Genomic DNA, 55,757 nt, shown 5'->3' with positions numbered 1-55,757 from the left:
CAATATCAATCCTCAAGGAAATCATCAACACAATGATTATTTTCGAAACTCAATAATGGTTAACTCTATGACAGACTCAAAACTCACACTGTAGTTCCTGCATATAAGATAGTTCAGGAAATTACCCAACTTAAGTAAAATCAATATCCTTTTCTTTTAATGAAAGCATAAGTCACAACTGTGACATACATTTCAAATCATTTGTTAACTTAACAATTTAAATATGAAATCAACGTCTCTCTTGGATATAAAAGAATGAATACTCTTGAGACTTCTTTTAAAAAGAGTATTCATAAGTCTTAATAACCGCACTATTACCCCTATGGATACATTGCCAGGCAGACTTGAGCTCTAACTAGTTTTGCGCCTTTCACCCAAGGGCTTAGTTCTGAACTTGCCACCCATGTGCAGTCACTACTTTGACCCTCGGTCACGACTCTAACCAAAATATTTAAGGAGGCCTCATTGACCCAAAATGTCTCATCAAATCAATAAAATGATTTCACTATTGTACTATTTACAACTATTGTTTTGACAACTCAAAATAAATCTCAAAACAATATAAACATTCTCTTTTGCAATATATTGTATTCCACAAGAAATCAAGTCTCAAAACAATAATATGATCATTACAAAGCAATTCAATCATGAATCAAACATCATTATACAATAAATCAATTTTTTTTACCTGTAAATAAAGGAAAAATAATACATTTATTAAGTGGAATGACCTGTAATATTAGACAAAGAATATGATTTTCAGGTAATCACCTTCACCCAACTGAATCCAAATTGTAAAGTTTGTCCTCATACTTTGCAAAGTACCAAACTCAATGCTTGTTTGTTTATGACTCTTAATCCAAGTGTATCATCCTCAAATGTATCATCCTCAAATAAAAAAATAAAAAAAATGGAATCAGCGTTTTATCCACTTCAGCCATAAGCTTCCACACTACAGCTAATGATGTACACAAAATTTGGAGATGCTCTACATAATATTGAATGTAATGAGTTGCAATTTTCGTGTGGGGACAAAATTATGTTATACTAGGATAATATAGTAGAATAAATCATGTTTATAATCATAAGGCCATCATTATTAGGCTATTGTAAAGTTCTATAGTTGCTCAATGGATTCAAATACTTCAAATAATTTTAGTTAGAATCTTACCAGGAATAATGGATTAAAGGAACTCGAATGATCACTAAACTCTTTTTTTTTTTCCATGTCTCCATTGCAAATCAAATGTAATTTTTTTTCCAAAGATGGGTCTAAAGTTTCTTGTTCTACCATGATTAAACTTCAAAGCATCATATTAGAGAGATAGAATGACTATGCTAGAGAAGTTTTTGATGAAAAAGAAAAGAGGGAGTCGAAAAGAGTTTTGAAGTTCTCTATGTCTACGGGAAAATAAGGGTTTAAGATTTGGGGATGATTAAATTGCCAAATAGAAAAAAGAAAAAGAAACATAATTAAAAGGAAGGGTAGTTATGGTAATTTTTAAAAGAAAATTGCATTATAGTATTAATAGAAAAATAGAAGGGGTGTGTGAATAGAGAAAAATAGAAGGGGTGTGTGAATAGCACCACCCTTAACTCAGATTTCACTTACCCATGAACCGTGCTGATGAAGTTTATATATTTCAAAATAGTTATTTCTTTTCAATAAATAATTTTCATAATCAACAACTAATTCTATTAAGCAATATAGTGAACTCCGTTCAGAAAAAGAATATCATGAGATTTACTCATCTCTAAATTTTACTGCGTCTTCACACACATAATGAGATTAAACACAAAAACAAAAACAAGCAACAAGGCTCCTCAAGTATCTAAGGAAATTAAAGTCTCAACTTAGTACACAACAAAGTAACGAACACATTTGAAAATCAACACGTGCACTTAAACTAAAAACTGAAGATTATGTCAATTGAGACGAAACTTCACCCGAGACAACCTAAGGTCTCAGATACAATTCTAGCACTGAATTAGCAAAACAGAAGAACAATATAACAGTCAGATCCTCACGAATCAAAACCGACCAAATCGAAATTACATTTAATCTAACTAGTTCAAACGATTGAGTTATGGAAAACCAAATATATTTACATCCTTGTATCAATGATCACAAAATAAAGAGCAAACACTTACGAAAGTAGGCCGGACACGTTGTCACAAGTGGATAAGCTTAGGCCACACGCCGCAGGTGAAAGTGAAAACTAACAAGATCAAAATCGATCAACATGTAGAGGAAAACAAGGGGAGCAACTTTTATACATGAAACTATGGTCAATTTGACCAGATCGAGCTAGATCATGGTCAAAAGCTCACTTGGGTCAAAAAGTGATTTCAAGCCTCATAGTGGCCGGAGGATGGAGACCGGTCTAGTCGAATTCTGCCGTGTTTTTTGGCTTCGATCCGCCAAGTACAATGAAAGTTGGTAGAGGAGAATGACACAGGCATAGACAGGAACTCAGTGCGAAACCAAATGGTGGTGGCTGCGCTACCGTGTGACGCTAGACAAAAATTTTGGATCTAAATCGAGTTGGTGATAAAAAAAATCGAGTTAGGGCTTCAATGGAGAGAGGCTTTTGGAAAGGTTTGGATTTTCTTAAATTTTTTTATTTATAGAAAAATTCCAAAAACAAACAATCTTCCACTGACTATAATTGTTTTATACAATCTTGAAAAATAACATAACTCATGTTTACGAACTATCGACGTACTCTAAGACTTCCACGAGGAAAGTTTTCAAAAAAAACTTAACAAATAAAACCTCAACCTTTGAGCTCTTGAATTCGTATTCAAATGGTTGGAACCAAACTAGAGTTTATTTTCTCTATTTTAAATTGATAATTCAATACAATTTTGTTTCACTTAGGTAGTTATACTTGGAACCAAATCCAACATTCTTGGCATTCTTTTAGTTATAACATCATTTTAGTCAACTAGAATAATGTGTTCAATTTCACCTCATTTTAAACTTTACGCTTTAATTTTGCCAACTCTTACCATTTTAAATTTTTTGACTTTTAGATAAATTGACATGCTTCTCTTTAGCACATAAGCTTACATCTTCTTAGGTTTTTCTTCTAGAGGTTCGAGGCACTGTAACGTGACCAATTTAGAGAGGTGCAAATGGAGGCGTTACAAATAGAAATTCTACTCTCTAAGATATTAGTAACTTTGCACTCAATTCTTACTGGCCAAACCTTATTCACTAGCCAAAAGTTCCATGAACAAGGTTTCCTCCAAACTCCATAGAGTGTTTTAGATATAATTTGCTCTATTGTAGGTACGGCTACTTAAATTTTTTGAGATAGTTCTTCCAATAATGTATGCAAGGATCTGAGGTCTTCATAAAGTAGAATTTCTAAATCTCAAAACTAACTGAAAAAAAAAAAATTGTTATTTATTTTCATTTGAAAAACGTTACAGATTTGAATAGTGGGCGTTTGATATGTCCAACTAACACGCGACTTTTTTAGTCATTCTTATATTTTATTTGGTCGAACATTCAAACGGTTAACAACAACACCTCCATTAGTTTGGTGCTAGTTATAAATATAATCCATATCAACCAAATATGTGGATAGGAATGTACCAACACATCTATAACCATTATGTCACAAAGTGCTGGTGGATTCCAAAATTCACATTACTTGCATCATTTTAGGAATAAACATTTTGATTATGTAACTACTCTTGCATTGAAAATTGATATACGGTTATATTCACGAATTAAAAATTAATGCATGGTCAATTAATATATTTGCCATTTAGAGCCCGTTGGGATTAGAAATTTTGATTTTGATTTGAATTTCAAATTTGAAGATTTTTATATATTTGATTTTGATTTGAATTTCAAATTTGAATTAAAATCTAAGAATTTAAAATTTCCTTGTTTGGAAATTGTAATTGATGAAGAGATTTGCTTCATGTGCAATCTGGAAAATAAAATAAAAGAGAATATTTATCAATAAAGGTTTACTGATTACATATGAGTTGCATGAAGACAAACTTGAGGGAAGATACATTACTTAAATCAATCAAACTTTCATATGTTCTTAATGTGTTAATTTTATTCTTGTTAGTGATTAGCTACCACTAATAATTTCATGCTTAATAGGTTAACTATGGTGCATTCATCTAGTTAATTTAATTAAGTGAAGTAATAAGGACTTTGTATGTGTTCATCTATGTTCTTGATTGATTTCTTGCTATGACATGTTTGATTTGTGATTGATGATTTGATGCATCGTTAATGTGTTAGTGAGTAGTTAATTTCGTCTCTACACTGCCCATTCATCCATTTCTATTTGATTCGTGATTTGATTTGGTCACTTGTATCATATTTAGTAATTAGATTAGTGATAGGCTATTTCTATACACCTAAATAGATGCACAAAAATGCCTATAACTTAACCCTACAAGAATGTCGAAAATAGTATAGGTAAGTAGGGATCGTTCCCGCAAGAGATTGTGGTCCAATCACTAATCTAAAGACTCAAAACAAAATAAACCTAAACTGTCCAGTTATAAAGATCTGACTGGCAGACGACTCTAAACTATTCTAAATGTCACGAAAATTTACAGACAGACTCTAGACATGATAAACTAACTACTGACAAAGTTTGATAATGTTTGAAAATGTTTTGGTTGACGAACTAATTAAATAAAAACGAAACACTGAACGACTCCGAAAATAAAAAGACTTGATTTAGGGTTTTGAAAATCAAAGATAAAACAAGTTAGAGGAATTGCATCCACCACCAATCAATCAAGTAAACGAATCATGTTCAACTTAATTTCATTTATTTATGGATGAAGATGCTCAAGTTAACCCAACGCCTGAATTAACCTATTGTTCTTCCTTACTTGTATGCTAGGTGAGAGATGCTCTACACCTAACCTATTTTCTAAAATGCAACCTAGGTTGATGCAACTCTAGATTTAACACATAGAAATCATTACGCAATAGAAAAACGAGACATCACAAGGCATCTTGAGTACGACGCGTCTCAATTAACCTAGGAACCTAATCACTCGCCTTATAGACGATTTACTACTCTAGAACTCTCAACGGAACCCTCGAAACAAGGCACATGCAATGATCATCCTTAGCAATAGAATCCTAAACATGCAATCTAAGTTGCGCACCAAAGAAAACATGCAAAGGAATCATCAATGTGAAGATAGAAATTAGATTCTCATCCAATAGATAAACAAAACTAATTGAAAGTCATAACAAGTTTACAATCATGATTTGGGGCTTCAACAACCCCTAACAAAAGAGTTAGTTTCTCATAGAAAGAAAAACAAAAACAAGCTAAAGAGAAAAATAAGAAGTTGCAAGAGAGAGGGAGCGGAGAGCCGGCGAGAGAAGCCCAGAGCTGCTGCAGATTTATCTCCTTTTATATACTTAGAGGTTGCCTTCATCTTTCTATTGTGTAGGAAATCCAAAACCTAAAAGAATTAGGGCTCACGTGCTTAGGTGGAGTTTTCCTATTGGCTCTTGAACTTGATGACTTATTCCAACCATTCACATCGCCCATTAAGTCAGAATATGATGCAAAAACTCGTCCTCGGGCTTTTCGGTGTGATTTGGGCTTCAAAACATAAATTCCCGTTCAACCTCAGATTCACGCGCAGCCTGACATTCTTGTACTAAATCGGCCATAACTTCTTCTAGAAAAATGATATTGACGAGCCGTAAAAAGAAATGGAAACTAGACATCTGAAGCTTTCCATCAATATAAAGATCATCCTCTGGATCATTGTGAGCTGGTATCAGTGATCTGTCGAACTTGACTGATCTGCACAGGCAGATTTGCCGATTTTGCCTTTCAATCCCTCTTTTACTTCTTTTCTCCTTCTTTGCTCAAAATACCTATAAAACAAGTAAACAACGTAAATAACGAGAAAATACACTAACTAACAAAGAAAGTATAGAGGTTAACGTTATTAATATCGCATAATTATGCTCCTATCAAATACCCCCACACTTAAGCTTTGCTAGTCCCTAGCAAACAACTAGACACTGGAACAAAAGACACAGACCTAACGTCTTCCAAACATCTTAGAGAACTTATAATGCCCACAACTATAGTCAACAAGATTCAAGCAGTCATGAAATCAAACTCATAATCAGACTTAAGAGCTAATTTACTTTGATAACCATCATGCTTAAAATATAATGCAGAGATAATCCAAACCGATGCAACAAAAGAAAACTCAACATCTTCATGTTTCAAACAAGCTTCAACTTAATTTCTCACAAGGATGCTCTCAATTTCTTTTCTCTCATGATTTTCTGACTTGATGCCTAAGCATAAATATTCACTCAAGTTATATGTGAGAGGAATGATGTAATAAGGCAAACAAATAGCTCACATATGATAACAAGAAAGAAAAGCTTTTTCTGATATTTTTTTCATTATGATCCCATGATTGGAATGCCAAAACTCGGATGAAGGCCAGTGACACCATATGCTCACCCCTCTGCACAAGTCTCCACAAATCGAATGCACAACTTCAAAGATCAGAAGGTCTTTATTCAAGGTTGTAATGGGGCCAAGGGTTGAGGTTTAATGAAAGAAAGGATAGGAAATAACAAAGATTCTAAAAACCTAGTGGAGCGAGTAATGAAGTAAGAGATGAAAAATCTTTAAAGTTCTCAAGGTATAACGTCTACAACATTCGTGAAGTAGGACAAAGGCCAAATTCATCATGTTGGGCCTTCACTTCTAATCAATCTCCTTTTTCACATAGAGAATCAGATCCAAACTTTGTATTATTTTTTTCTTTCAATGCCGAATAATTTTTATTTTTTTTTTCTTTTTTTTTTTCACGGCAATAATTATTTTTTTCTTTGGATCATGAATCTGATTCCCCCACACTTGTTTTGTACAACAATCACCTTGAACGGAAATATCTCATGAATATAGCTCCACTAAATCTTAAGAATAAGGGTAAAGGAAAAATTACACTAGGCTTAAGGTTTAAGGATTATGTGGGTGATGAAAGAAAAGGCTAAATGTAGGCTCAAAGGGGTTAACTAGGGGGTTGCACAACTTGTGTGCATAAAGGGACACCGGTTAGTTTGGCTTTGGTGGTAATCCTAGTGCCTTCATTCCTTCCCATCATGCACTTCAACTATACGCTTCAAGAGGCTTTGGGGCAAGTTCTAGCATTTGTCCTTATATAAATATGCATGTCGAATCCGAGTCTCAACCAAGGTGAATAAAAGATGAGATCAAGCAAAATCCTCGTCAAGAAAATAAGATGATCTATACTAAGCACTCAGAAAAGAAATAGCACATATAAAGGCTCAATAACTCACAAGGGACTAAATCAAGTTTAACTTGTTCTAGCATGCTTCCATCAAATTTTCAGTCATCACATAAGCCCTAACCATCTATTGCACCATAAATCAAGCATAATAATCATAAAAGTCTATTAGCAATTACTTAAGATTATGAATTCAAAATCATGCTTGCAATCATCTTGTAACCATATAATTCAAATCAATAGTTCATGCTCATCATAGTGTTGGAAGACTCCTAAAGACTCAACAAAAACAAAAACAAAAACTATTTTTTTTTCAATTTTCAGTTTTTTTTTTTTTCTGACGACCGGTCGGCGGATTTCGCCGACTGGTCGGTGAGCTTCTGACCCTGAAATAGACAAACAACGACCGGTCGGCAGACTTCGCCGACTGGTCGGTGGATTTCGAAAAAAACATGAAATTAAAGCCAAAACTCCTAAAACAAAAACTCTAAGCAAAACAACAAAGTGTTTAACCTTCCCCCCACACTTGATCTAAACATTGCCCTCAATGTTTGACTATGAAGTACAACAATGAACAAACCAAGCATAAAGAAAAAGATTAAACACAACAAAAAGACACAATAGAGCAAATATAATCAAAGAACATAAATAAAAGGGAAGAGATAGAGAGATCAAATCTGTTTGGCCAGCAATCCGTGCTACTTCCAACTCCTCCATCATTGGATTGCCTCCTAAGTAGCGCTTGGTTTAATGTCCTCAACCTGACACACCTACTCTCCATCAAGAGTAATCAGGAGGTTTTGGTCTTGGATCCCTCAAATGTTTAACCCTTTTAAGTGAAGTTTCATGATCTCTTAATAACAACTTGGGTAGCTTGGGAGTAATGGAAACATGGGATTGGATGATCCTCTTTTTCTTTCTCTTCTTCCATTGTCTCCATCTCCTATGAGATCCACCAAGCATGGATAAAAGGATCTCCTTATCAGATGTCAAATTCTCGCAAATGACCATCTCCACATGATCGACAAAATCAATGATTTCTTGGATGGAAGAAACATGTGTAGAGCTCGAATATGGCAAGGGAGACTCAGGTGGTGTACCATGTGCTAGAGATAAAGGCTCGATGATATGTGATTTAATGGTCTCCTCTTCTAAGAAATCACCCATATCATCATTGAAACACTCTTGATCTTCATGAGGTATTGTGATTGCTTCCGGCACATTGAACTCATTGTCATAAAGCTCCTCCTTACTTTCTTCATTATAAAACCCCTCATCATCAAAGGGATCTTCCTCCTCCAACGCTTCAAGTTCGGTCAAGCAGTTGACGGTGTAGTCTTCATCCACATCTAAGAATGAGTCATGTGATGTATCATGAGATTGAAGCAACACAGTGGCTGTAGGGGGCTCCCATAGAGTTGTCATAGGTGTAAGAGAGTTCTCTTGAGGTAATGCGCTCTCCCAAATCTCATTAACTACCGGCCAATCATCCTCATCAATTGTTGAAAGCTCTTGAATGGGTTCTGGCTCTCTTGACTCTTGATTCAAGCAGGCCAAAATTATCTCCACATGTTGTCCAATCTTCTCAACAGATTCTTCAATATTTTGTGTATAAGATTTCATGCTCTGTATGCAAGAAGAAGCAGTATTAGTCATAGAAGCAACCAAATCTTCAAGAGAGTTACCTTCAGGTGTTGACAACTGATGATCATGGTATGAAGACGAAGAAGCATCAAACACATTGAAGGATCCTTGTTGGGAGTTTAGATAGCCATTCCACGCAAAGTAGGGATGATTATCCCATGCCGGATTGTACGCAGGCACATATTGATCATTCCAATGCCCATGGTTTGCTTGATATCCTCCAAACATGTTATTTTGATCGAAATAAGCTTGATATTGTATGTTTGGACATGTCTCCGTTGAATGACCAACCAAGGAGCATATGGAACACATCTCGTATGAAGGATGCCACATTGCAAAACAAAAATAAAAAGAAAAGAAAGTTAGAATAGATACAGATCAAGAACAAAAATAAACCAAAAAAAATAGACTAGCAATTAGAAACAACAATCCCCGGCGACCGGCGCCAAAAATTGATAGGCTATTTCTATACACCTAAATAGATGCACAAAAATGCCTATAACTTAACCCTACAAGAATGTCGAAAATAGTATAGGTAAGTAGGGATCGTTCCCGCAAGAGATTGTGGTCCAATCACTAATCTAAAGACTCAAAACAAAATAAACCTAAACTGTCCAGTTATAAAGATCTGACTGGCAGACGACTCTAAACTATTCTAAATGTCACGAAAATTTACAGACAGACTCTAGACATGATAAACTAACTACTGACAAAGTTTGATAATGTTTGAAAATGTTTTGGTTGACGAACTAATTAAATAAAAACGAAACACTGAACGACTCCGAAAATAAAAAGACTTGATTTAGGGTTTTGAAAATCAAAGATAAAACAAGTTAGAGGAATTGCATCCACCACCAATCAATCAAGTAAACGAATCATGTTCAACTTAATTTCATTTATTTATGGATGAAGATGCTCAAGTTAACCCAACGCCTGAATTAACCTATTGTTCTTCCTTACTTGTATGCTAGGTGAGAGACGCTCTACACCTAACCTATTTTCTAAAATGCAACCTAGGTTGACGCAACTCTAGATTTAACACATAGAAATCATTACGCAATAGAAAAACGAGACATCACAAGGCATCTTGAGTACGACGCGTCTCAATTAACCTAGGAACCTAATCACTCGCCTTATAGACGATTTACTACTCTAGAACTCTCAACGGAACCCTCGAAACAAGGCACAGGCAATGATCATCCTTAGCAATAGAATCCTAAACATGCAATCTAAGTTGCGCACCAAAGAAAACATGCAAAGGAATCATCAATGTGAAGATAGAAATTAGATTCTCATCCAATAGATAAACAAAACTAATTGAAAGTCATAACAAGTTTACAATCATGATTTGGGGCTTCAACAACCCCTAACAAAAGAGTTAGTTTCTCATAGAAAGAAAAACAAAAACAAGCTAAAGAGAAAAATAAGAAGTTGCAGGAGAGAGGGAGCGGAGAGCCGGCGAGAGAAGCCCAGAGCTGCTGCAGATTTATCTCCTTTTATATACTTAGAGGTTGCCTTCATCTTTCTATTGTGTAGGAAATCCAAAACCTAAAAGAATTAGGGCTCACGTGCTTAGGTGGAGTTTTCCTATTGGCTCTTGAACTTGATGACTTATTCCAACCATTCACATCGCCCATTAAGTCAGAATATGATGCAAAAACTCGTCCTCGGGCTTTTCGGTGTGATTTGGGCTTCAAAACATAAATTCCCGTTCAACCTCAGATTCACGCGCAGCCTGACCTTCTTGTACTAAATCGGCCATAACTTCTTCTAGAAAAATGATATTGACGAGCCGTAAAAAGAAATGGAAACTAGACATCTGAAGCTTTCCATCAATATAAAGATCATCCTCTGGATCATTGTGAGCTGGTATCAGTGATCTGTCGAACTTGACTGATCTGCACAGGCAGATTTGCCGATTTTGCCTTTCAATCCCTCTTTTACTTCTTTTCTCCTTCTTTGCTCAAAATACCTATAAAACAAGTAAACAACGTAAATAACGAGAAAATACACTAACTAACAAAGAAAGTATAGAGGTTAACGTTATTAATATCGCATAATTATGCTCCTATCAATTAGACATAAACTCATAAATCCCTCTTATTTTCGTAAATAGCTTGTGTATATACTTTGATTCATTTGTTTAATTAACGTCTTATGCAGGAGTTTACATCCCTAATCCCCGGCCAGAACGATACCCTACTTACTCTTACTACATTGATGGGGTTTTACATTGTGCACTCATTTGAACGTAGTCACATCTGGACTGCCCACCACCATGCGCTTATCTGCCTCATCCTCCTCATCCAAGGGCAACCCCGAGCATGGTAAACCAACGTGGGTGACAAGCCCACACACCCTACCACGTCCAAATAACTTGTCATAGTGAAACCTACATAAAAACTCCACTTCATCTTCAACCTAATCCAGCTCTTTCAAGACAAAAGTTTAGGTAGAGAAATCTCCACCGGGATGCGATATTTGCCTACTCTTCTTCCCAACTTATCAATCTCCTAAAAATCCTCGAGCTTGTACTCAATCATCATCATAATCATCTCGGATCAAAAACGCTAGTGGTATCTCATGCAGAGAGATGTAGTATGATTTATTCCCCAGCGGTACCTTCTCCACTAGACTCTCTCCATCACAAGCTGCGAGCGCCGCCGGGGCTTCATTAGAACCCCACAGGGCCCCCTTCAGACTGAACCTTATTATTTGGATCCGAAAAGGTAAACAAAACCCTTTGGATCTCTGCCTCTTCAACCTGCAGCTTGCCCTTCAGCCTCCAAGCGTTGCGAAACATACCTTAAACTCCATGTTGTCAGCAATTTTCCCACCATGAACATATCAGATTGTCTCAATCCCTTTCCATTTGACAGACGCAAGATCCACCTACTTCTTACCTTCAGCGGCCATGGCATCAACAGAAGTCATGATAACTAGTTGATAGTTGCACAAAACCCTAGCTCTATTTTGAGAGAGAGAGAGAGAGAGAGAGAGAGAGAGAGAGAGATAGCAACACTGTTCTTGATTTCCACTTACTACACATAATCATTGTTTAAGTGGTCAATTTTGTTTAAATTAAAAATTACGGTTGTTTAGGGTCATTAATGTTGTTAATGAGGCTCAATAATACATTTAGTTGTTTTACGGGTCAATAAAGTTTTTTATATTTTTTTTATTGAGGATCAATAAAATGTTTGGTTGTTTATTACCATAAATAGTTTATTAATGATATGATTGTTTACTAATGGTCAATAATAATGTTATTGACAGTCAATAATGCATTTGGTTATTTTACTAAGGGTCAGTAAACCTTTTGGTTGTCGATTGAGGGTAAGATGAATTTGATTGTGTTATTTAGGGCAAGTGTTTTTATTAAGGCTCAGTAATGCATTTAGTTGTTTTATTGAGAGTCAATACACTTCTTGGTTGTTTATATTTAAGGTCAACAAACGGTTTATTGAGGATACAGTAGTTTACTAAAAGTTACTAATAGTGCTATTGACAGTCAATATTTAGTTTTTTTTTATTGAGGATTAGTAATGGTGTTGCAGATTCCTCTAATTCAAAAACAAGTCTATTGAGTCTACCTCAACCTTGAACCTTATGTATCTTTTATTACAAAATATTCTCTTAAACGAAGGTATTGGTACTTGGATGGCCAAATTGGGAGTTAGCAGTATGAATATGAAAAATACAAGTTTACTTGATCACACGCATTTTTATGCATGTTATCGTATCTAAAACACTATAAATAAGTCAATCCTCATGTCAATTAATATGTAATTAATCTATTTTTGTTATTTTGTAGAAAACAAGCGGAATTGTGCGGAAACGAGAGAAAATGGTGTGAAATTGGAGCTAATTAGAGTTTCCGACAAAAGAACAAAATAGTCAATGCGGGTCAACGCCATCAAGGGAGCGGAATTCAATTGCCTCCGATAGTATTTGTAGAAGTGCATGGCGAAAAGAGAAGAAAGAAGACGGAAAAGAAGTAGAAAGGAAAAAAATGGAGAGAAGAAAAGAAAAAGGAAAAAAAATTATGACATCATCATGACGTCAGCCTGTAGCATTATTGTACATGCATGGCTGTTCTTCCTTTCTCTTCTCTCCTCCACTCTTGTGGTGGCACGTGGCACCTATCTCTTTTCTCTTCCTCTACAGCCACCACATACAATTATCGATTCCAATTAGCCCATTCTTCCTCTTCTACGCCCAGACCACACTACCGCACCCTTAATTCCTTTCTCTTCCTCAACACCGAACCACCACACCACAATTCCTTCTCCATTTTTTTTTCGCTCTTGCCAAGAACCACCTCACCTCACCAAAATCCCATTCTCTTCATTTTTTCTCTCCTCACCAAGAACCACACCACCTTACCAAAATTCCATCTTCTCATCTTTTCTTCTCCTCACCAAGAACCACACCACCTCACCAAAATTCCATCTTCTCATCAATTTCACAAGATTCAAAGGGGAAGTCCAAGCATTAAGAGCTTCATCACTATCAAATTTGGTTAATAGTGGGGAGCCGTAAATCAAGGCTAGCCATAATATCTCTATAGCAATTTGTGGCTTGTTCTTATTACTCCCTACTTCTCTTCAGTTTTTCCTCTTTCAATTATGTATTTTGATGCTAGTTTGGTGATGGGTAGTGAGTAGTTTTGTTGTTGGGGGCTAGGGTTGTGTACCTTAGTCCAAATCTTGTGTAAAGACGCTTTTTTTAATGTAATGATGAATTTTCATATGATGGATGCTTATATCTATTTTTGTTGGGTGAAAATGCATATCTAGGAGCCTAGTCAACTCTAGAGTGTGTATTTTGAGCATGTCTAGGATGGAGTTAGAGGCTTGACCCCCTCTAATTCCTAAGCTATAAACCTTCAATTTCGTATTCGAGGGGTTATAAGCATGGTGATTTACACCAGTTGTGTGAATGCGCGGGCGGGTCGCTTAGTGGTCTAATTCCTCGATCTCTAGGCCTCTTGATGTGAATTAAGGACCCTCGAACCGGTTTTAATTCATGTCAAGTGAGTTCTTACGACCCTTGAACATGAGTAGGAATACAATGAAAGGGAATTTCGATCATTGAGCCTTGAATTGCCTTGGATACGACTACCGCCAAAGTAGAAAATTTGCATCTACATTAGATTAGCTTCCGACACATATGATTTGGGTAAAGGAACCTCCTTAACACCCAACACACTCTTGTCTTGAATTTTTCACAAATTACTTTAGCATTGCATTTTTGTTTTTAGCAATTTTCTATTTTTGGTTCTCATATTTAGTTTAAGTCTTCACAATCAAAAATCACAATTTCGGATACTTGTTGCTAGGATAATTTGTATTTGTTCTTAGTTGTCCATAACCAAGTGGGGTTCCCTATTCCTTTTGGTACGATACTTGGAGCTTAATTTATTTGTCCTAAACTTGATGATCGTGTTGTATTACAAGTGAGGTGCTAGTATATGCACCGAATTATTACTCTATTCATAGGAATCAACACAAGAATGACAAATGACAAATCGCTAGGCTGAAGTCATCATAGATATCCCCAATTTAAGCTAGAATGTTCTTTTTTTTTTTTTTTTGAAAAGGCAGAGGCACTACCCTAGGTGGGTGCCTCATTATTATTAATAGGAAGAGAAACCATTTGGGGGGACAATAAGCTTGACCCCCTAGTAAGATTATAATTATCCTCATAGAGAACGTCCCGAATGATAACAGGCGTCTCCGCTAACCATAACTCATCCACAGAACTCCAACTAGCAAGATGCGCTAACCTGTTAGGCACACCATTTGCTTCACCGAAAATATGCCGTAATCTAAAAAAACTAAAAGAGCTAGCATACCTCTTGCAATCTTTAACAATTCGGCCTATCTAAGACAAGTCATCTTCATCCCTAGCTAGGGCATTGACAAGCACTGCACAATCTGACTCAACCTCAACTTCCTCCCACTCTTGGTGGATTACCACTAACAGACCTGCACGTAGGGATTCTACCTCAGCCTGGAGGGTAGACTAAATGAAAGGAAGAGGCAGAGCCAATGCAACCATGCATTCTCCATGTTCATCTCGGACAATAACACAAATACCACCACTACCACTCTCAGCTCAAAAGCTGCCATCTATATTCACTTTCAGTCGACCACTTGGTGGGGCTATCCATTTTGTAATAGGACGTTTATCCTTTCTGTAGCTACGTGCATGGTACTTCTTATACTTTTCCAAGAAAGCACCAACCCACTTCGTCATGTTCCCAGGTACAAAACAACCTCCCTTCCATATTATATTATTTCTTTCACACTACACAACCCATAAGGACATAACAAACATCTCAAGATGCTCCCCATGCAACTGATCGAACATGTCATTGATCCAATCACCAATCGTCCCTGCCGGATGCATACTAGGATTCACTTTCAAAGGACCCAATTGACAAAACATGTTAACAACTCCACAATTCTTAAAAATATGTAATGCATCTTCTCTGGTACTGGAGCAAGAAGGGCACGACACATTTGGGAGCAACACCTTCTTATATAAGGCAGCTTGAGTAGGTAATATACCTTTGACCAGACGCCATAGAAACATGCATATCTTAGGAGAAATGTTGATCTTCCATAACTTCTTCCAGTAGTGATTACCAGCATGATGCGAGCTAGATGAAGATGCTCTCTGATCCATCTGTATAGTCGTGCGGGCCATATGATAGCCATTTTTGACCGTATACACCCTCTTGTTGTCAAAGTGCCATATCAAAACATCATCCCCGTCATTCAGACTTAACAAGATTTTAGCAATATAACTTATCTCCATTCAGTAAATAACTCTTGTAAAAGCCACATGTCCCAATCCCCACTTTCATGATGAATTAGGTCATACACCATCATCTCCTCAAAGCCCTGCATAGGGAGTGAAAAGGGTCTGAAACGATATGGCAAAGGAAGCTATGGATCGTCCCAGATCGAAATCAACTCACCACTTCCAACTTGATACCTCAAACCTTTGAGTAAAAGTTCTCTTCCCTATAAAATACTGCGCCATGTAAAAGAAGAACCCTTCTTAAACTCCGCATGTAGTAGGTCCATGTGAGGGAAGTAGCCAGCCTTCAAAACCCGAGCAAGCAAAGACTCAGGCCTGCGCAACAACCTCCAACCTTGTTTTGCCAATAAAGCTTGGTTAAAAAAGATTATATCCCGGAACCCTAACCCTCCTTCAGTTTTTGGGTTACACAATGATAAGAGCACAAAGTGTGACGTTTTTAATATGTATTTTTCCTCATTTGGCTAAGTTATTCTCTTAAAATTAGTTATTATAACATAGTTTCCGTTTTTAGGTCGGAAATGGAGAAAAAAGGTGAAAAAGAACATAAATGAGCATAAATGAAGGACAAATCATTTTAGAAACTTTCCTCTTTCATTTTAGGAAATATTTCCTATTTTGTTTTAGGGAAACTTTCTTCCTTTTGACTTTCCTATTTCTGATTTTCTTGTTTTAAAGAGAGAATTTAGGAGTCCATCACATTAAGAACTCTTTACTGATGAAATCAAGGAAAACTTAAAAGAGAAGAAAACTTGCAAAAATCAGGAAGAATTCGAGGAGATAAAATAGAGTGTTTATGGTCAATATTTATTCCTAATTATCTTATTTTTTATTGATTATAACACTAATTAAATTCTGATTTTTCTTGATTGTAGGAATTTATTATGTGTACAATTCTTGGAAGAAATTAGTGCAATTCAAAGGAGAGGAATAAGGGATGTATCTGGTCACTATTCAAGGAAAAGAATGAGCATTGTATGATTAACTCTAGAGATATCTAGGGAATATATCAAGGGAAAAGAGATAAGAAAAAAATCAAGACTCTGTCATGAACAAATCAAGGAAATTTCAAGGAGAAATCACCTCTAGATGAATGACCATGATTACATCACAAGAGAGGAGAATTCCACTATAAATAGCAGTCATTCTCAACACCAAGAGGATCACTTCCTGACCTATCATTTATTGACCAAAAACTATTCCATAACTCTGCCCAAATCACTTCTCAAACCTCCATCACCTACAAGACTGTGACCACCATCCTTCCATCAATCTACGAAGTTCTTAGGCGCTGAGTCAAGGATGCTCCACTACCATAGCAGAGACGAGTTCATCACCTTATTGCTAAGCCGCTGAGGAAAACTTCAAAGTGTAACTATGACTCTACTTATAATTTTTGTTTCGGTTTTCTGTGTTTGGATTTACGAGTTGTGTAATTGGAGACATGAGATTTTTAGAATATTTTTATTAATATTTTTGAGATTTTCAGTTTATTATTGAGTTAATTTCAAGAATTCTTTGATGATGCATGTTACAATCTTGTGCCATTTTACGTGTTTAGGTAATTTTCAGAGTTAAGTTAATAAGTTTGCATACTAGAATCACGCTGAGTATTCTTGTGTGTTTGCTTAATTTGCTAAGAGTAATTATTATTGTTAAGATGCTGAGTTAAACAAGTAGTAATTAGTTTTAAAAAGTGGTAAACATCATGCTTTAATGATTAAACAATTCTGGAAATTACGCGTTAATTGCTATGTGTAATGGTTAATTTGCATGTGTGAGTTGATTCGAAGAACGGATCAGATAAATGGATTGGACCGTGACAGCTTTTCATTTGGGCTCTTATCTAGCATTTAAGATGGGCACGTTTTTGTAGCATCTTGAAATGAATTTTCTGTTTTTACACTTAGTAATTTTCGAGTGGTAGTGGTCTAGATTACGGAAGTCGATCATTGTAGATAATATTTTTATTTTATTTTTATTTTAAGTAGATTAGAAACCAAATTTCAAAACCATCATTTTTATTCTTTTATTTGTTAATTGACCTTTTTGTGTAGATGTACCCTACAATCCCCGGACTGAACGATCTCTGCTTATCTTATACTGACAACTACATTTTGCATGGTTAAATTATGAGGCTATTTCAGCCACACCACACAACTTCTCCCATGTAGACCAATGAATCTTCCTGTTCTCCCCTATATCCCCCCACCAGAAGTTAGCCATTAAATGATGCATCTCAGTACACAAGTGCTTTGGCAGCTCAAAACAGCTCATGACATACATGGGGATTGATTGAACAACCGCTTTGATGAGAACTTCCTTCCCAGAAGCACTAAGAGTCTTATCTGGCCAACCTTGAGTATGTTTTCTAACCTTTTCAATGAGATAGCCGAACGCTTCCTCCTTCGAATAGCTCAACTCCATTGGTAGTCCGAGATACTTGTCATGTTTATCAACTCTGTTAACGCCTAACACCATTGCAAAATCATCCTGTTTTGCCCTAGACACATTCTTGCTAAAAGAGATACAACTCTTGGCCAGATTTATCTGTTGACCCGATAATCTTTCATATAGCTGCAATATATCTCTTATCACCCCCACATTCCTTTTCATCACCTTTGAAGAAAATGAAAGAATCATCAGCAAAAAATAAGTGGCTGATAGATGGTGCAGTCTAACACACTTTCACCCCATGCAACTCTTCCCTAAACTCCGCCTATAGCAAAAGCCTGGACAAAAACTCTGCACATAGAAGGAATAGATAGGGAGATATTGCATCTCCCTATCTATGACTTCTGGTTGGAATTAAGGATCCCACGGGTTCCCCATTGATGATGAATGAATACTGAACCGTCGTAACACGCTGCATTATCCACACTATCCACTCACCACAGAACCCAAGCTTGGACATCATGGCCTCCAAAAAACTCCATTCTACTCTGTCATATGCTTTGCTCATATTAACTTTCAAAGCAACATAGCCTACATGCCCTCGTCTTCTCTTCTTTAAACAATGTGAAATCTCAAAAGCCAACAAAGAGTTGTCAGAGATTAACTTACCAAGGACAAATGGGCTTTGGTAAGGACAGATGAGGTCGTCAAGTAGTGGTTTCAATCTATTGGCAAGCACCTTTGAACCAATCTTGTAGATGACATTGCATAGGCTAATTGGCCTTAGCTGGTGGACATACTCAGGCTTTTTGACCTTAGGAATGAGAGTGACCTAAGTGTCATTTATCTCCTTCATTCTTTCTTCAGAGTTCAAAAAACATTTTACTGCCTCGACCACGTCCTTTCCAACAATGTCCCAGAACTATTGATAAAATATAGGTGAGAATCCATCTGGCCCCGGAGCCTTAGATGGATGCATCTTTTTCAGGGCACAAAACACTTCTGTCTCTAAGACTTCCTGCAACAAATGCCGATTCATTTCTGCTGTAATGACTGGTGGAAGCATATCCATCTCCTGGCCTGTTAAACAAGGTTGTGTTGTCATGAACAACTTATGATAATAATCCACTACAACTCGCTGCAAACCATTCTGTTCACTACACCAGACTCCTTGATTATCATACAAACCATGCAATGTATTTTTCTTCTTTCTATTGTTGGCCTTCTGATGAAAATACTTTGTATTCAAGTCCCCTTCTGCAAGCCACATCACCTGAGATCTCTGCTACCAAAAGATTTGTTCTTTGTGCAGCAGTTCGTACAATTGCTCCTCCAACGCCGTTCTCACATCATCAGGAGGTGTAGATAAAGTTTTATCATAAAAAACACTTAACCTATCACGTGTCTCCTTGATCTCTTCTTGCAGCTTTCTGAACCGAGTCCTACTCCAACTCAAAAGCAACTCCCTAGAATTATGGATTTTGTTACAGACTTTTGAGAAAGGACAAATACCTGTTGCACTGCCCCAACCCGACTCCACTACTTCCTTACAATCACTCTCCCTCAACCAAAGATCCTCAAAACGAATTTTTCTTCTTCTTTCTCCGTCTCCGTTTCCTTTTACTCTTTACTTCTTATAAAATTGGTAAGTGGTTTGAAGTACTAGGATTTAAATGAAACACCCTAGATGCCAAAAACCTTCTCGACCAGCTGGAGTTAGCCACAAAGCGGTCAAGTCGTTCCTTAATCTCCACCCCATTTCTGTTGCCCCTCCATGTGAATTCAGGTCCCACAAAGTGCAAATCCTTCAAACCATATTCCAACAAAGCCTCCTTGAACCCATCCATCTGCCTTTCACCCCTTCTAGGGCCCCTATGTTTCTCTAGAAATGACACGATTTCATTAAAGTCTCTCCCAACAACCCACAGACCAAAATCCTCTTTTCCCAGAGCCTTAAGCAACTCCCACGTCAAGTGCCGTTCTTCCATCTTTGGGTGACCATAGATCCCCGTAAATATCCATGAATATGCACCATCCCCTTCCCTGATCACGACATCAATGTGATTTCTACTAAAAGACTTCAGAGAAACGTTGACATCTTCCTTCCACATTAGGCTCAAACCCCCCGACCTCGTTTACCATGGTTTTTTACTACAAAATGACAACCTACAGAGAACATATTCCTCCATCCCAACTGTTTCTGAACAGAATCCATCTCCTTTACAATACACTTTGTTTCTGACAGAAAAATTAAACTGGAAATGTTTAGGGCAATAAGCCCTTTTAGCCCTCTAACTGTCCAAGGGTTCCCAATCCGTTGGCAGTTCTAGCATAATATGATCATTTCTTATGATGGGTCATGTCCGGACCCATCACGCAGAGTTGATTTGGAGCATCAACTGAGCTCTTCTTCTGTCCCTTGATGATCACGTTAATTGCATGCTTTCGCACTTTAAAACCCTTCTTCTCCTCCACGCGGGTTCCCAGCTTCAAATCTTTTTGTTTACTTCCACCCGCTACTTTAGTACCCGGCCCAACTGTTTGAGGACCACTTTCACCACCCGCCCGGCTTCTCGCCTTAATCCCTAGATTCAAATTTGAGGCTATCAAACCTTCACTCCGTGTTTTAAGCCTCGTCACCTCAATAAGAGCCGATGGACTACCACTCTTTATTGCTTTCCCAATCCCCTGCTGAAAAGACTCCCTTTCCATTTTTTGAAGCTCACTAGTCGGCATAACAGTTTGCACCATCTCCGTGATACCTTCCTGCATTCCCTCCTATAACATAGTCCTTCCCATGCCACTGTCATTACTGCTCATCAAAGTTGGAGGCTGAAAATCTGGGCATTCCCTAATTGGACATCACACAAAGTCAACTTCGCTTCCGGTGTCAGATCTGGCAGTGGCCGTCGCCGGTACACCTTCATGTCCCCAACACATCACCGTTTCGCATCCCCTTGTATCTGCTCTGACCCCACTACTCTATATCCTCCATTTGATGCGCCCCAGCTATCATGGGAACCCCTTCTTCCTCTATCTCGGCCCTAGTTCGGACCAAACCCGACACGGGAAACTCAGGCGCAGTTATACTCCACCCAGGTTTTTCCATTGTAAACAACCCCAACTGCTGACCGCCACCTTCTGCACTAGGTTCTGGCGAGTTCAGACCTTGCTCCTGCTTAACAAGCTAAGCCTCCTTCTTCTCGACATTCAATAGAGCATCATACGCCGACTCTAGTATCTCTCCTGACTCCTTTACTGGACAGTTTGCTTCTGTGTGGGAAAGGAGCCCACAATAGAAATAAAAATGTGGCAAGCGCTCATATTCTACATCATGAAGATTGGCCACACCCCCTTCCGGCTCGAAACCAATCCATTTCCTCAGAGGCACAGAGATGTCAATACTAACTCTGATCTTAAGGTAACTTCCCAAGCAATTGCCAAAGTGATCCTTACCTGTGCACACGTATTGACCCACCACGTTACTGATACTCTCACCGGTCTCTTCATCCATGTATGTCGGGGGAAGACCCCTAATGCGGATCCAGAAATATTGGGTTGACAAAGACACCTTCAACGGATCCTCAAGACCATCAGTGACTGCAATCGCAAATAGCACTTTCTCATATGACCAGAGGCTACCTCTGACAGCCTATTTGAAATCATCCATATTCTTGAAAGAGAACAGGATTCAATTACTTCCCTGTAACGGAACCGCCGTGATCCGAGACTTATCCAGCGGGCCATTCTTCTGTAGCCAAAGCCCTCTCATTGTGTTGATCAGCAGATCTTTCCTATAAGGCTTCGCTGACCACCATTCCCCCCACCAGGAACCACCATTTCGGTTTCTTCTGGACTGCTTCCTTTGATACCACCACCACAGCGGTAGGATCAGACAAGGCCATTTTTCTCGTGAAACCTTCAGTAACTTCTTCCATCGATCGGACGAGACCAGAGATCCACTCCCACCCTTTTGACACCATAACAGATGCACCACACATACGTTTGTATGCTACGATCCACTAGGGTTTCGCCGGTCTAAACACTCAAGACTAGGCTCAACTCACACTTTCTAGGCAGAGCGCTAGAATGTTCTATTTTACCACTGCCTAGATTAGTAGAATAAATCATTTTTCTTTTCTTTTCTTTTCTCATATATTTTAGTTAATGGTGGTTCTACTTGGACCTCCAAATTTGCTACTTGAACCTCCAAATTTGCTATTTGGACCTCCTATACTTGGTACACCTCTAATTTACTTTTTAGAATACTTGAAAAGCTAAGTAGATCGACCTCCTTATTTTTACCAAAACACCCTTGAACATGAGATATAACAATCTGTTACTCTACTTTTTATCTGTATCTTCAACCGCGAGTAGAAAAGTGAATCAAATCACATAATATTGCTCTCTTATAAGTAGGTCTCTCCACCAAAATTAATCAGAGGGTTGGTTCTCAATCTTGATGTGACTAGAATCCCTTTGATTTTGCTAAAAGAAAGATTTCAAGAGTTTTGGGTTGGAAGATCGAGTAATAACTATATCATTTTTTATTTTTTTGAATAGGGGTTTGGAACCCTGTCAAGCTGGGAGACTCATCCCCACGAACCAACCCGAATTTAACTATATCATAATATGCAACTGAACCAACCCTAATTAAATAGTTAGTCAAAAAGTTGAGTCTTGAACTTTGATAACTAAACTACAAAAGGGCAATGATATGGGGCCTCAATGAGGCCTAAGATTTGTGGCCTCAAATTCTAGGTGTCATGCCATGTAAGTAAATACAAATTTTATTTTCAATTCCACATAATATATCTTGCCACATCATACTATTGCAACACCAACTTTACCCTTTTACATTTCCTTTTAGATGTTAGGGGGTGAATCAATTATATTAATGAATTTAATTAGGGGACGAAAAAAATATCAGCTATTAATTATATATTAATTTAAGAGATATGTCCACATATTCTTTGACCAATATTTTTCTTCATTTAATTAAGTTCTTTCCTTTAATTTTTCTTTCCAAATAGCATTAACATATTGAATTATGTGTCAAGAAATAGACGTTAACTTTTCTTTCCAAATATTGATTAATTTCATCAAAAAAAAAATAGCATTAATAAATTGAATTTGGGAAATACTTATGTCTAAATTAAGAGGTAAGAAAAAATTTCACGTTAGCAGCCATTAATTAATATCTACAATCTAAATATAAGGGAAAAACATACAAAAAATAGTAAATTCAGATCTAACGTTTAAATCTTAGCTACATAAAGAGAAAACAATGAACAAAATAATATATACAATCATATGAATATGTATTTTTCACATTATATTTTCAAAATTTGCAGGAACCCAACAAAGGTTGACTTTATATACATGTGTTATGCAAATCTATTAATCGAATGTATGTGTAAATCTATTGACTGAATTATGAAATTTTTTCTACTCTTGATTGAAGAGAAAAAAAATTGTTGTTTAAATCTATGCATGAGTGTAATGAAAAGAAAAAAAAAATATTAAAGAAAGCCAAATATATATATATATATAATATATATATATATATATATATTTAGAAGTAAGTTAAAATAATTTAGAGTTATTAGATTTTGGAATGATAAGATTATATTTTTCTCAAGAATTACATGACATGATTTGACGAATAGCTGATGTGTGTAGATGACATGACATGACATGACACCTAAGATTATGGCCATAAATTTTTGGCCTCATTGAGGCCACAAATCATTTTCCACTACAAAAACTAAATCGTCAACACTTCTTCTTAATTACAATTGAATTAAATTTTAAAGAATGAAATTCCTACTTCTAAATTTGTAATCCACACTCATTATTTCTTCTTTTAGAATGAAATTCACACTCCCATATTTTTCTTTACAAAAAGATAAAATTTAAGATACTAAACAAAATGAAGTATGAATTGTAAATTAAGGAACATAAATTTCACTCTCTTAAATTTCTTTTTAGCGTGTTTGAACATGTTATACTTTAGTTCGATACAATAAAGATTTAAATTAGATTTAGAATTAGACTAGATCTAAAATTCAATCTCATTCTATATTATTTTTGTTATGTTTATTTTATTTTATTTTAATAGCAGTATGTATTAGGCAGGATGAGACTCATGAGAGGATACGGATCCGGCCATAAGGAGTACTCAAACTCATCTCATGTCCAAGTACAACATATACAACATACACTACTAGCTATTTGGCCTATGGCCACAGGACTATTGGGTACTACACATTTTCGGTGGCTTTTATACACTCAATAGGGACGGTCAGAATTTTTTTGTGGCAAATTAAGACATGGTCACGGTATCTATCCCCAGTTCTACCACAATCCCATTATCTGAAGCTTTTTACAACTTGGCCACAGATGATATTCAACTTCCGTCCCCAAATTTGACATATATTCTTAATATCAGGCACTGTTTGTAAGAGTCTAGCCATCAATGACATTTTAATAATAAAAGTATAGATAAACAACAATTTAAAAAGTTTGCATCCGTGGCCTTTTGATAAAATCTGACTTCTTTATTATGTCTAATAGTTTAGGTATTAGTTGTAAAAAAAAACAATAACATAAAAACAAAACTGGAAAGATATACTTTTCATTGGAACTCGGTGGCTAAAGGGCTAAACACCCCTGTTCCTCTTCATTGTAGAAAGATCAGAGCAAACACGGATCCATTAGAAAGGCTAAAATCTGACGATCTGCCACCAGATTAATTTGTTCTCCCATAAATCTTTCTCAATCTTCAGAGAATGAAACGTTGTATTATTCGTCCTTCTGTCCACGCAATTCTCTGTCTTCGTTCGTGATCAAGTTGGGCGGCTGTCAAACGGTGTTTACCCCCTTTCCATTGAAGTAGGAAGGGTCTTTCTGAAGCAAATTGAAAAGTAAGCTATCTGGTACTTGATTCTTCTATGTAATGGGCATTTAGAGATTGACATGGCTTCTCCATATCCTAATCAATTTTGTAGTCTATGCAATTTTAACTTCTTGTCAAGTTTGTTTGATGATATATCAGAACACCCTTTGGTTTCCTCGGCTCTATAGACATAAGGTGCTTTTATTTGATAAATTGAGCTTCACCGAAGTGTTTCGAATGTTAATGGTTAGTGCTGTGTCATTTGTACCTACAGGCTTCTTATGTTGGTATGGATAAAGAGTGGGTATTTCTTGATCGCAGAACAGATGAGTATATGGCTGCATTGCGTGCATTTATCAACCACTCCTTGTTAGTTGCTAGTTTTGAGGGTAAAATCAAGTGTCCTTGTATAGAATGTTACAATTGTGGCTGGAGATCACCAAAAGAGGTTGAAGATCATCTTAAAGTAGATGGCATGTGCCCAAACTATCTTCATTCACGCTGGAAGTGGCATGGCGAGCCATTGCAATTGAGTAACATGGGAGAACCTCCTTTAGGGGCTGCTGATATAACAGCTATGCTCCACGATGCGTTTGGTATGCACGGTCCTAGTAATGATGACAATGTTCAAGAAGAAGATGCGCCTCCGCAGAACCTCACTCCTGATGCTGAAAAATTCTATCGTTTGATTGAAGAGGGTAAAACCGAATTGTACCCAGGTTGTGGGAAGTCAAAACTTGATTTCATGTTGCAGTTGTATCAACTCAAAGCTATAAACTGTTGGACTGATGTGTCTTTCACAGGTTAGTGTCCTCAATTGTTGTGCGATCAAGTTATGAGTGCATTTTCAAACTTGGTAGCTAATATGTATCCACTTTAGTTGTTTTTGTCTCAATTTTTATTTTCCTCATTCGAACTATCTAATTAGATTGAAATATGACATTGGAACGCTGCATCTACAAGTACCGAACCTTGCTACTGACAACTACTATTACTAAATGTGCATTCAAATGCATTATCTTAGACTCATCATACATAAAAACGATATAAATCTATATATAACTGAAATGCAATTCCTTATCAGTTTATTAAAGTTATGATGAGATATAGGAGTAACAACTATAAAGATTAATAAATCAACTAAACTGGGCAACCAGGATTCCATTTGTTGAACGAAACTGGACAAGACAAATTTGCATGACTTGTGCCAAGAATTAATAATTTTAACAATGGTAACTGCTTAAACATAGTATCTGGTATACAATTAATCATTATTTTTTGGTCAAATGATATGTATGGCAGTTTGTTATTTGCTTAAATAACATGTCAGATACTCACATGTTTAGTAGGACCTAAAATTTATCTATTTTCTGTGCCATCCTTCTATCCTACAGTTCCCTTTACTACATGTTGTAGCCTATTGCAAACTGCCAACTAAATGTAATATTTACTATTTGCTCAGGCTTGTTGAACATGTTAAAAGTATGGTTTCCTGAAGCAAACCTTCCTACTAATTTCTACCAAACGAAGAAGCTCATAACTGATTTGGCATTGCCTTATGAAAAGATAGATGTATGCCCTAAGGACTGTATGTTGTTTTGGAAAGAACATGCTGACCTTGATAAGTGCAAAGTGTGTGGCGCCAGTCGATACAAGTCCAAGAGCAGGTCTGGACGTACTAGAGTTGCTCATAAGGTATTACGTTATTTTCCATTGGGACCTCGACTTCAACGTCTTTACATGTCACGCCACACAGCTCAGAGTATGGTGTGGCATTCTGAAGAGAGACCTGATGATGAAGTTCTTAGACATCCTGCTGACTCACCAGCCTGGAAACATCTTGACACAATGTATCCAAACTTTGCCTCAGAGCCACGAAATGTTCGTCTTGGGTTAGCAAGTGATGGATTTAATCCTTTCGGTATGATGAGTCTGTCCCATAGCACGTGGCCAGTTGTGATGTCAGTCTACAACCTTCCGCCATGGCTTTGTATGAAACAACCTTACTTGATGCTTTCATTGCTCATTCCTGGTCCAAAAGGTCCTGGAAAAGATATAGATATATTCCTGCAGCCTTTAGTTGAAGAGTTGAAAAATTTGTGGAACCAAGGGATACCTACTTATGATGCATTCAAGAAAGAGACTTTTGACATGCATGTTGCGGTTATGTGGACCATCAACGACTTCCCAGCATATTCTATGCTATCTGGTTGGAGCACTAAAGGCAAATTAGCATGTCCACAATGTGCATTTGGCACCAAGTCTACACGGCTAAGACATGGCCGAAAAGAATGCTACTTGGGACATCGTCGATGGCTTCCAATGGCTCATAAGTATCGCATGTTCAAGAAACCTTTTGACGGTAACATTGAGCTAGACCAACCACCAATTCCTATGACAGGTTTAGAGTGTTTGGCTTCATTACATGGATTGAAGTTTGAATATGGCAAGGGAGCTATCAACATGAAGGGACTAAAACGAAAAAGGGGAAAAAAGAAGAAAAAGTACTGTGGCCCGTGGAAGAAGAAAAGCATATTTTATGATCTTCCATATTGGAAGGACTTGCTTTTGCGACACAATCTCGATGTAATGCACATCGAGAAAAATGTCACTGAAAGTGTTATAGGAACCTTATTGGGTATGGATGGGAAAAACAAGGATTCTCTAAATGCACGCTTGGACTTGCAGGAACTTAATTGTAAGCCTAAGTACCACCCAAAATTAGTTGGAGGCCGTTGTACTTATGACCCTATGCCTTTTACTTTGAAGGTCACTGAAAAATCATTGTTTTGCGAGATATTATCTCTTGCTCTGCTTCCGGATGGGTTTTCTTCTAATCTAGCGAGATGTGTTCGAAAAGCAGAACGAAAACTCGTGGGGCTGAAAAGTCATGACTGCCACATCATTATGCAGTATTTACTTCCCCTGGCAATTCGCCATTCGCTGCCAAAAGAAGCCAAAGTTGTTTTGCTAGAGCTTAGCTCATTCTTCAGAAATCTCTGTACCAAAGTTGGAACCAAAGAACATTTCGAAGATTTGAGTAAACGAATTGCCATTACATTGTGTCATTTAGAGAGGTTAATGCCGCCATCATTTTTTGATGTGATGGTACACCTCACGATCCACCTTGCCGAAGAAGCAAAGATTGCTGGTCCTGTCCAATATAGGTGGATGTATCCTATTGAGAGGTTTGTTATTATATTCTGTTTCAGTTCATGTACTTGTAATCGAATACTTTTTGCATGTGTAAGTAATTATCATACACTTTGTTAAGCCACTTTAAAATTAAAGGTAATTGGTTTTTCAGGTATTTGCATACATTAAAAAAGTATGTGCGCAATCGAAATAGACCCGAGGGCAGCATCGCTATAGGGTATATTATTGAGGAAACACTAGGATTTTGTGCATTGTATTTGGGTGATGAAGTTGTTAGCAAAAGAAATAGACCCGGTCGTAACGCTGATTTCACTGGAGGTGGAACTCAAAATGGTCTCTCTGTATTTTCCGGACATGGACGATCACTTGGCAGTAAGCAACTCATTCATCTTGAGCACGTACAGTGGGAACGGGCACATCGAGCTGTTCTATTCGGTTGTCCAGAGGTTGCAGAATATATCAGGTATAAAACTGAGGTTGAGTAATGTGAGGAGGATGTTTTATACCATTTATGAATCAATTTGCAATGAGAAGGTGATGTTGTCTAAGTAGTAGTTTATATTTGCCTTTGTTGTGTTCTTGGTAATGATTAATTTGATGAAACTCTTTTGGAATGACATACCTTTTCATATTAAATTTAAGCATATCACATTATATATTTGATGGTTTTAGCTCCGGTATCATCTAACAGACTTTAGGAGAACTTATCTCACATTATACATTTGCTTTAAAGATGACATGTAGTTGCATTATAGGGGTACAATTCTTATAGACACAACTGATATATACTATTACTTTAAATGCAGCCAACATGAGAAACTAATTATAGATAATCGACTTCCACGTGAGACGAGAAAGGCCGCGCAAGCACGAGCACATATGGAGTTTCCTGGATGGTTTGGTACACATGTAAGCACGAAATGTAGATGTATTACATTGTGAATAAATTTTTTTTTTCTTACAAAGTTACTACTCTGAATTGTTGGTCTTTGCATGTACATACTTAAATGCTAAGCAAGAGGGCTCCACTGTAACTTCAGTTGGAGTCAATCTATAATGCATGTACATTTGTTGGCAATCTTCCTAGGGTTGATTGACTGACGTTGTGAATGTGGATTAGGGGTCTTCATATTTATCTTTCTAACAAACTCACAGTTAACTTAATCGCAAAAAAATAAAAATCGTATTAAATAAAAGAAAACATCATATCGTTATGTAGATGCTTTATCTAACAGACTTATATGTATATGCTACTTGTGTATATGTAGTAATTTATAACTAGAAGATTTAAGTGGGAAGCTTTTACTTTTGTAGATTCAATCACAGATTGATGATGGAGTTGAAATACATGAAGACTTGCAAGCATTGGCTAGGGGTCCAAACCATTGGACAGGTCGCTTGTTGTCATATATTATCAACGGTTTTCGATTTCATGTGAAATCAATTGATGTGGAAGGGAACACGCAGAATAGCGGTGTTTTTGTGAGGGCGGTGGAAGATAACTATGTCTCTGCTCGAGATCATAATCCAAGGGCTGCTCTTCTTGACTATTACGGTGTAGTGAAAGACATAATTGAGTTAGACTATCACCGTGGGCGCAGAGTGGTGTTGTTCGACTGTGACTGGATTGATGGAAGGGTTAGAGATCGATATATAAAAACTGATGAATATGGTTTTGTGTTGGTTAACTTCAAGCACTTGCTTCCAGGGCCAGATACATTTACCCTTGGGTCAAATGCCAATCAACTATTTTATGTTAAGGATCCCACGCAGCCCGATTGGCATGTTGCAGTAAGAACAAGACCACGAGATTTATTTGATATGGGTAACATTATGAAAGATGACATAGCAGCTCCTCAAAATTTAGAACCGTTACTTGTTGCTGACGAAGACGTTCAAGTAAGAACTGATATGCCTGGGATTGTGGTTGACTGATACCTTAGGTACCACATTAAATCAGGCTATATTTTGGTGTATAGATCTTGTGCATTTATATTAACAATTTGCTCTTTTAATAATTGTATCATAAAGCTGTGTTACTTAGTGCTGATGCTTTCTCTAAGATCAAGTTGATTAAAGGGTTGGGATGCCATATATGATACAGCAGGAAATTTTGGTTTTTCTATATGATTCCGATTATGGTCAGAAAATAAAAGAATTTGATCCGAGTATTTTATACTGTTTTGCTCTTCCTGATGCTCTTTTTTTTATGTCAGAAAACTATCTCACAAGATCTGGAGGTGGAATTGCTTTTTGCGGGCATGACTCTATCAACTGAACCTTTCAAGGGAATGCTTATGTGGAAGGTGAAAGTATTGAAAATGGTATTGGTGTTGTGAAGCTAATGGGACACTACAGTGGTAATAGTTCTCATTTCATGTCTACATTTTCGTATCCAACAGCTGTATGCAAATACTGAAACCGATGCTTAATCTTTGTAATAGTTATGTTCCGATTCCTTATACAGCTTTCATCTTGAACTGGAATTCCTGATACAGATTTCATAGCCATGTATGCTACACTTGCCATTCAAGATGTGGACTGTTGTTTGATTCCAAAATGAAATTGCTTCTCTGTGTACCAAAATGAAATTGCAAGCCCCATTCCAAAGCTTTTCAACCCATTTTCTTTTTATCCCAGTAACTCTGCAATACAAATCCTTTTTGGGGTTTTTCGTTTTTCTTTTATTTCAAGATATCCTGTTGAGAAATCAAACATCACAGCCACTGATCTTTTTTAATTTGAATTTCTGTACTGTCTTGGGAATAAATTTTTACGGTTTGTGTCATTACCTTGATAACGATTAATTCAACTCTTTTGGAATTTAGTTGGGTTTGATTAAGGCAGTGTTTTTGATTTTCAATGGTTGCTATTGTCAATTGTGTGCTTTGCAGCAAGTTCATAATAGGAAGTTGCGATACAAAGCTTCTAGAACTGCTGGATTGTAAAGATTGCTCAACTCTTGGGCATTGTATGCTTCTGTAAGGTAACTTTTTTTCCTTCTCCAACTATGTATGAACTATCAAAAGTGATACGATGTTTTGCTATTGCGTTCAAGTCATGAATGCGATCTGTACACAAATGGTAGAAAGCAATTAGAGGGTCAGAACAGTTAGTATGAAGCTTATGATTACATTGATGAGTGGATAAATTACTGTTTGGTTTGAGGAGAAGATTTATACTGCTGCGACTAGCAGTAGATTTATGTATATCTATGATTTCTTGAAACCTTCTATTGGTGGAGTCCCATATTCTGAGTAAATACCTGTTAGTTTTTATTTTTTAACTCTTTTTGGAACCATAAATGGAGTACATCCTCAATTTTAGAATAGCTTAATGACTAGAATGGGAAGCTGCACATAGACCTCATTGGGTTTTGCAAATGGAAAGAAACAGTTCTAACATATATACACATCCCTTGCTTACATAACTTGCACTCTAGAACAAACTAACATAGTATACGAAGAAAACTAGGACATAATCAGCATAGAACGACCTTAACAACTCAAATGTCGACCAACATTGAAAGTAAATTTAGGCTACCAAAGATAAACTCAAAATGATTCATTTTTTGGAAACTTTTCCTTCTTTGGCTCGAGAGTTTTAGCTATGCTCCTGTCCAACCATTCTTTTGTTAACTTGGGTTTATATTGTGGGGATGCAATAGATGTACCAACCTCTGTAACTGGAGATGAAACAACCCCCACAAATGAATCCGCACAGCTCTCAGGTGTTCGGTTTCCAGGAAAATGTGCAGTGCTTTCGTAATCGGCATTTGAATCCTCGGTTAACTCAAGGCTATCAGTTGGTAGATGGGCTGTAGGTGACAAATGAGGGCCTGAGTTTCGTCGACTCCTATTGACACGCGGTGGTGTTGTGAATTGGTAGCCGCCGTTGTTTGGGTTCGGTCGAGTGGAGAGATTTTCTGGTACATCCCTGCATTCGGCGTACTTGCCAAGATAGATGCCTAGTATCTCTTTGGATAATCGAGTATTTGGGTTAGGCGGTGTATTAGATGAGGATGCTGGTGAATGAGGAGGTTGATTTTCAGGAGATGGACCCTCCTTGAATAAAACCTTAGCACTCTTGGATGCAGAACCTCTCTTCATTCTGTGAACCTGAAAATAGTGAGTGAAATGGATGAAAATGTAATGCTAGTATCAGAGTTATATAGTACACAAAAAGTAACAACAACAATGTCAAACAAGACCATTGTCAAATTTAGAATAATGAAAACTTGGTAAATTATTGGTGTTGAATCATAACTAGAACGAAACTTTTGAACACAGCAGAATAGAAGCAGAAGGAATCTCACATGCTAGCAAGTTGGAATCATCATCACTGATCAGAAATGAACAAGAATCAATTGCATTTTTAGAGCTGCAACAGTGATTGATAGGAAATTGGAATATACCAAAATGAAATTTAAATAACATTATAACCAATATGGCCGTGGCCAATTGGTAACAACTTGAAAATTAAAAATTAAAAATTAAAATGGCCGTGGCCAATTCATACCACTTGAAAACTGAAAGTTGAAAACTAAAGCTATAAATCTAAAGCGGCAAAACTTAGGGGGAAATGGGGAATGGATCAAACTTAGCGGCAAAAGCAGAAAAAGATTATATTCTAATTAATTAATTGTAATATAATATTAGAGATAAGATTAGATCACTTCCCAATCATATAGAAATCCCTAATCCACCAAAATTCCCAAATCAATCGTGCTCTGTCTTGCCGAACAAAATCCACACTCCCCAGTTCTACGACTACGAGAACAAAATTCCCAAATCAATCGTGCTCTGTCTTGCCGAACAAAATCCACACTCCCCAGTTCTACGACTACTCCCCAGTTCTACGACTACGAGAACAAAATTCCCAAATCAATCGTGCTCTGTCTTGCCGAACAAAATCCACACTCCCCAGTTCTACGACTACGAGGTTCTGATCAGACCTCGGTAGTCATCAGATCATTTCACAAGTAAGATTAACATATTGTTAAACTCATATTTTTATACAATATCATACACTACATGCATGCTCCAGATTCATATTACTATTTGTCTCAAGTAAATCGGAGTCCAACTTATGTTATAGATTATGTGATTCGATGAGGTTAATCAGGTATATGATGAAATCGGAACAAGCTTATATGTTTCTCATAATAAAGTGCTATAATCAAATGTGCAGATGATTCCTCAAACTGAAGGCTTGTTTGTGAACTTGACTGAAGACTATGAGACACAAGTCCGAGAAGGTGGAGGTCTTTCAGATGATGATGAATTCATGAGGATGATGAATATTCCCACTGCAAATAATACCAACATTGGAAGGCTAGAATCATCCCCACCTATCAACATGAATGAGACGTTAAGCTCATCCGACAATCCAAATGTTGGCAATGAGGTGCCAACTGAACCTGGAGTAAATGACGATGAGAGCGGTGCACAAAGTAGACCGCTTAACATTCCAAGTGTTGGCAATGAGGTGCCAACTGAACTTGGAGTAAATATCGATGAGAGCGGTGCACAAAGTAGATTAAGTAAGAAGCGTAAGCGAAAGACGCGAAAGACTCGAGGAAAGAACAAGCCCAAGTTTGGATTGCAAGGTCGAGAAAAATTACAATTTAATGCCATTGGGCAGCCTGTTGCCCCAGATGATAAGGTAGCACAATTAGGTCGGTTCATTGGACAACTTGCAGCTGAATGCTCCAATTTTCCTCTCAATGCTAAAAATTGGGCTGAGCTTTGTAGGAATGGGAAAGTAGAGGAGGCATGGCTGACTATTCAAGTAAGCAATTACCTTAAATGCACTGTTGTTGTAGATACAATAAATATTGTGCTTGAGGTATTTACTTTAAATGCATTATATACTTAGGATGCATTAGATTGGTCGGATCCTGAAACTCTAGCTTTGGCATCTGATATCAAAGATGTGATTGTGGATAAATTACATGAGCGATGGAAGTCCTTCAAATACAAGATGAAAAAAAAATGGTATACACCATTCAAGGGAATGGAAAGGAGGTTTATATGTGGGAATAAGCACATTCACGCAGGGCAATGGCGTGCTTTGGTGAGTAGGTGGGACGAAACCAAAAATCAGGTACATTGTTTCTCTTGTTTTGAATGTTAATGTAATGGTGTTTGAGTACATAAGCTGTACTCTAAGGACTGCATGTAATAATAGTTCACTTCAATGTAGGAGGTTGCAGAGACAAATATAACAAATCGACAACAATTAAAGTTGCACCAGACAACGGGAACAAAAACCTATGCTCAAATGCGATATCAATGGGTAATGATTTCCTAAAGCATATACAACTACTCCACCAACATTCAACCACTAATGGTCAGTTTTATATTCAGCAGGTTGATGATATTAAATAGGTAATTGATATTCACCAAAGTTAAGTTGTTGTAATTGATGTATATCATATTTAGTATTAGCTTCATTATCTGCAAACGTGTGGTAGGGATGAGTAAAAAATTTTAATTATCTCTTAGATTTATTCACTTGACAGTAATTTGTTTTAATAAATACAGTCATGCCGCTGCAGCAAAGGAGCTTGATGAGTATACTAATATCTCTTCTTCTGTTTTTATTATGAGAATGCATTTATTAATGTTGATGGACATGTATGATTTCTTATATTTGCTAATTGTAGTTGCTTCAGTTTCTGCCCCATTATTTGTCTTCAACTTTGTCAATTGATTCCTTCATTGTTTCGTGTTATCGACACAACTCATGATAATAATTTTGTTTGTAGGAACGTAAACATCCTGAAGAAGTACTTGATAGGGTGACATTCTTTGGCCTTGTATACTCATCAAGCAAGAAAGATCCAACTAACCCTCAGCCTAGTAATGAGGAAGCTAAGAAAAAATTTGTGAGTGCTGTAAGGGCTATGGTGTTTCAAATTTCAGTTTTGCAATCAGTTTTCATTATTGTGCTATTACATGTCAATGCAAATAGCTAGCTTATTTACTATCAATTCATAAAGTATGCTGATGATAGGTGTATTGATCAAGTATATAAAGAAACATATTGTATTGATATTGAAGAATATTATCCAGAAGACGGTTATTAACTGTATATGTGGTTAAATTATTGTACTTTGTAAGTAATAAATTCTACAATATACCATGGTTTCATAAATGCTCTTGTTCAATTATAGAGCAGGTCACATAGAGCATCAGAAAAACTTTAATTCAATATAGGTTGTTATTAATTTTCTGGATATGATTGGTTGGCATTGTGATAGGGTTGTAAAAAAATAGAGTCAATAGCAGTAAACAAGTAAAATTTTGACGATTAAATTTGCAGGTTTTGAGTGATGTAGCTTTTGAGTTGTTGCAGGATGAATTACAAGAGCTTGAGAATGATGTTCGAAATGAAGGTCGCGAAGTAACTTCTGAGGTTCGGAATGAAATATTTAACAAGGTAATGGGCCCTGAGACGCGTAATCGGGTGCGTGGATACGGAATTGGTGCAAAATGGGCAGATGTTCCAGGGATTATTACCCAAAAGAATGGGATGAAACATAAACTAATAGCCTTGAGTGCGGCATATGAAGCACAACAGGTAGCAAATGAAAGAAGGGAAGCAGCTTTGGCCCAACAATTGAAAGAATCGGCTGAGAGGGAAGAGGCACTGCGAGCTTCTTATGCACAGCTGAACAAGAAGTTGGAATCATTGGAAACACAAGTGGGTGCTAATCCCTTGACTCAGATCTTTGCTGCAGCAGGGATAAATTCTATGGAATCATTGGATCTTGGCCGTCTCATACATTTTCTAAAGAAACCGGACAATCCTCAAGCAATATCTACTTCAAATGTGCAAATGGGTCACAATATCAATCAAAGTTGCACGACTTGTTAGGTAATGGTTAGAACTTTCTGCCCTTTTGAAAATATTAACTAGTGACTGTTTTTTGGAAATATGTAAAAGTAGACTTAGATCTACTTAGATTACCAGCTTCTAGATCCAATCTTAGTTAGGGTGGATATTTTGATAGAAACAAATTTCATTCTATCCAATTTCAATGTGGCTTAGAATGAGATTTGCTTTTGGTAAATGGAAGTTGTGATGGTAGCTTTTTAGATCTAGTGTTTGATATGTAGAACTTGTAAAGTCTGCTAGAATTCCTAGCATGGTATATTAAATGAAAATGTGTTAATAGTTAAGTTTATGCTGCTGCAGGTTGTGTTATTTTATTTGATTTTTTATCAGGTGTGTTGGAAAAATATACTACAATTTTTTTCATTCAAACTATAACTGTATCTTTGAGAAATTTATTTTTTATTTATTTATTTTTAGACTAGAGAATATAATTTGTCAATCTGCAAGTATAGCTGTAGTGATTCATTCAGTAAATTTTATCTTTCTAAAAATTACCAGGTCACACTTTTATTACCATAAAGCATCTACAATGGGGCCCAATAGTAAAACCGGAATAGTCTGCAAAACCAGATTGATATTTTATTAAAATTTCCAAATAATTTTTTTTTTGATAATTTTGTACCAATTGGCCACTGATGAGTTTGATAAATTAAACAATTGATGTCTCAATATGGGGACTGATTTCAGAGTAGCAGAGGGTGTGAGTGATGTTATAATAATATATAGAAAACATTGGTTACTATTGATTGTCAGAGAGGAAAAGTAAGGCGCGTGAAATTTGTTTTGGCTATGGTACCTAAGATGGGACGGACAGATTTATCCGTGGCTAAGGGACACAAACCCCAAATGGAGTTGGTACAATTAGAGTCGGACATGGTATTGGAGGCTAAAGGCCAATAGCCACAGACTTCTCTCCCCAATAGTGTCAATAGCCATGAAATAGTGGTGGTGGCTATAGGCCAAATAGCTAGTAGTGATACAGCCATACACTATGAGCAAGCAACAGTCCAAGACTTCTGACAGAGCTCCAATTAGCAAACACATAGCCAAAGGTGTTGCGTGCCATGAACTGTGAAGCCGCCACATAACCCCCTTTGCATGCTGATCCCAAATACTGTGCAGACACGCATCTCTGTGCCCATACCCTCTTCCGCATCCTTGTCACCATTCTAGCCATTTCTCTCACCTCTCTCACGCTAAACTTCTCTCCCTCAATCACCTATATAACCCACCCCTTTGTTCCCTCTTCATCAACATTTAATTTTCTCAGCGTCAATTTCCATCACTCTTTCATTGTTTCTCATCTCCAATTTGATATTCTCATCGACGTTACCATCAAAACATGAGCAGTGTGTGCGCCGAGCAGCACAAGTTTCACACCTCCCACCACCTCCTTTCATCCAAGAAAACCCACAACCTCCTCAGAGAAGTAGACATCCCACCGAGGAAACTCCTCACCCGCCGCACCGCCGCCCACCAAGACTTATCCTTCTCCCACGACATGTACGGCACCACCGACTCTCCCCGCTTCTCTGCTTCCGACGAGGCCCTCCTTCGCAAGTTCCTCCCCTACAACACCGGTGCCTCTGACGACGACGAAGACGACGCCTCCGACGACCCCTACTCCTCTGACCACTTCCGGATGTTCGAGTTCAAGGTCCGCCGCTGCACCCGCAGCCGCAGCCACGACTGGACCGACTGCCCTTTTGCCCATCCCGGGGAAAAGGCCAGGCGCCGTGATCCCCGCCGCTATCACTACTCCGGCACAGTCTGTGCCGACTATCGCCGCGGAGGGTGTAGCCGTGGCGACAGCTGTGAGTTCGCACACGGTGTTTTCGAGTGCTGGCTGCATCCGGCAAGGTACAGAACCGAGGCATGCAAAGACGGCAAGAACTGTAAGAGGAAGGTTTGTTTCTTTGCTCACACGCCACGTCAGCTCCGCATCTTGCCTGTGAATCACTCACGGAGCTCTTCACCTGATGAAGTGATCTCTCCTAGCTCGGGTTCTTGCAAGAAGAGTATCAAGTACCTGAACTCGGCCAACTCGCCGAGTTCGACTCACTGCTGTTTGTTCTGCCGTTCTGTGACTTCTTCCCCGACTTCTACTCTGCTCGGTATGTCGCATCTGTCGCCGCCGTTGTCGCCTATGTCTCCCTACGGCGAATCCAAGTGTCACTTCTCTAGCGGATTGGATCAGAGGCATGCTAGCGCAGCTGGGATGCTGAGCTACAAAGATGTGCTTTCAGAGCTCATGACCTCTTTGGAGGCCATGAAGTTCAATAACATGGAAGCAACTTCTTCACCTGTTTCATCACCAATCAGTTCTGCTGCGGCTAATTACCAGAATACCCCGTTGGTTGACGTTTCTTCATACAATGCTTTTGCTGCTGCTGCTGAAGATCAGCAGCAACAGTTCATTCTTTCACCATCTACTCCAAGCCCTTCATCAGCAGGAATTAATTTTTTCAGTCGCGGTAGTAGTACTGGAAATTGCTCGAGGAAAAGCTTGGTCTTCGATGAGCAGAACAATGCCACTGAAATTAATGGAGGATGTGGCCCCGACCCGGATCTTGGATGGGTTAACGATCTCTTGATGTAATTTGAGGATTCTGACCATTGCATAACTAATCCATGAAGATATATGACGAAATAAAGATGGTGGGTGATCCATCAGGAAGTGTACATATACTTACTGCACCAGTCGTATATATATGTTGCTATATATATGTGATTTGGTGTAAATTATTGTCAACTATTTTGGAATGTAATATTGTTGTCTGTTTTGATTCGATCATGATGATCATTTGTTTATGTAATTTGCTTTTAAATTCGAGAGAGTAATTAATTAGGAGTTCTCTATGCTTGTATAGAGAACCGGATCTGTTATTGTTAATTTCATGTATTCTTTTTTGTGATTGAACTGATTAATTTCGAGAGTGTGAACTTAATATTTCATGTATTTTGGTGCAGAAATTACATATGCAAACTTATTTTTTGCGTGTTGAACCTAATTATAATTAAATGACCAGGATGTTAGTTCCGGAATTTTCTTTCTTTGGTTTAGTTTAATAGTTTCATGGCGCTGACGATGAACTGTATGTGGGAGGGGGCAATGCATATCTTTAGAGGCTAGGTGGCGAGCATGCACTGTTGGTTTTTGGCCTGATTTGGATGGGATTTGTTGTTGAAATGAAGTTGCTGGCAGTATCATACTTGTGCAGATGGCAAGGCTAGGGATCACTGATTAGCACTTGCTGCTAGCTTTGCGTTGAGGGCAGTTGTAATAATGTTCCTTTCTTTATATATAATTAAAAAAAAAAAAAAAAAAAAACAAAATACAATCTTGGGGCCGTGCCAGGTCCAGTGATTGCCCAAGATGAGTGCTGATGCATTATAACATGGTGACTAGTCACCCAAGATGAGTCATTATCTTTCACAACCCGATCTAGCGTGAGGCGACCGTCGATCGGTCACACAAAATCGTGCAAGTTATAGAAACCACAGTTTCGTTGACTGTTTGGTTTGGTTTAATCAAAAGTCCTGATTGACCTAGACACCAGGAGAAACATGAAAGGGTAAGCGAACGGTGTGAGAGGGAGATGCGAGGAAACATCTTGTATCGTGTTTGCTACTTTGGTTTTCCAGTGTCTATTTGGCGAAATATTTCCAGGAGATCTCACCCTAGAAAACTCTTTGGCAGATCGATCATAGATAGAATATGAAGGTAAAATTCACAGTACCACTACTGCCTACAAGGACCACGTACCCTTGATCAATTATGCATACTATCTGTTTCCTAGGAGGGAAACTTATCTGAAAGACAGCTAGAATGGTATGGAAATAGCCCATGAGGGTTTGTTTGGAATATGACCTTTTTCTTTAACTGGTAGGGTTTGTTGGCTAGGTGCAATGCTGGGTTAGGTGATCATGATTGTTACATATTCACAAATCACCAATAAACGGTGTGGGGAAAGGGGAGCAGCAGCCCATGCTCAAATGACGCTATAGGCATGCCTTCACCTTAATTGGGGTCACATTTTCAATTTTCAATTAATTAAAGAAATGCAAAGCTGAACTTTGGGACAAAAAGACCCATCATCTTCTTGTAAATGCTCGTGACACAGTTTATTATCCCCTATAATGTAAGGTATGGTTGACATCTGTGAATGGCTACATATTAGGTGGGAGTAGGGACAATGCATATCGTTATTTTCTGTTTTGTTTTCTTAGAAAAATAAAAAAATTGCTCTTTGTTTCCAAACATGGTTTATGGTGAATCTTATGATTCGACAGAGAAAACTTGTGATCTGGATTTCAATCCATTTAGGGTGGCGTTGTTGAGTTAGGGGAATACAAAACATGTTTAAAAAGCATATGAAAGCTGTTTATGGAAAACGACGTCTAGAAGTGATTTAGATTATTATTTAATTAAGTATGGTATCTCAATTTCGATCCTTAATTCTTGTTTTGGTGTGCGGAATTAAGGTTGAATAAAAAAACTCAATTCGTTTTCGGTGCTTGTGATGCAAAAAGGAAATGAAACACTTTTATGATCGAATAAAGAGAAAATATGATAGGGTTAGGGAGGGGCAATGTTCTCAACCAGCCACAAAATCAAACTTTTGAAGTTGAAGACCGTGCCCTTAGGACAGCGGCACACTCCAACCACGACTCTTGAAACCATAAGCTCATCACTGAAAAACGGTGCTAGATCGTCAAAACCCGCCGCGTGACAATTAGCAACATTAACAGAGTTAGGGTTTGATCTCTCTTACCTTGTTTGTTTCGTGGATTTTAAGCTTGGGAAAAGGAAAGTGCTACCTTTCCTATGTTTATGTTTGGTAAGTACAAGGTTCGGAAAATAGTTCTCCTTGCAAGGAAAAATAGGGATGACGATGAATCCTTTCATTCTCCTAAAAACCCATTTTCCTTTCTCATTTTCAACATTAATTACAGTGTCCCAACATTTGTTACACTATTTGTATGACTAAAATAATTCTATAAAAGGAAACTAACACAATGGGATAGAAGGGCTGAGGCGTCTCCGAGCTTCTGGGAGTGACCTTAGATTTGAAACTTAGGTTTTGACTGGCGGCAACATTCTTTTCTTTGGCAAGGCGGCGATCGTGGAGTGGCGAGGTATGGCGGCGGTGCGAGGAGGGTCTCAGCATTAATCGTGGATTGCGGCAGGTCTGGAGGCCTCTCTAATCGTCTTTTTTTGGGTTCCACCCAACCTTTGAGCATCGTGCATTGACGACGACGGTGTTGTTCGGTGGTGGAGGTTTGGTTCCAAGTTTTGCTTCAATCTGGGCTCCATCTGGGTGGTTGCATATCAGATTGTGAGACGTCGATGGTGGTAGTGCGTCAACGGTTCTCTTAAGGTGCGATCGGATTTGTGGGCGGTGATTTTGAGGTGAGTGTTTTAACCGTTTGATTTCCAGGTCGGGGCTCAAGGTTTTCTTTCTTGTTTCGACGATGGTAGAGGATAGAGGCCTGCCACCAGAATGGTAGAGGGAAGCTGCTCCATGGTGGTTCATTGCAGGTTGTTATAGAGAGGCGAGGTGTAGGAGATGGGCTTGGCCGTTTGGGCCTCGCCTGCCTGGGTTGCTGTTTGTGGCCTGGCTGGGCCAGTCTTTTTCCTCTCTCTTTTCTCTTCTGGATAAGCCTGTTGTGGGTTTTTGAGGGAGTGCCAGAGCCCTATTTTGTTTCTTTTGAATAATTGAGCTTTGCTCGGCTCTTACCCTATTCTGCTATTGATTGTTGCTGTTTGCTGATTGATGAGTGGTGATGTACACCAATGAAGGTCTTAGGCATCAACACTTGTCAAGTTGGTTGCTTTGATTTAGGGTTGGATAGGTGTGGGTTTTTTTTACTTTTTGCATTTTTCTTTTATTTTGTTGTAGAGAATTGGATAATTGTATTGTATTCATCTCACCATGAGGTTTATATAGGGTTACATCATGTATACAAAATGCAATACATAATAGCTATACTAATCAATCGCACATTATGAGTATATCAATCGCATACATTACTAGTCTGTCAATCGAATACATTACGAGTCTGTCAATAACATTCATTAAGCAATACCAATTGCATGAATAGTCATTATCATTTACAACACTCCCCCTTGGATATTCCATGTCAATAATGTTGCCTCTGCTATGCAGTTCTAAGTTGTCTCATCAAAAACCTTGCCAAGTAATAAAAACCCTGTGGGAAAAAATAACCTTGGTCGAAGGAGAAAAAGAGCACAACGCGCGTGAATGTGGAGTAGTCGACATCCTTCCACACTCCCCCTTATGCCGCTCAAACTAAGTGATGACATTTTGATCGTTGCCTCACTAAAAATCTTGTCAGGTAACAAAAACCCTGTGGGACAAAAATAACTCTGGTCGAAGGGCAAAAAGAGCACAACACGTCCTTCACTCTTCGAGATCATATAGACATCATACCTCCCCCTAATGTCAAGGTCTCCCCCTAATTTCTACAATTATGGGAGTTCAGATAACTTTCTTAATCCAATGCTCTTCACATGTTTCTTGAAGGTGGATTTAGGTAACGACTTGGTAAACAAGTCCGCTACATTATCTTCTGAACGAATTTGATTCATTTCAATATTTAGAAGTGTTTGTTGTTGCTGATTGTAAAAGAACTTAGGCGATATATGCTTGGTGTTGTCGCCCTTGTTGAAAGCTAACTTCATTTGCTCAATAAAAGCTGCATTATCTTCATAAATGCATGTAGGTTCATCTGTGGTAGACTTCAAACCACAAGTTCCTCGAATGTGTCTAACTACAGACCTTAGCCATATGCATTCTCGCACGGCTTCATGTAGAGTGATAATCTCAACATGATTTGAGGAAGTAGCAACAAGGGTCTGCTTTGTAGTCCTCCAAGATATCGCAGTACTTCCCATGGTAAAGACATAACCCCTTTGGGAGCGACCTTTGTGAGGGTCAGAGAGATACCCTGCATCAGCAAAACCCATCAAGACATCGTTGTCATTTGATGGAAGGGAGGAGGAGCACGGAAGGTGGCGTTTTGCCTTGTGGAGTCCGATCTCACACTTTCGTTATTTCTTTCTCTCTGTAGGGATAGAAGAAGCCCATATCAATCGTACCTCTCAAGTATCGAAAGATTTTCTTTATGCCAATCCAATGGTGGCGTGTTAGCGTAGAATTGTATCGAGCTAATAAGTTCACTGCGAATGAGATTTTTGGTCTTGTGCGCATTGAGCTAAGTACAATAATGCGCCTATTGCACTTAGATAAGGCACTTTAGCCTCTAATAAGTCTTCGTCCTCATCCCTTCGACGAAACGGATCTTTTTCAGGCTCAAGACTATGACCGGATTTCAAGTACTTAGCAGTTTCCTTTAACTCATCTAGAGTTCCAATTAGGTTCATGTCATCGACATAAACTGCTACAATTGCAAATCCGAAACTTGTCCTCTTTATAAACAAGCGTGGGCATATTTCATTGTTGACATATCCCTTCCCAATCAAGTAGTCACTTAGCCGGTTATACCACATCCGTCCGGATTGTTTCAATCCATATAGTGAGCGTCTCAATCGTATTGAAAACGCGCTCCGTGGTTTAAAGCCACTTGACTTGGGTAATTGAAGTCCATCTGGAACCTTCATATATATCTCTGAATCTAGATCCCCATAGAGATATGCTGTAACAACATCCATAAGCTGCATGTCAAATTTTTCAGAAACTACCAAACTGACAACGTAGCGGAACGTTATAACGTCCATTACGGGAGAATATGTCTCCTTGTAGTCGATTCCAGGGAGTTGTGAGAAACCTTGCTCCACAAGGCGGGCTTTGTATCTGACAACCTCATTTTTCTCATTACACTTTTTAATAAAGACCCATTTATAGCCAACAAGCTTTATACTTGGGGTGTTAGCGTTATAGGCCCAAATACCTGTCTCTTTGTTAGTGAATCCAATTCAACTTGGATCACATCTTTCCATTTAGGCCAGTTTGCTCTTCGTTGACATTCCTCAACGGAGCCAGGTTCGATATCAGTGTGTTTTATAATTCCTTGAGCAATAGAATATGCAAACACATCATCAAGAAAAATAGAATCTCGTTAACGTCTCATGTACACTAGTGTAATTCATAGAGATTTCCATATTCCCTGGAATTGGTCCTAATATTGGAGCATCCCCCAATGATGTCTCTTGGACATAACCATAATCCGGAATATCTTCATGAGACGGGTTATTTATGTCGATGATTAATGGATCTTTCTATGCCAAACTCGCTTTCTTTCTCGGGCGAGAATCCATCAAACCTTTGGGCCTCCCACGTTTCCTTGCTAGGAGCCCGGCCTGGCACATTGCCATCACTATTAGTGGTGGAGGCGTCATGCCCAATACCCCTAGGGGTGGCGCCATGTCCTTGATGTTTAGGGACATCAATCCTTGCAGTCACGTTTGCAGCAAGTATATGTGATTTTGTCACTTTAGCAATATCAGAACACACATCAGTCATAGAGTCTGCTATGTTCTGAAAATCGAGAATTCTCCGCACTTTAATTTCGGATTGTGCGGTTCAGGGATCAAGATGAGACAAAGTGGAGACAGACCATGCCACGACAATTCTTGTCGTTCCTGTTGAACATTATTGTTCCTATATCCCCCTAATGAAGGGAAGATTGTCTCATCAAAGTGACAATCCGCAAATCTAGCGGTAAATAGATCGCCTGTCAAGGATTTTAAGTAGCGGATAATGGTTGAAGAGTCATATCCAACATAAATACATAATCGTCTTTGAGGACCCATTTTGGTGCGCTGTGGCGGCGCAATTGGCACATAACTGTACACCTAAATATGCACAAGTGTGAGATATCAGGCTCATAACCAGTAACCATCTGGGATGCAGAAAAGGGTTGAGTGGCGGTAGGCCTTAGACGAATGAGCACAGTTGCATGCAATATTGCATAGCCCCAAGCAGAAACTGGGAGATTGGTGCGCATAACCAATGCTCTAGCGACCATTTGAAGTCTTTTAATGGCAGCTTCTGCGAGACCATTTTGGGTGTAGACATGAGGAACAAGGTGTTCAACCTCAATCTCAATGGACATGCAATAGTCATCAAATGTTTTTGATGTAAACTCTCTAGTATTGTCAAGACGAATTGACTTAATGGGATGATCAGGGTTGTGAGCCCTTAATTTAATGATTTATGCTAGGATTTTAGCAAATGCAGCATTTCTTGTGGACAATAGCATGACATGTGACCATTGTGTCGATGCATAAACCAACACCATAAAATATCTAAATGGTCCACAAGTTGGTTGAATAGTTCCACAAATATCACCTTGGATTCTTTGTAAGAATGGAATATTCTCTTTAGTGTCCTTTGCATAGGATGGTCTCGATCCTACTTTTGCTAAAGAGTAGGCTTTGCAAAACGAAAGATGGGTTTTAGAAGCAACCAGGGAAGTATATGGTTGGGCCACGAAGTCACAATTGACTTTAGAAGTAGAAAAAGGAACCAAGGAGGTATTGGTGGTGTCAATACCACTTTTGGGCCCCAGGTAGTAGGCGGTGCCAGCCCTACCTTGGATCAAATTTTGGTTCTGACTTCTTTTCGTTTTGAAAAATGGATGTTCGTGTGAAGTTTTTAATATACGGATCATCATATCACGACCTGGGTGTCTCAAACGATCATGCCAAAGCCTATATGTGTCAGAATCCCATAAGTCATCTCTCATGACATGGTTGGATACAATAATTCGAATAGTGGTTCCATACAACCCACTAGATCAACACATAAGTTTCTCTAATACTCGTTTATGTCCGTAGTCATTAGAGGTGATGCAAAGGAACTCTTGTCCATTCTCACAATGTGTTTCCACATGAAAACCATTGGCTCTTATATCTTTAAAACTCAATAGGGTCCTTCCAGCCCTAGGAGCATATAGATCTTCGGTGACATTAATACTTGTGTCATTTGGCAACATAAATTGAGCTGGTCCTCGACCATGAATCAATTGTGATGGTCCAGCCATCGTAGTCACAGAAGATCGACTAGGCGTCATCCATAGAAATAGTTGCCTATGTCGCAATATAGTATGTGTGGTGCCACTATCAAGAAGGCATTCCAACTCTCCAGGAAACATACTGAAAAATAATAAAGTTCGGAATTAAAACATGTCCATGATATCGAATAATAATACGATACTTTATTGATAAAGATAGCCAATGATTACATCAAAGGTCCCAAAAAGTCTAATCCAAAATAAAATCAAACTAAGACACATTGTAGTCATTTTATCCGTTTAGTAACTCCAATCAAATATGACCAGGAAAGTAGAGAGAGATGTTGGTGGAGCAAGACTCTCTTAAGTACCATTAATCTCAATGACTTTCCTAGACATCATATTTCATTGGGTGCACCACATAAGAAAGAGTTTAATACAATTGTCATTTATTGACTAAGGCATATTGCCATTACAAAAATTCTTGGAAAATAAAAAGACTATTCTAATCAAAGTCTGCAGCATCCTTGTGCACTTCATCTTCAGCTTTGAAGTCCTTTATGGTGAGATTGACATCTCCACCATCTTCTTCTTCTGCAAGGTACATTTCTTGCTCCCTCAGGTCCCTATATGCCATGTATCTTGAAGCTAGTTGCTCGCTTGCCTTACATTGCTTGAACCAATGCTCACTTGATCCACATCGATGACACATGTCATTGTGGTTGCCTCCCTTTAACTGAGGTGCACGTTGTGCATGTTGTGGGCGTTCCCTAGGAGGGTTGGTGCCACCACCAAGAGCCATGGCGCCTCCCCCACAAGCCATGCCGCCACCACTACTACCAGGGATACCACGACCACCTCTCCCACATGTGGCATTGCCACCACGTGTATCCGCACTAAATCTGTGGTTTCCTTGCTTGTTAGGGCGGTTATATGGACCATACGTCCCTCATATCCCTTATTCTTAGGGTTCCGCTCCTTGCGTCCTCTTTTAGGTGCATTGTAATTCGCCTCATGAATGCTTTTAGTTCCAATGGACCTTGAATTATAATTCCTCACGAGTATGTTATCATGTTTCTCAGCTACAGATATGAGATTGATTAGCTGATGAAACCTTGTGATCCATCCAGCATTGACTTCAGTGCGGTATTGCTTTGATACCACAATGGCTGAAACGGGGAAGGTGGAAAGAGTTTTCTCAATTAGCTCTTGCTCTGTGACAGGTTGTCCACAAAACCTAAACATGGACTGTAGGCGAAGAGTTTCTGAATTATATTCAATAACAGACTTGAAATCAGCAAAGCGCAGATTATTCCATTGAACCTTCAAGTCGGGGAGGAGGGAATCTTGGACATTACCAAAGCGCTCTTCTAGCACTACCCATAGCTCTCTTAAATCCTTGATCGACATATACTCCAATTTGAGTGCCTTGTCCATATGGCGTCTCATCAAAATAACTGCTTGAGCATGATCATTCCTCCAAAATAATTATAACTGAGGTCCAAATAACTTAGATATCGCAATTCAAGTAGTGAAGGACTAATTTCACCTGTCAAGGGAGTCTCAACATTGTCAGAATTAGGGTGATAGAGATCAAGCATGATAACATGACCTGTTCAGTTGTTGGATGTAATTCCTGTCCATTCGCAGCAATTGTTCTTACTTCCCCAGGTCGCAAGAACATTGGACTCATCCACCAGGCTTTTTTTAAATTGAAGAAGAGCATCTCTTTGTCTCTCTATGTAGGTAATATTGGAATTCCAAGTAGTTGATGAACAACATAAAGAAAAGGTAATGACTAGGCATAGAAACCCAACCAAGACAAAGTTTTGGATAATAAACACCATGATTGAGGTCATGCCAGAGAAGACATGCCAGGGATGCCTTTTATAAATTTTGATCTATATTAATTTACTCTGTTCAGGACATTGACTGTTGTATTAATTTACATTGTGTTGAATTTTGTCAAGAGATTCATTTAATTAAGCTCCTCTAGTGTAATATGAAAGGAAAGTGCATGGAAAAGTACAATAGATACGTGTCCTTTACTTGGAACATAAAGGTCTTGCATTTAGCATTAAAAAAATTTTGGTCTTTTTTTTTTGGCGGTTTGGCATATGAAGTGTTTTAGTCTTGATATATAGAGAGAACTTAGGAATTCTATTTTATTATGCAGTGCTTGAGGGTTTAGAAAAATTGCTACAAGGTGTCTTTTATATTGAGTGCTGGCCAAGGAATTTTGTCAAGTAGGAATATAGTTTGATGCAAGAAGTGAAGAGCTGGTGTGAGTTGATTAAATAAGTGGTCTCTATTTTATTATGCAGTGCTTGAGGGTTTGGAAAAATTGCTACAAGGTGTCTTTTATATGAGTGTTGGCCAAGGAAGTTGTTAGTGCAATGTTTATTTTGATTGGCATTTCCTAAGCGCAACAACCAAGAGTCATGTTTCTTGTAATAGCTTTCTACTTTTGGATCCTTGAAAGAATGGAATTCTTCAAGCTTCATGTACCACTCTCATCAATCAGGTATGTCTTGCATACGTGTGCATGCTTGTAAAGTGGTTAGAACTGAACTTACCTTTGAATCCTATTATAGGATGCAAAAATCTTTTCAATCCTAATGTACTGATATGAGAATTTTTGGAAGGTTTTATCCAAAGCATTCAAACTTTCTTCATTTGGTTTATCGGCTTTTCCTTTCAAACGTCTGATTTTAACCCATGGATAAAAACCTCTTTTGAAAAGCCTTTCCGTAGTAGAAACCCTAGGAGATCCTAGTTCATTCATATCTTATATATGTGTGTGTGTGTGTGTGTGTGTGTGTGTGTGTGTGTTTTTTTTTTTTTTTCACATTGCTAGGGCTGGTGCACCAGAACAGAAAACATATTACTGCTATGTTATAAAGAGCTTTCTGATCTTTCATCCTCAGAAAGTATTGAACCAAAATTGTTGTTGAGAATTCTTCATGAGCTGTTCCTTGTTTAGCTCTTGAAGGATTATCAAATCTCAAACTTTTTCTATCAAAAAATTTTCTGGGTTTATGCTTCATGTGTGTTGGTAGTTCATGCATGATTTGTGCCTTGAGGTGATTGACAACCGAGGTGAGAGTTGTGCCATCTCAAGATTGACAAAGGAGAACAAGGTCGCTGATTTGGAAGTGGCAAAGACGAGGAGACACCGCTGCCCACTAGATTGGTTCTAGTAGATGAGTTGTGTAAGATCTTTATGTACTTTCACATTCATATAGTGGATTGTTCACCGGCATAGTGCCTGCAGTTGTTTACCTCTTTGGAGGGTTTTACTGCGTCAACAGATCTTGTGTTATGTGTGATGAGTTTACTTTGAATGATTTGGCTAATTGAGTAAAGCATAACATCGTCAGACTTATTAAGATTGATCTGCAGTTTCATTTAGGATTCAAGTTGTGTTGCTATCCTGTATTAGGATGCGAACTGGCCTGCTCTCCTAACTGATTCCTAAGTTGACATATTGATAAGTTCCGTTAGTTGGGAAATACATATCTATTCTGTAATTACAATTGGTACTAGAGCAGGTCACTAGACGGACTTAGTGAGATCCTCAAAGGAAACAGAATGGAAGGTATAAGTGATCGTGCAGCTGGGTCAACAAGTCACCCTCCGTTTCTTGATGACAAAACAAACTATGCAGCATGGAAGGCTAAGAAGAAAGCTTTTTTGTGGGCAAAGGATGTAGCTGTATGGGCTGTTATTGAAAGTGGTTGGGAGCATCCAACTAAGACTGAAAAAGTTGACACAAAAGAGATTGGAGAGGGCAGTTCTACTATTGAAGCCAAAGTTAAGAAGCTGATGAGTGAATGGACTATAGATGAGAACACCAAGTGTACAAATAATCAGAAAGCATTAAACTCTATCTTCACAGCGGTATCCTCAGATAAATTTCAGCTTATTTCTCATTGTTACTCTGCAAAGCAAGCATGGGATATTCTCCAAGTTACTCATGAAGGCACTACCGTTGTTCAAGAATCCAAGCTTCAGCAACTTATCTAGCAATTTGAAAATATGAAGATAGGTGATGATGACAAGTTTACTGACTTCTATGCTAGGCTCAGTGTTGTTGTGAATTGTTGTTTCAACTTAGGAGATCCCATACCTCAACATAGAATAGTCAAGAAAATACTCAGGTCTCTTCCTATGAAATATCATTCCAAGAAGATAGCCATTCAAGAGTCGAAGGACCTGAATACCTATAATCTGCAAGAATTGATTGGAAACTTAACCACATATGAGATGGAACTCCCTGATGAAATGAAGAGCAAAAGCATAGCTCTTAAAGTGACGAAAGTCATTGAAGATGAGTCAGCAGATGAAGAGGATGCTGATGAAGATGAAATTGATCCTGTCACAAGAAAATTCAGAAAATTTCTCAAGGATAGGAAATCCAAAAGAAGTGAATCAAGGTTTGTCTCAAGCTCCAAGAATACAAGAATAAAAGAAAAGCCAGGTAATAAGGTTTTAAGGTTTGAAAGAGCACATGAAAAAAGAAACAACAATGCTCCAAAGTGTTTTGCATGTGAAGGGTTTGGTCACATTGCATCTGAGTGTGCAAATACCTTGAAGAAGTCCAAGAATAAACGAAATAAAGCAATGAATGTTACTTGGAGTGACAGTGAAGATGACTCTATGCTTGATAGTGATTCTGAAGTGGTGGCCTTGGTAGGATTAACGACTATTGGTGATGAGTCTGAAGTTGAAGAATTTGATCTTGAGGAAGTAATGCAACACTATATCATGTTGTCTAAGGCTTCAAAAGAATTGAAGAAAAGAAATTTAGAGTTGAGTAATGAAGTTGAGAACTTGAAGACTGATGTCAGTAGGACTGAAGCTGGATTTCAATCCCAATTGGAGGCAGGTGATGCAGTAAGAAAGTCTCTTGTGGAAGACTTTTAGTCCCTTTAACAAAAGTACCAAGAGAGATGTGACAAAGTTGAGGAGCTTAAAACTGAAAAGGCTTGTCTGTTATATGAGCTTGAGCAAATGAAAACCAAGGCTGGATGTGATTCTTCAAGTGGTGAAAAGTTGGAAAATATTCTAATGATTGGTAAAAAATTTGGAGATAAACATGGCCTGGGATATGATGCTGAAAGTTCATCCAAAGGAGAGCATGTTACCAAGTTTGTAAAAAGCTCTGATCATTCCTCATCACAATCTACTTTCCCTGTGCTTGAAGAACCAAGACCAATGTTGAAGAATTTTGTGCCTGTGTGTCATCATTGTGGAAAGCGAGGACATATAAGACCGAGGTGCAATCAACTAAGAAAAAATTCTTGGAGTGACAAGAAGCCACTCATGAACAAAAAGAAAGAATATCTTCAAGAAAAGATGGAATTTCTTTTGAAAGAAGTAAACAAGATAGCAAGATTTGTTTCAGTTCCATTCTCACCTATGTCCAAGATGAAGCAAGTCTGGATACGAAAAGAGCCTCATCTTTCTAAGCTTCCACATACAGGTAAGTGAACTCCTCCAATATGTGCTTGTGAAAAATATATTCTTGGCTGCCAATAGCATGATTTTTCCATCATAAGCACATATATAGGGGGAGTAGTGCCTTTCTGTTTACATTAGTTTTTCTTATCATTAGAGTGCTCTGGTTTGTTAGGACTAAATGTTCTTTTCAATCCTAAGGTTCTAGTAGCTATGTGTTTATTTTTGCATTTCTCTATAAGATGTTATTTTCTCTTTTTAGGTTTGTTTTTGTTTGGTCTTTATTCAAAATATAAAAAAATTATAATAAAAAAAAGGGAAAATCTGAAGTGTATGCTTTGATTTTATATCATACCATACCATGCCTCACGGGTATTTCTGTTTGAGAGTGTTAAGTTGCAGGATTAATGAATGGATGTTTGGATGCTCAATTTCCAAAGAAAGCTAGGTTGCCGAGGTTTAAAACAAAAAAAAAATTGGTCTGGAACTTTGGCATCAACAACTCAATGCCTTGAAAAATTTCACAATGGTGTTACTGAATGTGTGAATCAGGTTAATCTGATCTATCTTGTGGTAAGTTGACAAGTAAGGTTAATAATATGAACATATCATGTGGTATTTTAAATGGTGCTGAAAGAAGTTCTCTTGTACTTGAGTTCATGTTAAATGAATGCCAACTTTTAATGCCCTTGGATTAAGTATTTATTGACAATCTCAAGCGATTCATTAGAATTTGTGATCTAAGTTGGTTCCCAGTTTTTAACTTGTGCTTGTAGCAGCTATGTGTTTGCATGTAGTATAGATGTCACGCCCCTGATTTTACACACATGAAAATCGATATATATAATCCCATAATTATATATGCGTGAACATTCAGTCATCAATACAAAATACTTGAAATCTTTTTCCCTTTAAACAAGTACATACTGATGCCCTGAACCCTCAAAGTTAATATACACTCGCACCATAGAGTTATATATTACACAAGCTTACGAATTAAATTGTCAACAACAAGATAAAACGTAAATGCTCCTCAGAGCTTACTACAACGGAAGTCCAAATAATGGTAAAGTCACAAAATTTGCTTCCTACCATTTAGCTGCAAGTATGCAACCCCCACCTCAGCCACGATTTTCCTGACCTGCAGGATTAACCCCTACACCGTTTGAATAGTGTACCGGGTTGTCACACAACAAACCCAGTAAGCTTTTCCAAGCCCGTATGAGTAACTCAAACCACACACAACTCACGCCAATCACGAGAATAACTCACACAAATCACGTTTAAATAAATAAACAAAGCACGAGATAAACTCACTCAAATAACGTTTAAATAAATAAACAAAGCACGAGATAAACTCACTCAAATCACGTTTAAATCAATAAACAAACACGGGATAAACCCACTCAAATTACGTTTAAATCAATAAACAAGCACGGGATAAACCCACTCAAATTACGTTTAAATCAATAAACAAGCACGGGATAAACCCACTCAAATCACGTTTAAATCAATAAACAAAACACGGGATAAACCCACTCAAATCACGTTTAAATCAATAAACAAACACGGGATAAACCCACTCAAATCACTTTTAAATCAATAAACAAACACGGGATAAACCCACTCAAATCACGTTTAAATCAATAAACAAGCACGGGATAAACCCACTCAAATCACGTTTAAATCAATAAACAAGCATGGCGGACAGACTAGAGCTCTAACTGATCGTATTCACTAACCCGGCCAAAGGCATGAAGTCCCGATTTTTCCACCCACGATCCTCAACTCGTAAGTTTTTGGACCCGCAGTATAAATTCCAAAACATTAAAGGAGTCACAATGGACCCAAAATGTTACACGAATCTAAAATGAAAGATTCCCCGTAATTGATCCCTATCAATTACTCCCGATAAAAACCCATATTTAAATAAACCACCCGCGAACTAAAATGTTCCTCAAATACACAAATCACACGCTTTTCAAAACAAATCAAAATCAACATTTCCACAATCATTTATCTTCCAAAAGCCACAACCCAAAACAATAAAAAGCATCATTTCATGCATATTGTTTCAAAATCCACAAACCACCAAAACATATATATTTTACGTAAATATATATATACGTAGTCATCCGCTCAGGAATGCCTACTAATACCAACTAGGGCTGGGCGTCCGGACCCGAAAGACCGAGGGCCCGACCCGAACCGAGTAAAAAAGCCCGAATCGGTTCGGTTTTAAAATATAAATTTTCGGTTCGGTCCAAAGCCCGACCCGAATTGAAATTTTCGGTTCGGTCTCGGGTTGGATATTTTCAGGGACCGAAAGCCCGAACCGACCCGAATACTGTAGCATTGCCACATGTCAGTCCATGATTGGGTGTTAAATATTAAGTTAAATATTTAAAAAAAAAAAACTAAATGTAAAGCCGTAAAGGGGGTTCACTCATTTAGTCCAACCCTAGAGATTAGAGAGTAGAGAGTACTCGTCTACTCGACGGCTCGACCTCAGGTCCTCAGCCTCCCTCTCAGCCGATACCATCGATGCCATCGATACTCGATAGTTCGATACCAAAGTTCTGATTCTCAATCTCAATTCTCAAATTCTCAGCCCCAAATCTCCATTCAGTCTCAGCCGGTTAGCCCCATATCTCAGCCTCAACCTCTTTCTCCACTCTCCAGTCTCCAGTCTCCAGTCTCGATCCCCAGTCTCAAGCTCTCTCCAGTCTCGATCTCCAGTCTCCTCTCTCTCCAGTCTCGATCTCCAGTCGTCGCCGTTGATCTCTCGATCTCGATCTCCAGTCTTTGCCGTCGATCTCTCGATCTCGATCTCCAGTCTTAACCTCTCTCTCCAGTCTCAACCACTCTCTCCTGTCTCGGTCTCGATCTCGATCTCCAATCTCAACCTCTCTCTCCAGTCTCGATCTCCAGTCGTCGCCGTCGATTCTCCAGATTTTTGCCGTGTTTGTCTCAACTTGAAGAGAACAAGTAACTCACTAACTCTTATCCAGATTATATTTGATTTATGTAATTTGAGGTGGTTTCCATTAGATTACTGGTTAGGACATGCTTGCCATTAAGAAATTTTAGGGCTTTAGTAGTTGAAATGAATTGAACTTTGATTGGTTACTGAGCTGTTCTGTATGGTACACATTGTATTGTTCAGCTGATTGATCCGCATTTCTGGCTTCTGGTGTTGAAAAGCTTTAGTCTTGCTTGTTACGTTATGTGGGGATCAAGTTGTACATTGATTTTATTAGCTAAAAGGTTATGCATGTGTCGATTCCGAGATCATGTTGCCATTAGACTTTGATAAGAAATGTCAGGCTCTAATGGTGGTTGATGTTAAAAAGTGTTGATTTTGTGCTTGTATGAAGGTAGGTATACCTTGACTTTGCTTGATTTATGTGTTGTTGCCGTTTTGTTCTGTCCAGTGCAAATGGCTTAAATACTGCTTGGTTTTTGGTGACTTGGTTGCTTCTAGCTCTTTTTGGCAAGTGTACTAATTCTTTCCTGGTATTGCTATTGTGGTTGCTGAGAAAGCAGGTTTAGGTTATGTGTTTTTCAGAGGAATAGAAAACGAAAAATCTTAATCATGAAGGGAACTCACGGAAATATCATTTTGGTGCAGGCTCTAGATGCTGCTTTTCAGCATTATGAAGCAGACTTACAGAAAAGAGCTGCAAAGAGTGGAGAGTTGCCAAATGGGAATGGGTAGAAGTTTGCCCTGATGAGCAGCAATTTGTGCAAAACGGGAGGATTGTGTTCATGTTTCTGTTGCAGTTGTAGTACCATTCAAACTTTGAATTTCAAATGATTGAACACATAGTTGAAATGATTGAATAATTTGGATTGTTTTCTGTTGGACAATGGACAATGTATTTGTGAGTTTGTGTTGTAAACTATATAAATTTGTAATAATGCATGACTGCTGTAATGTTAATGAGATAATTGAATATGTATTCTAGTCTTCCAGGTACCAAAATCAGTGCCAAATGACAAGGTGCAGAATTGTATTTGGAAAACAGGGAAAACAGGCAAAAAATCTTGAACTGGAAATTGGGCCCGAAAAAGCCCGAAAAGCCCGAACCGGTTCGGTTTCTGTCAGTTTTCATTTCGAAAAAAGACCGAACCGGCCCGAACCGATATTCTCGTTCTCAGTCTCTGTCTTACTGATTTTCGG

The 55,757-nt window shown here is 38.1% G+C and overlaps 3 protein-coding genes across 3 annotated transcripts; all 3 read left to right on the top strand.

Moving 5' to 3' along the window:
- The first annotated feature begins 24,762 nt into the window (after positions 1 to 24,762).
- Positions 24,763 to 31,491, top strand: LOC112186557. Its single transcript, XM_024325009.2, has 8 exons — positions 24,763 to 25,085; positions 25,332 to 25,860; positions 26,520 to 28,245; positions 28,365 to 28,676; positions 29,020 to 29,122; positions 29,528 to 30,112; positions 30,430 to 30,573; positions 31,108 to 31,491. Exons 2-7 carry the CDS (start codon positions 25,347 to 25,349, stop codon positions 30,550 to 30,552), a joined length of 3,363 nt encoding a protein of 1,120 aa, XP_024180777.1. The 5' UTR covers positions 24,763 to 25,085; positions 25,332 to 25,346; the 3' UTR covers positions 30,553 to 30,573; positions 31,108 to 31,491.
- LOC112186558 lies at positions 31,181 to 36,410 on the top strand. Its single transcript, XM_040515319.1, has 3 exons — positions 31,181 to 31,199; positions 34,983 to 35,102; positions 35,573 to 36,410. The coding sequence occupies exon 3, from the start codon at positions 35,660 to 35,662 to the stop codon at positions 36,092 to 36,094; it is 435 nt and encodes a 144-aa protein (XP_040371253.1). The 5' UTR covers positions 31,181 to 31,199; positions 34,983 to 35,102; positions 35,573 to 35,659; the 3' UTR covers positions 36,095 to 36,410.
- A 306-nt stretch (positions 36,411 to 36,716) lies between these two features.
- LOC112188489 (zinc finger CCCH domain-containing protein 2) lies at positions 36,717 to 39,058 on the top strand. Its single transcript, XM_024327611.2, has one exon. It carries the CDS (start codon positions 37,458 to 37,460, stop codon positions 38,712 to 38,714), a length of 1,257 nt encoding a protein of 418 aa, XP_024183379.1. The 5' UTR covers positions 36,717 to 37,457; the 3' UTR covers positions 38,715 to 39,058.
- Positions 39,059 to 55,757: the final 16,699 nt, after the last annotated feature.

Source organism: Rosa chinensis, chromosome 2 (assembly GCF_002994745.2).
Source record: "Rosa chinensis cultivar Old Blush chromosome 2, RchiOBHm-V2, whole genome shotgun sequence".
Taxonomy (NCBI): Eukaryota; Viridiplantae; Streptophyta; class Magnoliopsida; order Rosales; family Rosaceae; genus Rosa; species Rosa chinensis.
The sequence above is the reverse complement of the archived record's forward strand: the minus strand, read 5'-3'. Positions and strand labels throughout refer to the sequence as shown.

Excerpts from the sequence above, each read along its gene's own strand:
- LOC112186557 (XM_024325009.2), top strand. The coding sequence starts at position 25,347 with ATGGATAAAGAGTGGGTATTTCTTGATCGCAGAACAGATGAGTATATG. Across the intron at positions 28,246-28,364 it reads TGGATGTATCCTATTGAGAG|GTATTTGCATACATTAAAAA; the intron begins GTTTGTTATTAT and ends TTGGTTTTTCAG. Across the intron at positions 30,113-30,429 it reads TTGCTGACGAAGACGTTCAA|AAAACTATCTCACAAGATCT; the intron begins GTAAGAACTGAT and ends TTTTTATGTCAG.
- LOC112186558 (XM_040515319.1), top strand. The coding sequence starts at position 35,660 with ATGGGCCCTGAGACGCGTAATCGGGTGCGTGGATACGGAATTGGTGCA.
- LOC112188489 (XM_024327611.2), top strand. The coding sequence starts at position 37,458 with ATGAGCAGTGTGTGCGCCGAGCAGCACAAGTTTCACACCTCCCACCAC.